The sequence below is a fragment of a genome, unplaced genomic scaffold (assembly GCF_019419815.1).
Source record: "Pyrus x bretschneideri cultivar Hongxiangsu unplaced genomic scaffold, Pyrus_bretschneideri_v1 Contig125, whole genome shotgun sequence".
NCBI lineage: Eukaryota > Viridiplantae > Streptophyta > Magnoliopsida > Rosales > Rosaceae > Pyrus > Pyrus x bretschneideri.
The window spans coordinates 61726-116724 of NW_025999419.1; the positions used below are offsets into that span (position 1 = coordinate 61726).

A 54999-nucleotide genomic window follows, 5' to 3' on the forward strand; every position below is an offset into this window, starting at 1 on the left:
GAATCTTTTAAGCCAAGTGGTATGCCATGCTTTTGTATAGGAGCAGAGGATTGGCTAGCCGCTAATGCACGTAGATCAGCCAAAGTGGCATCCCGGGCCTCTAGGAGGGAAGTCTGAAGTACATTTGGTACATCCATCTTTGTAGCTTGAATATGTGATCTTGTCACTCGTGCTAGATCCATGAAAGCATCTGGCATACTCTAAGCTACGCTCTGAAGATCTAATATGCGATGCACTTCAGCTTTAGACTGAACGGTGGGGGAATCTAAATGAGACAAAGTGGGAGTCATCCCTGATCGTTAGGAATGGTGACGTTTTTATCTCCCGTTAATAATGGGAAGACTGTCTCATAGAAGTGGCATTCTGCAAAACAAACGGTAAAAAGATCGCCTGTTAAAGGATCTATGTAATGAATAATTGAAGGAGAATCATATTCGACATAGATTCTCATCCTTCGCTGAGGCCTCATTTTTGTACATAAGGGCGGTGAAATCAGCACATAAACCACACAACCAAAAACGTGCAGATGCGATATGTCGAGTTTGTATCCAGTAACCAACTAAAAGGTGCTATATAGTTGGGTTGCTGGTGCTATATAGTTAGGTTGCAACAGAACTTAGGTGGACCAACATGGTTGTGTGCATAAAGTTTGATTCAACCTTCTTATGATGAGAATGATATTCAGCTATAACCTTCGAGGGAGCACGGCAAACACGCGACCAGTGATCCTTTGAACCAGAGCAGTGGCACATATCCGCATCCATGATGTTAGATGCTTTGCCCTTATTCTGGAAGTTCGAGGCTATATGAGCAACGTTAGAACACTTCTAGGCATGTTTCCTTCCTTAGATGGGTCTTGCCATTGTTAACCTTGACGGGGTGGCATCTGGTTGCCTCTACCACCCTTATGTTGGTGTTTTGGGCGTTGGTTTGTGTTTAGTGTGTTTTAGGCACAGCAATCACCCAATAGATTGAGCTTGATGATTCTTCATCAATAGCTGATTCTGCTTTTCAGCTAGAAGCAAAACAGAGATCAAATATGAAAACTTGAACTTCTAAGCCCTATATTGTTGCTGCAAGACAATATTGGTAGCAGAGAAAGTCAAATCGGTCTTCACCAAGATATCCTCTTTGGTCAAGTTCTCATTACAGAACTTGAGAAGTGATCAGATTCGACAAACTTCATAATTGTATTCATTCACAAACTTAAAGTCTTAGAAGCGCGGATGCTGCTAGTCCTGTCTTGCTTCAGGCAAGAAGATGTCATTTTGGTGATCAAAGCGATCAGCCAAAGTGACCCAAGGTGTTAGTGGATCTTCCTCAGCAAGGTACTCGATTTGCAGTGCATCATGAATATGTCTTCGGATAAAGACCATGGTAGTGGTTTTCTCAGCTTTGCCAATAGAGTTATCCATCTTATCTTCAATGACGAGACACAAATTCTTTGTGGTGAGGTGGAGCTTCACATCTTGGACCCACTTGAGGTAGTTTCTTCCAAAGACCTTTAAAGCGGTGAAGTTGAGTTTGTTCAAATTCGACATATCCTTATCACAAAATAAATAGAGAATAGTGTGGTTACTGTAATGGAGAAAACATCAATCCATTCACATAGGAGTACAACATTCAGGTTCTAATAGACATTTATTGGTTTAAATTTACATGAAAAAACTTCGGGTTTTCATAGGTGATGTTTTTAAGGAAAGCTTCCGGTTTCGAAGGAATTATGAACTTCAAGTTCATATGTTCCTACAAACAAACGCAAATATATACACAGAAATATGCAACAAGAAAATATGCAAATAGATCTTCAGGGTATATCATTATAATTATGAAACTATTAGAAACACAAGTTGATCAATTAGACAACTCCTAAGAGCATCGAAAAGAGATTATGAGCAAAAGTCGCAACTGCACACAGCGAACAAGAATCCCATCAATGAACCCCAATAATCAAGACATAGTTTGCCAAACAATTTACCACATGATTTCTTTTCAAATAAATGTGAGAAAACCGAATTGCATGGAAGTGAGAATGGTACAACAATTTGCCCAATCAATCAATAAACGCCAAGGCACCTGAGAAGATCTATTAGAAATAAAATGCACTGCTAAAGAAGAGTCACACTCAATCCAAAGAGAATACTAACCCTTATTCAAAGACACATAAATAGCATGAATAATAGCTTTAAGTTCTGCCTCTAAGGCAGTAGCAATGCCAAAAAATCCTACAAAGCATTCAACCGATGACTCAAGTGATCACAAAAAATATCACCAAAACTAGCCATGCTTAGAGAACCACAAGCCGCACCATCAATGCTAACTTTTGACTTGAAAAACTCAAGAGGAAAGCCTATGAACCTTATGAAACATAGATAGAGATGTGAGCGAACCGTCAAATGTACCAAACTTGCATAGAAATTGCTAGGTTCAGGTAAGTCCTTCTTCTTGCCCCCAATGTGGTCCATGAATTCATCTAACCAGGCACGTGCTTTTTTGGCAACATCAGCTCGGGCAACATTTCTTCCCAAGTTATGCCAAAGTTTTGTGCCTGCACTAGGTTTTCATAGAGAGTATCAACCAGTAACGGTAGGGGCATTCCTCTCTTAGGCGAGATAGTTCCAAAACATATTGGCTCCGGGCTCTATCTTGGTGTTAGCATCATTACCATGTCTTCTTGAGCTCTTCTCAAGATTCTGTACTTTCCTGGATGAGGGCTTTGTGGCACATGATCTCTTTCCCCCTCAATCTTGCTATTTGCCTTTTCTACCTCTTTTTTGGTTCTCCTATGAAGTTGATTTCTTCCCCCATGAGGTACTTTCTCAAACTTCACATTTTCAGAGGTTTCCGAGGCAGTAGGGACTTTTAATGAGTTCATGTGGGCTTTGTGCTGCCTTTAAACTCTTCTGATCATAAAGGCTCCCATTTCTTTGATAGGTTTCCCATCTTTTCCTACTACATACCACTTCCGCCCGAGTCGGGCAGAATCTTTCTTGGTGAATGAAGATATAATGCTCTTTATTCTTCCCTTCATTCTGACATAATTGTAACTTGGTTGGGGAGGCCTTACATCCACCCATTTTGGTATTTTGGGTTCTCTATCCTCCACCTCTTCAAAGGCTTCATAGTTTCTGAATACCTCTGATAAGCCCTTTGGTTGAGAATCTCCTCCCAACCTTTGGAAAACATTTCTGGAGGTCTCTTTCTCAACTGCCCGCATGATACTTATGCGGGCTTCTTGTTTCTTTTTCTCCTTTCTTCTGATCAATTCTTGATCAATAATGGCTCCTGATGCTAGTACTTCTAATTCACCTTCGCCCTAGCACTTACTACACAACACCAGTCCTTTAACTATAGCTGCTTTGGGTTTCTCAGGCAGCTTGATAGTTCCTTATGTTGGTTTGTCAACTTGCCTCCTTTTTGCTGTCACTTCCCAAGTGGCTTTTCCTTTCCATTTCTCAGCCCACGTCAAGTTGATCATGTTTATTGGGGCTTCTGGAAAAAGATCCGTGTCAATCATCATATTGGCCTGAGGTTTCTCCAACAGTAACTTTCCCTTGACTATGAGGTCTTGTATCCAATCTCTAAACTAAACACAGTTGGTTATGGAGTGATTGAAGGTATAGTGCAGCTTGCAATACTTCTTTCTTCTTAACTCTTCTAGCTTAGGCATCTTTTTGGTGCTGTCAGGCACAATCACTCTTGCCCGCACCAACTCTTCATAGATCTCCGAGGACTTGGTTAGATCAAAAGAATAACTCTCGTATTTAGAAGGCTTCATAAGGACAAATCCACCATCATTCATCACCACTTTCTGATCCTTGACTGGTTGGACTAACCCCTTCACTAGGTTTAAAGAGGGTAGTCATCTCTGCCGCACACATGTCCATCCTTTTTCTTCCATGGCCATCATTTTCTTCTAGTTCTGCTCTTTCAAACTCCACTTAGTGAATTGCAGCTTTATTTTTGTAAAAAAGATGAGCCTTAGATAAGTGCTTCACTTGCTATTCCTCAAGCAACAACTTTTTGTACTTTATGGCAGCAATTACCAACTCTTGTAACTTATTGAACTGTACATCATAAAACTTTTTCCTCAAAGGTAGCCTCAAAGCCTTCTGAGCAATGGATATGAGTTGGGCATGATTGATAGGGAATTGGCACCTCATTCTTGTCCTTCTAAACCTCATCATGAAGTCTTATGTAGACTCATGCTCGTATTGCTTCACCTCCACTAGGTCATTGATAGACATCTTGGGCTCTATCCTATATAACTGCTCATGGAAAGACATCTCTATTTGCCCCCAGTTAGCAATAGAATTGGAGGGGCAACAGAGAATACCATTGAGATGCTAGGCTAACCAACGAGTTCCCAAACAATCTTAACTTATAGTTAGGATTATCTTCGAATGCCACGCAATGATTGGAGAACTTTAAGATGTGATCTCTAGAGGATACACTGTTATCTTCCCCACTAAAAGTGGGGAATGCGAGCATCTTGAAGTTGAGTGGAAAAGGATTCTACTCATAAATATACTCCAGGTATGGCTTCTAGTAGGTGATCTTGAACAACGGGCGAGCCTGAGGTTGAGCATTCTGGACCACCATCCTCCTTAACTCAGCTAACTCTTTTATGAGCTACTAGTTGGCTGAATTATCATGTGGGGTATGAGGAGGATCCCACTTCGAGTTACGTTCATTGCCCAAGAAAGTCTTCTTCCTTGGACTTCCTGCATTTTGGCCTTCCTCCCTTATTAGCCAATGGTGGTGGCCTATAAGGGGAAGGCTTGTCGACAGTTGTGAACTCTCATTTCCTACTATATTCTCCAATTACTTGGGGCATCCCATACTTCGTTCTTTCTTTCTCGCTCTATCCTCTACTATCTAGTGAAAATAATAGGGGGCCGGGCAACTCCGCTTCTAGGATCTCTTCCAACACTGGCTGACTAGCTCCAGATCCTTCCTTATTTTTTTCCCTTATCCCTTTTTTCCTCAAGCAAAGGAAATAGGGGGGGGATAACTGGTTCTTTCTCAGGGCTAGCCTCTCTCATCATTTCTCTGGCATAACCATTTTTTGGAGTAGAGTACTCCAGATCTAATCTTCTTTGCAAACTCACTGTAAAGAACATGGTTGCATACACTTGGCGGCATGGTTGCATACACTGTGCAAATCGAGATCGATGTCAGATACAAAGCTCGACTCGAAAGATAGCAGCAAAGAACTTCGAATTAGGTCACTAAAAACTTCAAAGATCGAGAGCGGAAGCAGCAATTATCCTCAGAATCGAAGGACCAGCAAAGATACCATGTTAATCTTCATCCTGTGAAGAACATTAATGGAGCTTTCTGTGTAATCTAGAGAGTGAAAGAGAAGAGTTTAGAGAGAGAGTTGCAGCTGAATTATCCTTTTGTATTCAATGAATAATCACTTACAGTACATACTACAAGTATAGATACATGTGACTTTCCTTACACACTAAGTATTATGTACTAACTGTTTTAATTACCACAACCACCTTATTCTTTCATCTTTTGAAACTTGTCACGATCTGACAGTTCTTTATCTTTACAATATCTCTATCTATACTCACCTAAACAAATGCAAGTTTGGTACACTTGACGGTTCACTTACATCTCTATCTATATTACATCTATATTTCATATTTCATGGTGTTTTTGGCTTTCTCTTTGTGTTTTCAAGTTAAGTATATATCAAGGGGAATGGATTTAAGCCAATGGAGTAAATGAGTCTGCCAAACGGAAATCTAACCTAGTTAGGTTCAATAGGCAAACTGGTTTGGCTAGGTTCAAAGAAGAAACACACTTACATACACATTCCTATGATGGAAAAAGTGTGTTGATTGCTGATGTTTGAAGCATACATTATTCTAATGATATTGATACATGTAAATCAAGTGGGATAGAACCAGCTAATAGGTGCATTACTCATCATATTTTCATATTAATTATCCCTAAATTTTGTTAAAAATTCAGGTTTTTTTTTTAAAAAAAATTAAAAATATATTTTATTTGCCACGTTGCAGACATTTGGCAGTCACGTGGCATATATGTGGCAGCCACGTCAGCATTTAACAGATCAATGGATGAAAAATGTAACGGAGGTATTATTTTGAAATAAAATAGTACTTAAGGTATGAAAGTGAAATGTTTTAAAGATGTTGTAAGGAATTGAAATAGACCCCAAACCTGAGGTATGAAAGTGTAATTTACCCATAAATAAACTATAAAAGAACAAAGAAAAAATCAAGTAAATTTTCGGAGTGATACAAAGGACATGGATGGCAACAACAGTATCCAGAGCACCGCTAGAGGAGGGCTAGACGAAATGCATAAACAGGAATCAATTTTAATAGCAGTCAAGTACTGATAAACCAAGCTGTAATCAAGGCAGAACTGATAAGTGCTGGTTTCACGTACCCTTGTTCCGTATTCCCAACTCCTGATGATTTGATGGTAGAACTTGCGGAATGAAGATTACTGAAACGTACATATGAATCCCCTAGAATTTTATAATACAAAGGCATTAGTAGATTATGAATTTTTCAAATCAGTTACTTGTAGTAATTTGAACAAGGAATCTAATTTGTTTCCAGTAGTTTGTATTCCGCTCACCGTTATTCTCTCGGCTTTGTTCTTCGACGGAGTAGTATTTCGGAGCATGCTGTCCAAGCTTATACTTCTGTGAATCGGCGAGTTTAGCAAAATGAGAGTGAATGAAGCTAATGTAAACTTTATGTGGTTATATAATTAAAACACAAACGAAGGAGTTAGCTGACCTGATCATGAAAGGATAGCCATTGGAGATCATACAAAGAAGATGAGGGATGCGGCAACACCAAAGTCTTCTACAAAACACCTAGCCGAATACAACTACTTTATGGGAAGCGTTTGTTGTGTATCTAGGGTTTGCAGGGACCTTAGTATTTATATTGGCTAAGGCATTAAGGTTCCATCCATAAAGGAATCCCAAATCCCACTTTTTTAGCCTATCAGTTAGTTATCATAATCACATAAAATCAAGGACTCCATCAATCTTACTTGTATTACAAGACACCTAATATAAGATTGATATCTTTAGGAAATCAAATCACAATATCTACATTAATCTCCAATATTACATTCCTATTATATGTTGTAGACCATTTAAGGGTGATTTACATCGGAATAAATCCAACATTCTCCCACTGGTCTACACATATAATATTTATGTTTATACTTGAAATTGGAGATTAATGTCACTTTAATGGCCATGTAGTTGTGATAACATCCTACACTTGATATAAGTTTCTGTCAAATAAGTCTTTCAACATGGAACTAACAAGGTTGTAAGGTTGACACAACCCAAAACCTTCATAATCACACATGCTAAAATCCTCATACACATGAAACACCATCAAATTATGATTGCAGAGATGAACTTTAATTACTTGAATGTGTCTCAACTTTTATCATCTCAGGTCCTCTTTAATGCAAACTTCTACTGTAGTTGCAAACAAAACTTCATAAAACATAATTAATTCAACACCTACGAGCAAGATGAATTAATATGTTTTTGACACTGGTTCATATACCATATCAGTTACTTTCGTGAGAAATTTTTCAACACTTATGAGCAAGATGAAAAAAACCCTCACAACTAATACAACATATAAATCATGTCATGCCATTTTAAGTCGAACCAAAAGAATTAATCATTCCTTTATGACTTAAAATGCAATTTGCTTTACTGGATATCAAATATATCGTTATCTGATAATTGACCAACACATAAACATGTGACTACATGAATCCAACCGGAGATTAAACTGAATAAATGGATTCAATCAACCATACATGCCTTATAGGTCATCTGCAAATGTAAGGCATTAATTACATGAAACTCAAGCTCCCACTGATTTGCAACATCGTCACTTAATTTGCAAATCACAACTTAAATCATACTTTTGAGATATGCTTGTGGGGACACCCTTACTTAGTCAATGAATGCATATCACTACAAAATTATCTTTCTTTAACCTCTCCTTAACACCTTAAATAGCATAATCTCAATGAAAGGTAAAACTAAGACATTCACCGCTGTTTATACAAAACCATGCATCCCACAACCATCTTATTTGCATTAATAATTCCATATTTGTGCTAAGTCCCCATGAGCCTCAAAATTCTTTCTAAAGATTAACAAATAATCAATCAAGGCATCCAAATGATTGCAAGTAAAAATATACACATACACCAAGTACTCATTCTACAACTTAAACATATTATATTGTCATTCGAGTCATGGTATAATTCTAATTCCATCAACCAAAACACATATTCATGGAAGACACTTTTTTTTTTTTTGCAAGTTCACTTAATGCTCAAAACTTTAGAACAACTCCCACTAAACTTTTAGAGTTTATACACTTACTGTAATTAAGTTAATGAGTGTGAAGCCCAATTTTCTTTCACTAATTCTCCCACTTGGGCAAACACTCATTCATATGTCCTTTCAAGGATGTACCTAAACAAATTTGCTTCATATTTTAGACACAATTAAATAGACATCACAACCAACATAAAGTTATCAAACAGAATTTCAGCAATGAGTTACACTTACTTTAGAATTTATCATAATTAATTTACATGCTTAATTTCTACCAAAATTTTACAGATCAAAATAGGCATACTAATCTTCATAAAATAAAAATATAAAGCCGTTTTAGGTCACAATAATTGTCTAAAGTGACGTCTCAAAAAACAAAAACAATCTGCCAGCAAAACTGTCTGTACGAGCATGGGTTACTAGTAAATTCACCATAATTACACTACATGGAAAAAATTTACGAAAATTTTCAGACACATAGTAGACATATATATGTTGAACATATAAAAAATTCAGATCATTTGGCGACCATTAGACTTGTCATTCACCCGATTTAAATCAAGACACGCAATCTGCCAGAAACAATTATGTGCATCTATCATGAATTTATACATCCATAACAAATTCAATTTCATATCATTTCAATTTCGATGTCCAAAGGAAAGTCTAGTAGTCAAATTTCATCCTCTAAACCGACATCATAGTTCAAATTGAAAAGATTTACAAGTATAAGACTTAAACAATACGTACCTTAGCAACCCTTGCTTAACCTTCATGGGTCCAATACTTTGCATCAACAAGTCTCATGAAGAGACACAATATACGTCATGAGTCATGATGCAACCGATTTCCATCCTTAAAACCACAACCTATTATGGGGCTCATAGTGGGATTTTGTAACTGATGGCATGGAATTTTATCCCCAATAAACTTCATGAAACTAGATTAATTTACACCTACAGGCAAGCAAATTAATTAGTTTCTAGTACTGGATTATATGTCACAAGAGTTACCTTCATAAAAAACTTCAACACCTACGGGCAAGATGAAGCTTTCACAAACTCCTATGAAATAAAACCCATACTATGCCATCTTAATTAAAACAAAAGAAATGATCCACACCTACAGACAAGAGGATTATCCCTTTTATTCTAATTAAAATGCAATGTTGATCGAAGTAACTTAAAACTACAGTCCCAGCATCAACTAAGCCGCTACGGCTTGCTTAGTTGACAAGACATTGATCATCTCCATCCTGAAACAATACAAACGTCACATGGATTAATTAGCCGTAAGTGGCAAAATTATGATAACCTGATTCAAGCTTCAAGTCTTTGCCAACAAATGGCCTTAATTTAATAATCTCCTTCATTACTCCCTTCGATATCCAATAATTAATCTCCAAAAACCTGACAACATACTTGAAAAGAGATTAATCACATATAGATCAAGTTGTATAAGAACTGTAATATCAATCTTCCACCACAAGGATATCAACACATATGAGAAAACATGATGGAGCTAATAGATTCAAATTAGAAACACTTTAAACAATACAGTCGCTTTAATTCAAAAGTCAAATTGTGATGTCACCTAAATGCTCTCTTAAGTAAAACAGATTCCTTCTTTTGTACCTTTCTTTCCGTAGTACAAGACTCCTAAAACATTAACATCAAAATCATGCATTAGCCTTGTAAATACCAAATTAAGTAAAGGAACAACCAAAATTCTTTTCTTCCAAAAGAAAAATCTCCAATAAATGCCATACATTAGCCTTGAATAATTTCTTTTCTTCTCCCCTTATGGCACATAAAAATTGATTGATCAAAGCATTGTTTAAATTCTTTAGGCATAGGAAAAACTAACAAACTATATACAAGTTTGAAAACTTATGCTTATCATCTAAGTCACATACTTTGAATGAAATACATACCTCATGCCTTCATATGTTCACCACTTCTTTATAAACATATATATAATCACATGACCAACCACAATTCTCATATAATTAGATAAAATACAAATGAGAATTGTCACATAATTACTACAAACCTCATTCATTTGTATAATGTTCTTGTTCTTGCCACCGGATGGTTTAAGGTCACTCTCAGTCAATCCACAAGTTATGCATCAATTTAACTAGTCATGTACAATTAAATGACTATACTGAGATAAGAAAGCAAAATTGTAGACAAAACTAATTTTGGTTAGTCATGCAGATTCCTTATGGAGTTAATATGACTATAAACATTACTTGAATTAATCCCCAGTCATACTCAAATACGACTAGTAGAAAAACATGTTTGCACGACGGCATCTTGCGCGACGAAGAAAATTTTGTAGCGCAAAGTCCGTTTGCGCAATGTATAACACAAAACGTCGCGCAAACGTACTTTGCGCGACGGTACTTTGCGCGACGAATAAAGAGTTGTGCAAAACGGCTTTGCGCGACGCAGGTGGGCATACGTCGCGCAAAACTGCTTTGCACGACGCCGTCATTCGTCGCCAAACTTTTGGCGCCAAACCAAGAAGGTTTACCGCGTTTTTCGTTGACTTTGCGCGACGTAGGTCCTTATGTGTCGCGCAAAACAGCTTTGCGCGACGTAGGATTATATGCGTCGCGCAAAACATCTTTGAGTGACGAAGACTGGCGTCACGCAAAGCTGTTTTGCACGACGTATGCCCACCTACGTCGCGTAAAGCCGTTTTGCACGACGCAGGGCATGAACGTCGTGCAAAGTCTTTTTTTTTTTTTTTCTTTGGTGTTCTTGCATTGCCTTTTTCTTTGTGGTATCCACTTGTGTAAATGTTTTAAATTGATGATCGAATTAGTTCATTATATTTATATAGGGTTAAAGAGTGTAGTTGTAAAAAATCATCAAAATCGGAGTTAAAATAACCGTTAAATCATGATTTTTCATTTATAGCCATCAAAAAGGTTTGTCCCCTTACCTAATTTCTGCATGTTTGTTTTTTGTGATTTTTGGCGTACACGATCTCGAAGCATATACAAACAAGTTTGACGGTTGGATTATTGAAGCTAGTTTCGTACAATGCATATCTGATCAAAACATTAGATTCACTAACAATTGGAGTTTATTTATACTTTCATTGAGTATAACATAAGATTTTGTGGTATTCACTTGTGTAAATATTTTAAATTGACGATCGACTTTGTTCATTGTATTCATATAGGATCAAGGAGTGTAGCTTTAAAAAATCATCAAAATCGGAGTTAAAATAACCGTTAAATCGTGCTTTTTCGTTTATAACCGTCGAAAAGGTTTGTCCCATTGCTTGACCTCTGCATCTTTGTTTTTTGGGATTTTTGGCATACACGATCTCGAAGCATATACAAACAAGTTTGACGGTTAGATTGTTGAAACTATTTCTGTACAATGCGTATCTGATCAAAACATTAGGTACACTAACAATTGGAATTTATTTATACTTTCATTGAGTATAACATAAGATTTTGTGGTATCCACTTGTGTAAATATTTTAAATTGATGATCGACTTTGTTCATTGTATTCATATAGGATCAAGGAGTGTAGCTTTAAAAAATCATCAAAATCGGAGTTAATATAACCGTTAAATTGTGCTTTTTCATTTATAGCCGTCGAAAAGGTTTTTCCCGTTACTTGATCTCTGCATCTTTGTTTTTTACGATTTTTGGCGTACACGATCTCGAAGTATATACAAACAAGTTTGACGGTTAGATCGTTGAAACTAATTTCGTACAATGCGTTTCCCATCAAAACATTAGATTCACTAACACTAGGAGTTTTTTTATACTTTCATTAAGTATAACATAAGATTTTGTGGTATCCACTTATGTAAATATTTTAAATTGACGATCAAATTAGTTCATTGTATTCATACAAGATCAAGGAGTGTAGCTTTAAAAAATCATCAAAATCGGAGTTAAAATAACCGTTAAATTGTGCTTTTTTGTTTATAGCCGTCGAAAAGGTTTGTCCCGTTACTTGATCTCTGCATCTTTGTTTTTTACAATTTTTGGCGTACACGATCTCGAAGTATATACAAACAAGTTTGACGGTTAGATCGTTGAAACTAATTTCGTACAATGCGTTTCCCACCAAAACATTAGATTCACTAACACTTGAAGTTTTTTTATACTTTCATTAAGTATAACATAAGATTTTGTGGTATCCACTTATGTAAATATTTTAAATTGACGATCGAATTAGTTCATTGTATTCATACAGGATCGAATTAGTTCATTGAATGATATATGTAAAAGATATTATTGTGGGTTTTTGTTAGAAAAATATATTACTGTGGGGTTTATCTAAAAAAAATTGAATTTGAAATGAAGAAAGTCACATTTTCAGTAATTTTTATATCTAAAAAAAATATATCACAAGTCATCTTCTGTGAGGAAGCCAGAAAGGTATTTTTGAGTTATATATTATCATGGATTGGTATATATTTTTCTCTCTTTCTTTTATGTTGATCATATGGTTTAATTACACAAATATTAATTATTTTTGGTTCCACATGCATGCAGTTCACATTTAATGTAATAGTGAAGCAAGTGCTAGGTTTAACCCCAGATGAGCCACAGACTACACAAATTCTTGAAGATTTCCTGACTTTCATGAGAGGGCTCATTTCTCTTCCTCTCTATATTCCTGGAACTCCATATGCTAGAGCTGTTAAGGTACCTAATATACGAATAATGTTTTACGCGAACTTGTTTTGCAAAACAATGTTTATTTTGCCAAACTGTGAATCAGAATCATAAATTTAAATAAAAATCAACATAATTAATGATTGTAAGTATGTTTATATATATTGTTAAATAGTCTAACAAGAGAACATTTTCCTCCAAAATAAAAGTCTCTATATCTTTTAAATACAAAACCAGCTACGTGTATGGGCTCTCTTCTTGTTTATTACAAAAAAGCAGCTAGGCATGTAGTGTGAGAATTATTATTTCTCTTTACAGGCTAGAAAGAGGATATCTTCAACTGTGAAAGCAATCATAGAGGAAAGAAGAAGAAATGCAGATGGGAGCACTAATTATTGTACTAAAAGAAGTGATTTCCTTGAGATACTTCTGGAAGTTGATACCATATCTGAAGATGAGAAAGCGAGTTTTGTCTTGGATTCTCCATTGGGTGGCTATGAAACCACCTCTCTCTTGATGGCCATGGTAGTTTATTTTCTAGCCCAATCACCATCTGCTTTACAACGATTAAAGGTAATTAATTACCCAAAAACACTTATCTCCTCTTTCATACAAAGCTTAATTAATAAGTTACATTTGATTAACTTTCTTTAATATATCAATTATTTATAATTAATTTCTTCGTCCGGCTGCAAGACGTAAAAGAAAGCGCTACTTGGGAGGCAACCCAATGCATTGAATAAAACAAAGCATGTTCATTTATTTTCGAGAATTACAAGTGCGGAAAAAAAAAATAATGTATCTAACAAAGCATGTTCATGTTGGACACAGAGCCTGCGCACTGAACACTAAGAGCCAGGGACTCTTGAACGGCCAACTCATCGGACCGTCCTGAAAGCAGCTGACTATCTCTGGGAGTGAGGAGGTTCCGAGTTTAGGGATGCAAATCTGGTTATGGAGTGTAAATTCCATCTTCTCCTTGGTAATTGCATTGAGGTTTGGATCTTTGTGATTCCACAGGCTTACTCTTGAACTGCGCTGCTCCCATCGTTGATTTTCCTTTGTGCTACTCTTGAACTGGGCAGCAGGCTTCCTTTGGTCTCCCCCGAAGGTCTGAGCTTCCTCCTTTTATCCGTTTCTTTGTTCAATCTCTCCAATTCGTATTGAAGAGGGTTAGAGGATAGCTCAGCATATGCAGTTGTTGCTTGTCTCCACATGCTTCAATGTGTCATTTTCACTTGCCTTACTTGCTCCCCTTTGCAGAAGTGGTCCCTTCTCTGGAAGTGTATCAACCGTTGAAGATGACTACTCGAGAGCAACGCTAGGTAAGCAATCAGGAAAGGGATTCCCGGCCGTCGGAATACTGACTCCAAGTGCCGGCTGATTGCTTCTTTTACTTTGCTATGCGAGTAATAACAAAGACAAAGGAAAAGACAGGGAAAGAGCATGATATGAGATACTTTTGCTTTTGACCTTGATGATATGAGATACCTTTGCTTTTGAGGAAGCGGTGAATGAATCAGCACATGTATTTGTTGTGCTGTTTCCTCCTGGGTCATCTGTACTCCAGGCATCTGGTATCATCTTTGGGGAAGAAGAAAGAATTGAGTATTTCGAAAGGCTTTGCTGGGAGTGCGCCCTCAAAAGTGAGGAAGAGTTGGGCATTTTCTTCAGGTTTGCCTTGCCATAAAAGATGAAGGTCGACATATATAGGGATTTCCCAATAGCAAGTGGTGGTATTGTTCTTTTACCCTTGTCGACAACGTTTTGATCCCGCAAATCCGGCTTTTTGAAATAGTGACGCCTCTTCGATTTCTGAACGACGCCTCTTCGATTTCTGAGCAGGCGCCCCTTCGATTTCTGAGCGACACCCCTTCGCTTTCTGAACGACACGTAGTAGTGCGGATGCGGCTCTTTTGACAAAGCTGCATGCGTTTTCTGAAAAGTAGAGAAAGCGTCGTCGAACTTTGCGTTTGTCGGCTAAAGATGTGTAGTTGCGATGATGGCCTCCACGTGTTTTCACTTTGTCAGAGATCTTTTGACAAAGTGAACGCGTTTTCTGAAAAGCCGAGAGATCGTCGCCGAACTTTGCGCAGGAAATCCGGGAGCTTTTGACAAAGTGTGCAGCTGATTTTACGTCGGGAAATCCAGTTTTGAAGAGTGGTGTCTCTTCATTTCTGAATCAGTGAACGTCTCTCCTTTAATAGAGGTAATCGATCACCTCTATCATGCACACTCTGAAGATTGCCCAGAAATCATCTCCGGCCCGTCGAGATTTTATTCCATCCAACCTTCTCTTTTAACTTCTTGAAAAATGGCCAGCTCATCTAACCCATCGAACATTTACTTAGATTTGAGTCTAAGCAGTGATCCTCTTACAGTTGAGGATAAGGTATGGTGCCCGTCTTTCTTATCTTCTCATGGCCCTCTTACAGTTGAGGACTCTGTGATGACGGATGCAACAATGGCTACGATAGTAGCTCGAAACCTCCTCACTCCCAAAGATAGTCAGCTGCTTTCTGGACGGTCCGATGAGTTGGCCGTTCAAGAGTCCTTGGCTCTTAGCGTTCAGTGCGCTGGCTCTGTGTCCAACATGGGCCAACGCCTTCTTGCTCGCTCCCGTCAGGTTGAATCCTTGATGGCGGAGGTGGAGAGTCTTAAGCAGAAGATCAAACAGCTTAAGTACGAGAACCGAAGTTTGCACGTGCTTGCCAACAATTATTCGACAGGCATGAAGAGGAAGCTTGATGAGCTTGATGACCGTCAAAGGCTTGCAGCTTTCTTCCAGAGGCACCTTTTTCCTGGGTCATCCAGCGTTCCACCAAGGCTTGGGGCCTTGAATGATCTATCTTCGGTGCCTCCTGCTCCTATGCCTCCTGCTCCGATGCCTCCTGCTCCGAGAGTGTTGCCACGTAGTGGGGCCTCACGTACACAACCCTTGTGAAGGCTCCATCTTTCTCTTTCTTTGTTAGATACAATTGTAATTTCTCGAAATAGACAGTGGGTAATATTTGGTTAAAGTCCACACGCAATAGACTACTATCACTTTCTATTTCTCTCCAATTGTCTTATCCTACAAATCCTAAAATTAATAAGCATCTTAATGGAAGAAGACTTACATCATCTTATTAATCAACTACATGCATATGCATGCATGTCTTTCTGATACATGCATGATGCATGTCCAACAACACGTTAATTTGTTTTGACAATGATACCAATTAATAGTCCTATTTAAAATGGTAATGAGTTACAAATCTATGATAATTATGTTCCTTTCTCTTCTGAACATCACCATATACTTCTTTGGTCAAATTCCGTTGATATTTTGTGTAGAAATTTTTAAAATGCTTTAATTGATTACCATATATAAAATGAGAGAGTGATGTGAACCTTTAATTGATTACCATATATAAAATGAGAGAGTGATGTGAACCTTTAATTGCTTTAATTGATTACCAACTACTTCCACCACGGACTAGTTAAAAGAATTAGTTTTTTTCCAAGTGTAGGGATTATACCTAAATGGAATTAGTTTTTTTCCAAGTGTAGGGATTATACCTAAATGGAACAAATAACGTTAACTCAACCAAAAACACAATGTTGATGCCTTATACAAATTAAGGGGAACTCTTTCTTAAAATAAAACATACACACTTGTAAAATTGAAAAAAAAAAAAAATTGCGTGCCTTTAATTATAATCATTGTTCTTACAAAACTTGCGGTTCATCATTGTTTTTACCGAATAAGAAATGGCAAAGCAAATAAAACAAAGAATGGGGTGGCAGATCACTCTCTGTCGGGTTGTATATCTTAATACTTTAATTAATTCCATTTAGGTATAATCCTCGAGCCATTGGAGTTTCTAAAAAAACTAATTATTGTTTTTACCCTTTAATTATAATCATTGTTCTTACAAAACTTGCGGATCTGGTTGACTCACAGTCACAGTGTATCTGCTTCGACCTCACCAAAACTTGAGAATTGCTCTCTCTCTCTCTCTCTCTCTCTCTCTCTCTCTCTCTCTCTCTCTCTCTCCTTCCACGCTCGCTCCGGCCTTCATTGTTGCTTTCATCTGGTATGCAAAAACTTTCCCTTTTTCTACTTTGTTCATCCGATTGCTCTGCAGCCAAAAGAGCATGATTTTTCTTTTCTAGCCCAGCACCAACTCTACATTCCTCCATATCACTTCTTTCTTCTCTGTTTCTATATCTGTGTTTTGTAATTTTTATTTTAAATTCATACATACAGATGGTTTCTATATCTCTGTTTCTATATCTGTTTCTATATCTGTGTTTTGTAATTTCTATATCTGTGTTTTGTAATTTCTCCTCTCCTCTCTTTCGGCTGCAAAGGCAACCACCAAAACATAAAGGACCAAAACCAAAGTTTCCTTTTCCCTTTTTTCTTCCCCAAAACAAGGAATGATGTCCACCTTTTTTCTTTTCCTTTGTTTACTAACCGAGAGTGGATGCCAAGTTGGCCATTAATTTGTCCAAAATTATAACTTTTCTTTTTACTTCTTGATTGAACATTGTTTTTAACGCGTATTCTGAGTGATCAGTTTCACATATTGGAGGTAAGCTAGGTTGAGAGTTCTTAGATATAAAACTTATAGTTAATGATATCCTTTACCATATCAAGGGCGAAGTATATCAATGTTCCAAGTATGAAGCTGCTTGTTTAGTTTCTTGAACCATTGGTTTTTTAAATAATCTTGTATTGATATTATTGCTCTAATTACTTATATTACTTTGGTTGCTAATTTATTAGTTTGAAATGCAAGAAAGGATTAGTTTCTAATGTCATATTTTTTATGGTTCAAAAAGTGTATAGATGTCGCAGTTGATCACTCCTCGTTGGAGTGTGTCCAATGCGGCTCCTACATCATCAGCATCTACTCCAGGCGTGAGTGCTCAGGTGCCCGTATCATCAACATCATCAGTGTCGGTTCAACCTCTCAGTGCATGGCGGCCTCACCGTCGCCGCCGCGAGCTGGAGCCTGGTGATCACGCTTCCTCCTCCTCCGGAGTCGATGGTGGGGCCTCCCAACCAGGTAGTTTTTTTTCTAATTCTCACTACATTGTATTTTTTTTTTCTATTTTAAAACTATTATTTTATGATTGTGAAAATTTGTTGGATTGTGAAAATGTGTTGCGGGTTGTGAATTACTGTTTTAAGGTTTTGGGAAATGATATACTATTAGGGGAGGTTTTGCCTAATTTTTTGTACAAATTTAAGCTTTTTACCATTTAAGTTTTTTTGGGCAGCTAAAAAAACACCAGGGGGCCTAATCGAATGCTAAAGGAGGCACAGGCTGTACGTATGTCCGCCTCCTTGATCAAGATTGCATATGACTCGCAACATCGTGGAGCGGCTACCTCACAGCAGCATAGCAGCATTGTTACTAGCTGTGGTTATGTTATTCGGAATTGTTGTCCTATGCGGTGGGAGTCTTGGGCACAAATTCCCGAGGAGACGAAGAAACTGGTGCGAGACAAGTTGTCGGTTAGTAAATTAATTTTTAGCCCTTATCATTTTTTTTTTAAATTTTGTTTACAAATATTATAAACAAAGTATATTATCTTAATATTATTAAATTTCTTAATATTATTTTATTGTTTTTCATATTTGTAGGTCAATTTTGATGTTAAGGACTTATCCCCTGAGGTCAGTGCCTACTTAGAGGGGACCTTAGCAAACCGGTACAAAGATTGGAAGAGCGCTTTTCACACGCATTTTTAGCTATGGGATGATCCGGAGATTGCTCGCCTAGAGGGTTGCCCAAACGACTTGAGGGACCGGCCAGAGGATTGGGAGTGGCTCTGTAAACATTTTATGGATCCAAAATTTGTGGTATGTACATAATACTTTAATAATAATTTACTGTTTTTGTTATCTTTTTAAGCTTTTTTTAATAATTTCATTCAAATAATCGCACTAACATGTATATTGTATGTTTAACAGAAGAAATCTATTGCTGGCAAGAAAGCTCGGGACTCAAAGACACTTCTCCACCATTCCGGTTCGAAGCCCTTTTCGTATAGGCTTGAGGCACGACGTCAGGTAAAAGTATATTAATTTTTAAATTTTATACATTTTATTCTTTATTATTGACTAATAAAATTTACTTAATGATTTTTTTTTAGGAGGGTTCTAAGTTCCCACAGATTGACTTGTTCAATGACGTTTACGTTCGACCCGGCAATGAGACCACTAAGGAGCTTCATGTAAGTATATGTAATTCTTATTATTCTTATTTTTACGAATCGTTCAAATATTATTTATATTTTGTTATTGAACATTATATGTTTTTTCTTTATTATTACAGGATGTTATGGTGGAAAAGTCCACTGCTGTTCTCCAAGAAGCAACATCCCAGCTTCCCCCGGAGACCCCGATCGAGGAAGTCAATGTACCCGAGGATGCAGATATTCAGATCGTGACTGAGGTCTTGGATCAGAAGTTGGGTCGTCGTTATGGCAAGGTTGTTCGATGTATGGGGAAGGCGGGGGTTCGTGAGACGGGTGCCTCCTCTTCCAGATCGTCCACAGGAGAGGTCAATGCCTTGAAGGAGGAAGTGACAACCCTAAAAGGTCAGCTTGTGGCCCAGGGCGAGCACATTAGGACCCAAGACGAGAGGATGAGTATGATTGTACAAGCTTTAGCGATGTCCGGCCTCCAGATCCCGATGCCAACACGTGATGTTGCTCCACCTTCAACTTCCCAGCCACTTCATCCAGCTGATACCCAGTAGCATGATGTATCCTAGAAGACTAGTAGTTTTTTTTATGTTTTTGGACATCTTGTGTGTACATTTTTATATATTTTATAATTAAATATTTTTTCTTGGTTTAATAATTATTGTTTAGAATTTCATTACAATATTTATTAAAAATTAAATAAAAAAAATTCTTTGGCCAAAAAAAAAAAAAGTTTTGCGCGACGAAGAAGTGATCTGCGTTGCGCAAAACCACTTTGCGCGACCTAGGTTCTTAGTTGCGCAAAGTTGTTTTGCGCGACATAGGACCTAGGTTGCGCAAAGTGGTTTTGCGCAACGTAGATCACTTCTTCGTCGCGCAAACCCTGCTTTCACGCACTTAGCGCAACGGTGAATGCGCAACGAACGTCCGTTGGGCTAATTTTTGCACGACGTTTTTTTGACTTTGCGCGACGAAGGTCCTGCGTCATGCAAAGCCTTTTTTGTACTAGGTACATAGTGTATATATTCTGGACATAACAATAATTTTACCGCATTATTAGTGCTAATCTGCCAGATTTATCATATATTTGTGTCTTTGCATAGGATCATCTCAAGCAATATAGGACAATCCAATCCCCTTAAAAGGAAATATGCCATATGTCATTTTACTACATGTTTGCAAAACTTAAAGTTTAATCCATATTGATTATTTCCAACAACAACTAATGACATGGCTATTACATTCGGTCATTATATATTTCCTACACATTATCATGTAACACAACTGATTGAAAATATTTCCATGAATTTATGTTACCCATGAAAAAACAGAGCAATAGACCTACTCATGTACTAGTTCCGAAACAAGTAAAATAATTTATGCATATTTACATATATGCTTCTCGGTATGCCTTTCATATGCATATAAGAATTTATCATGTTTAAAGCATATATTTTCTCTTTGTTATAATTATCAAGTTCAAAAACTTAATAATCAAAACTAACCATATGTATGATCGACTAATTCGTACTTGACATATATAATGATCAACACCGTTTGCTTTGATAGAGGACTTTACCGAGCTTTTGCTGAGTTGAGACACTTCATCAGTATTCCTTAGCAAGGTCAGAACAAAAGCATATATTTTCATATGCTTACAAAATTGACAACGACATTAGCCGAAAGTGGTTGTATCTGATTGTTAAATTTATTCAACCAAAACCATTAGCGTGAAAGTCAAAATAGAAAACTTAAAGCATGCCATATTCTTTCAGTCATGATTAATTTAGTGAAGACGAACAAACTGTTCCAATCCTTCTTTATGAGAGCTTAATGCGAGAAAGAAAGCTTGAAGTTCGATTAAAGAGTCAAATTTCAAGGCATAATGAAAGTGGAACTGTGGAATGGTTTTTCATTTGGAGGAGGTGAGAACAGGGTTAGCTATGAAGGAAATTCATCCCTTCTAATCCTACCATTTTAAGCAGGATTGGATTGAATGAATTTTCTTCGAGAGTAATCCCTCTTCTATCCTCTAGGCGATCCTAATTTTATATTTCTTTCTTCAACATACCTTAATTTCGTAGGCTATAAATTCTAGTCCAATCACGTGTAAACAAACCATACATTCTTAATTTATCATTACACTAAAGACGAAGAAACTCTATCCCATGAGAATGTCAAACATGTTTGTAAGATAAGCCAAGTTCCAAAAGACAGTTTTCCACTAGCAAAATTTGATTAATTGGAAAATGTAACTGTGAACGCAAAAATCATGTAGCAAATGAAACAAGAACACGTGTACAAAATCATTATTACACACTCATACCTTTCAGATTAAAAAATGCACGAGCGACATACCTAACACTTGAAGATAAACATTCACTGAATGAAAATAATGCACCAGTTACAAGTCTGAGAATTAGTCAATACAACAAGGATCGCGAAATAAAACATCAGTTGGGATTAGATTTTGACAGAATCGACCGTCCAAGACGACAGGGCAAGTGCAAAAAAGGGGAAAGAATTGGACAGTCCGGTTGAAAAAATGGTTAAATCCTATGAATCCCCACCAGGGATATGCATATAGACCCTAGATACAAAGACTTTCAAGTTGAATTACCCGTGAGGGGGAGAATCATAACTCTTCGGTCTCGAGAGGCAACTTTTTTGTGAATTGGAAAAAGTTTGAATGAGAAAAATTATTGGGGAGAGTCATGAGTGGATCATTTCCGCTGAGTTTTCGAACTGCCAATCCCAACGCATATCCTAAAGCTCGTGCAACCGAAACTGGAACTGCATTTCCAATCTGACAATACCTGCACAAAGAAATAAGACAATCAACGATAACTCATCTTATAGAAATATTTCAGTTTTCTCTTTCATTTTCTTCCTCAGTCAGATCCTGCAGAAATAACTCATTCAAAACACAAAATGAAAAGTTTATGCAACTGTGTCAAACTGTGATTGTTTGGAAGGAGAAATGGTTCGTTACAGTGGAGATGAGTGTTTTCCATATTGAATACAGATCAATAAACCAGACACGAATCATAAACAATTCATCATTTATTGAATAAACTTGCAAAAGGAGTCAAATATTCAACATCACATTCAGAAGAAGAATTGAAAGACCATACCTCTCTTTAACTGTCCCACAGAACCTATAATAATCAGGAAAGCCTTGCAATCTTGCAGATTCACGTACAGTGAGAATTTGGTCCTGCTCCGGATGTAATACTACCTACAGAAGCCTTTAGGGTTACTACAATATTCAAAAGATGAAATGCCATAAAGAACTAGACTAGAGAGGATGGTTAAACCTGGTTGTGACAACTTAGGAAAGTAAGCACAGTGGGCACTGTCTCATCCCACCATAACCTCGCAAACGGTCTAAAAATATAATTAAATTTTAAAAAAAAATCAGAAAAAATGTGAGGAAATAGAATAGCAGTAAATGGTAGAGCACATTAGAAGGCTAACAACAAAAAAATAAAAAAAATAAAAAGAGAACCTTTTCGATTTGCCTTGTTCATAAGTAAAGCAATAGTCTGGTACCTAGAAGGAAAAAACACTTGTTACACACTAACCAATTTTCATTTTACTTAAACACATATTAACATTGCAAAAAATACATCAGTTTCAATAACACTCTTTATTTCAACCTACAGAGGTTCCTGTGAGCATTTTTGTGTCCTTTCAGTTCCCTTCAGCCCTTTAAGAGGACCTAAATTCTCTCTATAATTTATACTTTCGTACGTAGCTATATTATTTTGTTTCTTATTAACATCTAAGTAACAAAACTTAGAGTATCAACACTCACTAATGGCCTTCCAGATGGCAACAGAGAATGCTTTTCAGTTGACTCTCTCCGAGCCACATTGTCACTTCCTACAACAACACCAGGTAGATCCTGGAAATTTGCTCCCTGAAAATAGCTGTAAGTTAGAAACAACAGACGGTTACAAAGTTAACAAAATTTGAATGACAGAAGCGTGAAGTTAAAACTTATCCATGCTATATATATAGAGAGAGAGTGTGTGTGTGTGTGTGTGTCCAACCTTTCTTTTTGGAATCTGACAAACTCGTAAGTAATCATCTTCATATAAGTGGTAAGTCCGATGGTCATGTAGTGAAACTTTTGCTTCCGTAGTGCCATCAAATGCGGATCCCATCATCTCTACACAACCAGCGTAAATGAAAGTTAAAATGGAAATCATTTAAATATGTGTAGATGGACGTAGAACAGATCATATGAATAGCCTGCCACCCAAACCAAAATAACAAAAACAAAAAAATAAAAAATTTAATGCTGCTAGTCAGTATGATTTATCAGTTAGATTTGCAATTCTACTATACAAAAGTTTCCATATGTTAAACACAGATGTCAAGCATTTGACATCATTATCTTTCATATGTTGATATGTAGGGGCAAAAGGATAAGAACACACTTTCTCATTTTGAAATACTTGGAATTTAACACATATCATGATAGAGGAGCTAAGCCACATCAACCTTAGAAGTTTACCAAAAGCATAGTAATGGGGTCTCTAAGGGCCAAGAACAAATTTGGTATATGCTGATGATGTTAAACATTAACTGCATACAGGAAGTTCTGAAAATAGTGTTGACCTTATATATCTTTGGAAATCTGTTTCAGGAGGCTTTTGGAATGGCATTTCTTCTCTTTTTTCATCGTTTGAGACCTATAAATTTAGACACAATTAGAAATTTGTTGAATTGTAAGAGAAGAGCTAAGCTTCAAATACAATGAACTTACAGAAGGAAGATCCGAGATGGCATCACGAAGAACAAGAGCTTTTTCTAATAATTCACGAGGTTGTTCTTCATTGTAAGCAACAGTGTTCCGTTGCACATGAAAGCAAACAATTTAATTGGTAAAGAAAAATAGAACTGAAAGTTTAAGGTTTGCTTAGAAGTACCTCGAACTCTGGTGGAGGCCAGCATCTCATTATGACATCATGTGTTGGAAGAGGAAATTGTGGCAGATTCTGCGAAGATAAAAAAAGAGGGGAAAATACGTCAGGCTCTTTTGGCCTTCCAAAATGAATGAATGCATTATTAAACGGTAACGTGAGAATTTGAGTGAGCTTGAATTATGTTTCACAAGTCTGGTTATGGATTTTATGCATTGGGCATGCCTTTTAGCTTTGTCTGTGCATGTATATGTGTGTGACTCAGATATACTAAAGATATATTTTCTGTTTCTTGTTCTTTTTCTAATGTTTGATGATGAAAACAGTTATATGGCCCCTATACGTATTGAAAAGAAACACAATAACCATACTTTTATTTTGGGAAACCTAAACTGAATATTAACCTACGAGTATCTAGCTATCACATAAAAGAAATTTCAGGTCAGATTCATGGAATGCCCATTGTATTTTTCGTGCTACTCTCGAACATTTACTAAAACAATGAAACAAAAAGAGATCACCTCACAAGCATGAGCACCCCACAAGAAAACACGCAACCGAAATTGTGGAAGGCCATAACAACCAGCAGTAAGTATTCCCAGCCTCGCTTGGTAATTCATATCCACCAAACGACTAAGTGCATATCTTCCCAGAGAAGCTTTGTCAAATCTCAAAATGTCAACAACATTTTCCATCAGCACAAACTTTGGCTTCAAGAAGTTTACAATATCCATGAAGACTACAATTTGATGATTCCTCTTATCATCAAATTTGGAGAAACAACGTTTCTATAGCGATTATAGCCACTAATTCCTTGGCAAGGAGGGCCCCCGCATATTACATCAACATCTCCCTGAAATTGTACATATCTAATTAGGATTCGGATAGCGCAACACAAGATCAATATATATGGTCCTACTTTAGCTTGTTCAATCAGTTACTACTTACTGGAAGTGGCAAAATTTTCACTTTCCTCCCATTTCTTACAAAATCCTGTATACTTTCTTGGCAGTTACTGAGAAGATACAAAAAAAATTAGTGCTGATGCGGAAATACATATTCATAATCATATCATAAGAAGGGGTATACCTTAAGCCTTCAATTGGTTCCCATGTATCTTAACTGCTACCATAACCTTTCCAATGCACCTAGAAAAACAATACGATTAAATATTTATTATGATAAATAATTTTGTAGAGAAATGAGATAATATTAAGAGTGAATGACGAATTCACAGTCGAATTGCATGGAGCAAAAATAACAGTAACAACTATGAAAAAGCGGCTACTCCTAAACTAAAAGCGGATTTAACACCTAAACTAAAAGTGGATTTAACACTACAATCCTCTGTACCTAATGTAAGAAATCATTTAAGGTTTTCCGACCCAACTCACACATAGATTGCCTTACATGATAACACACAAGTTTTGTAAGTACCAGTAACAAAACAGTTGCTAAACCACGTTATTTTATGCTTCAGGAATTTCAATAATAACCAGAGGATATGATGATATGCTATGAGTGCAGAAAAGCATAGGATCCAACCGAAGAATCCAGAGGGTTAAAGGCCCGAAAATCATCTCCAACCAAGGGCTAGGTCAGAGGGCTCGTGGTTCCCACTAGACAAAAAAGAACCAAAGGGCCAACTGGCTGGGCCAGAATTTTCATTAGTCCTATCGATTATATCCGGCAGCATTGTACTCATTCCGGTCGGTTATATCCAACAGGAATGGTAGGCCAAAATTTCAAATATAACGGTTAGTTACTGCTGGTTTCAATTTTTTTTTTTTTTTATGAATTTAATTTGTAGTTTTTAAATTTAATTTGTTGTTTTTAAACATAAGTTGTTGTTTTTAAATTTAAGTTGTTGTCGTTTTTAAATTTAAATAATAAATTATGTTTGGCCCTATAGCCCTTTGGCCTTCGGTTGGAGATGGAGGCAAATATGACCATGTATTATTCATTAAAATATTAATATCTTGGAGGATCAGATGACTAAAACAAACCCTCTGCCCAACATTTCGTTGGAGATGGCTTTAAGTCCTTGTCATCAAAGTGTTGTAGTATCTTGTAAACCAATGCATCTTAGTTCGAATTCACATCCATTTGAACCAACATAATCATAGCTTCCTTTACTATTTAAGTCAAAATATGTGGAACCCCCCTCAACCTTAAGCTTTGTATCCTTATTCTCTTCTCTTGTTCCCTGTTCATAAATCTGAAAAGTTGATCCACTGTTCTTAAAAGCATCATTCATCATCTCTGTTGTGTTTCCTCCTCGATCTTGTTCGCTCATATTCTCCATAAAGTTTCATAAAGCCAAATTGAAATCCGTTAATTGGACTCTTGTTGCTTCTATATTATCGGGCCCTTTTAAGTCGTGGGTGAGGCCCTTTTGCCCCTTCAATATGGTTTGCAAGTACTTCCTTTGAGCTTCAATTCTCATTTGCATCTTCTTTTGTGCCTATTTTAAAAAGTAGCGGAAATGATTAGAAGATGGGCCCTAGGAATGTTGGGGTTCTATCCTCAAACTAATTAGAAATGAGAAGTTACCCTCCTTAGAAGTCATTGCAAGGTTTATTAAACCTCCGATGTAGGATTTTGCCTTTCACATCCTCACAAGTGAAAGAATATTAGTTGGCCACTAAGTTCGGGTTTAGGTAAAGGATAGCAAAGTAACTTACCTCAAGCTGCTCTTGCGATCTGTTTTGTACTTCAAGCATATTGCTGTTAATTAGTATCCAGGTGCTCGTATGGAGAGTAAGTAGAATAATCTTAAAAACAATGCCATTTTGAGAGAGAGGTGCAAAAATAAAAATAGGCCTAATGGTGAAACAATGGAAACAGAAAATATGTGAGCATTAAATAGCTTAAGCATCTTTTGTGAATGGTTGAACTTTAAACAAATAAACTGTAAAAGAACAAAGAAAAAAGCAAATAAATATTAGGAGTAATACGAAAGACATGGATGGCAACAACAGTATTCAGAGCACCTCTAGAGGAGGGCTAGACGAAATACATAAACAGGAATCAATTTTAATAGCAGTTAAGTACTGGTAAACCAAGCTGTAATCAAAGCGGAACCGATAAGTGCTGGTTTCACGTACCCTTGTTCGGTATTCCCAACTCCTGATGATTTGATGGTAGAACTTGCGGAATGAAGATTACTGAAACGTACATATGAATCCCCTAGAATTTTAAAATACAAAGGCATTAGTAGATTATGAATTTTTCGAGTCAGTTACTTGTAATAATTTGAGCAAGGAATCTAATTTGTTTCCAGTAGTTCGTATTCCGCTCACCTTTACTCTCTCGGCTTTGTTCTTCGACGGAGTTGTGTTTCCCAGCAAGCTGTCCAAGCCTATACTTCTGTGAATCGACGAGTTTAGCAAAATGAGAGTGAATGAAACTAAGTGTTAAAGTGAACAAAATAAAACAAGGAAAGAATAATCAAAGAAAATACCTGCAAATGGCTTTTCAGATGTTACAAATTTAATCCCTTCAATCCCATGACCCTCAAGACACACTTTGGAGTTGCTTCTGAAAACAGATTAAACTAACTGGATTAATTAGAGAATTAGAAGTAAGGCTGGTTTCGGTTTGGTAAACCGAAAAATTGGATAGGGCTTTGTTTATTAGACTGGATTTTTTTGGCTCTCCCAATTGAATCCCATATTTAAGTGACTTTGAGTGCCAAATTTTGATGTAATTTTTACGTGAGTTCGAGTGTTTGAATTCAAGTACCAAATTTTATGTAACTTCAAAATTTAAATGACATAATAAATAAGTTTAATTTCAAGTTGAAATTTGAAATAGAAAGCAACTAGTGAAATTCACTATAGCCTCTTCGGGCCCGGAATGAGTGGATAATCATGGCTTACCATGAGTTGTCTCCCTTTCTAAGTTTTGCTTACCAAAATTGGATTGAAAAGTTCGGTAATTTTTAGTTTGGTAATTTCCATTTCAATACTTTAGGTTTCGTTTTGATAATTTTCGATTCAGTTGTGGTATTCGATTCATAAAATATCAACCTAGTTAGAAGTTATCATGTAACATTATTAGCGGCTTAAGTGTTTAAAATTTGAAGGGATTAAACTGATAAAGAACAAAGTAGTGACAAAATCTAATACGCATTCAAAGTTTCACCATGATCATAAACATTATGCACGATTTATGATGTTACTCGTATTTTGTCTTGTCAAACAGTTTAACATGTTATATTCTCAAATTGTGAATTGAGATGAAAAGTACGCCAGATAAAGTATTGCTCGAAATTCAAATGTGTATATCGTCTAAACATGATAACATGCCCTGTTCATTCAAATGGTTCCTACCCAAAATTCAATCAAATACCAGGCTCAAAAATCCCAAAGAGTTCATTGGAGTACAAGAAGTAAAAGAAACAAGTCGTTGAAAGACAGAAATTCATCCTTAAGAAAGTAAAAAAAGACACATACTGTCAGGGCCACCGAGTTTAGTTACAGCATCAATAAATCTGTCGTGAAGATCCGGCGTCCACCTCAACCTTGGTTTGGGGTCTTTCACCATCATCACCCCATTCTCATATCCACATTTCCCTTCCCCTTCAGAACTAACATAAATATTCCTCTCCATCAATTATTCAGATTAATTCTTCTAGCTTGTTGCAGCTGCTTTTGCTTTTCCGCCAAGTGATTCTCAAAAAACGCAGAAATTAGCTCCTGAGAGAGACTGATCGGAGTGGAAAGAAAGACAGAAAGCAGAAGCAGTAAGAAAAAGAAGGAACATAGAAACTGTAGCAAAAACAAGAATGCGTTGTTTTCAAGTGGTTTATTTATACTTATTTATCCAAACAGCATATGTTTGTAATCTAATGTAGAACTGTATAGCTTGTTTAACTAAGTTTGTCAGAGCAATATACTCCGCTTTTGCATTCGTCGAGTTTAGATTTTGTAATCTGGTTAAGATTAAACTATAAGAGCGCTCAAACACCAACTAAGTATGTACCTACTTAATACGCGACTAATCACGTCTTGGCAGTGCATTTTTATAATAATGACTAACTAGTTAGTAATGTAATACGGCATGATCCAAACCGTTAATTGTATTGTATATTTGTATCGCAGAGAAAAGTTGGGACACGAATCTGAAGAGGAAGCAGATAATTCCCTTAATAATAAAAGGTTTGGCTGGCGGGCTGGCTGATTCGACGGCAAGTCATGGTTTCTAATAAGGGTTGCATGTGCAGAGAAGGACACGTTACGAAATCTCCGCATGCGACGGAACTGCGAGAATATTATCAGTGCCTTCCGGTAGGGTGGGTCCCTGCTGGAGGCCATTGATTTATGTCCGTGAAAAGCTGTCTCTGTCCATCCATCCCCCTTCTTCCTCTTAGATTTGGTTGACATATTATTTTTAAGAAAAAGAATGGTGCATTCATATGGTTGTGTCATTTTTGAGAAGGCACTGCCTCCTGCCGGTGGGGAACTCGGAGCTTTGCGTGTTTTAAAAATAAATAATTAAGGTTGGTTTTGGATGGACAACTTATCTGATATGGATGTACTAATAAATAGCGTTTTGTGTTAATAAAATAAAGATATGTGAACAAAAATATATGCAAAATTTTGTTTCTTTGACATGAGGTGCCATTGTGGTAATGTATCCTTCTCCAACTTTCGAGTCTTCATATTAACGAGTTGTTCCAACAAAGGAAATAATGGTGAATGTTGGTATAGATGATTGGATTAAAATGGAGAACCCTCAAATTTCAAGGCATAATGAAAGTGGAACTGTGGAATGGTTTTTCATTTGGAGGAGACGAGAAAAGGGTTAGCTATGAAGGAAATTCATCCCTTCTAATCCTACCATTTTAAACAGGATTGGATTGAATGAATTTTCTTCAAGAGTAATCCCTCTTCTATCCTCTAGGCGATCGTAATTTTATATTTCTTCCTTCAACATATCTTAATTTCGTAGGCTATAAATTCCAGTCCAATCACGTGTAAACAAACCATACATTCTTAATTTATCATTACATTAAAGACGAAGAAGCTCTATCCCATGAGAATGTCAAACATGTTTGTAAGATGAGCCAAGTTCCAAAAGACAGTTTTCCACTAGCAAAATTTGATTAATTGGAAAATGTAACTGTAAACGCAAAAATCATGTAGCAAATGAAATAAGAACACATATAAAATCATTATTACACACTCATGCCTTTCGGATTAAAAAATGCACGAGCGACGCACCTAACACTTGAAGATAAACATTCACTGAATGAAAATAATGAACCAGTTACAAGTCTGAGAATTAGTCAATACAACAAGGAGCGCGAAATAAAACACCAGTTGGGATTAGATTTTGACAGAATCGACCGTCCAACACGACAGGGCAAGTGCAAAAAAGGGGAAAGAATTGGACAGTCTGGTTGAAAAAATGGTTAAATCTTATGAATCCCCACCAGGGATATGCATATAGATCCTATATACAAAGACTTTCAAGTTGAATTACCGGTGAGGGAGAGAATCATTACTCTTCGGTCTCGAGAGGCAACTTTTTTGTGAATTGGAAGAAGTTTGAATGAGAAAACTTATTGGGGAGAGTCATGAGTGGATCATTTCCGCTGAGTTTTCGAACTGCCAATCCCAACGCATATCCTAAAGCTCGTGCAACCGAAACTGGAACTGCGTTTCCAATCTGACAATACCTGCACAAAGAAATAAGACAATCAACGATAACTCATCTTATAGAAATATTTCAGTTTTCTCTTTCATTTTCTTCCTCAGTCAGATCCTGCAGAAATAACTCATTCAAAGCACAAAATGAAAAGTTTATGCAACCGTGTCAAACTGTGATCGTTTGGAAGGAGAAATGGTTCGTTACAGTGGAGATGAGTGTTTTCCATATTAAAATACGGATCAACAAACCAGACACGAATCATAAACAATTCATCATTTATTGAATAAACTTGCAAAAGGAGTCAAATATTCAACATCACGTTCAGAAGAAGAATTGAAGGACCATACCTCTCTTTAACTGTCCCACAGAACCTATAATAATCAGGAAAGCCTTGCAATCTTGCAGATTCACGTACAGTGAGAATTCGGTCCTGCTCCGGATGTAATACTACCTACAGAAGGCTATAGGGTTACTACAATATTCAAAAGATGAAATGCCATAAAGAACTAGACTAGAGAGGATGGTTAAACCTGGTTGTGACAACTTGGGAAAGTAAGCACAGTGGGCACTGTCTCATCCCACCATAACCTCGCAAACGGTCTAAAAATATAATTAAATTTAAAAAAATCAGAAAAAATGTGAGGAAATAGAATAGCAGTAAATGGTAGAACACATTAGACGGCTAACAAAAAAAAAAAGAGAACCTTTTCGATTTTCCTTGTTCATAAGTAAAGCAATAGTCTGGTACCTAGAAGGAAAAAACACTGGTTACACACTAGCCAATTTTCATTTTACTTAAACACATATTAACATTGCAAAAAATACATCAGTTTCAGTAACAGTCTTTATTTCAACCTACGGAGGTTCCTGTGAGCAGTTTTGTGTCCTTTCAGTTCCATTCAGCCCTTTAAGAGGACCTAAATTCTCACTATAATTTATACTTTCGTACATAGCTATATTATTTTGTTTCTTATTAACATCTAAGTAACAAAACTTAAAGAGTATCAACACTCACTAATGGCCTTCCAGATGGCAACAGAGAATGCTTTTCAGTTGACTCTCTCCGAGCCACATTGTCACTTCCTACAACAACACCAGGTAGATCCCGGAAATTTGCTCCCTGAAAATAGCTATAAGTTAGAAACAACAGACGGTTACAAAGTTAACAAAATTTGAATGACAGAAACGTGAAGTTAAACTTATCCATGCTATGTAGAGTGTGTGTGTGTGTGTGTGTGTGTGTGTGTAACCTTTCTTTTTGGAATCTGACAAACTCGTAAGTAATCATCTTCGTATAAGTGGTAAGTCCGATGGTCATAAAGTGAAACTTTTGCTTTCGTAGTGCCATCAAACGCGGATCCCATCATCTCTACACAACCAGCGTAAATGAAAGTTAAAATGGAAATCATTTAAATATGTGTAGATGGACGTAGAACAGATCATATGAATAGCCTGCCACCCAAACCAAAATAACAAAAACAAAAAATTTAATGTTGCTAGTCAGTATGATTTATCAGTTAGATTTGCCATTCTACTATACAAAAGTTTCTATATGTTAAACACAGGTGTCAAGCATTTGACATCATTATCTTTCAAATGTGGATAGTAGGGGCAAAGGTAAGAACACACTTTCTCATTTGAAATACTTGGAATTTAACACATATCATGACAGAGGAGCTAAGCCACATCAACCTTAGAAGTTTACCAAAAGCATAGTAACGGGGGCTCTAAGGGCCAAGAACAAATTTGGTATATGCTGATGATGTTAAACATTAACTGCATACAACAAGTTCTGAAAATAGTGATATTACCATGCTGTGTTGACCTTATATATCTTTGGAAATCTGTTTCAGGAGGCTTTTGGAATGGCATTTCTTCTCTTTTTTCATCGTTTGAGACCTATAAATTTAAACACAAACAGAAATTTGTTGAATTGTAAGAGAAGAGCTAAGCTTCAAAGATAATGAACTTACAGAAGGAAGATCCGAGATGGCATCACGAAGAACAAGAGCTTTTTCTAATAATTCACGAGGTTGTTCTTCATCGTAAGCAACAGTGTTCCGCTGCACATGAAAGCAAACAATTTAATTGGTAAAGAAAAATAGAACTGAAAGTTTAAGGTTTGCTTAGAAGTACCTCGAACTCTGGTGGAGGCCAGTATCTCATTATGACATCATGTGTTGGAAGAGGAAACTGTGGCAGATTCTGCGAAGATAAAAAAAGAGGGGAAAATACGTCAGGCTCTTTTGGCCTTCCAAAATGAATGAATGCATTATTAATCAGTAACGCGAGAATTTGAGTGAGCTTGAATTATGTTTCATAAGTCTAGTTATGGATTTTATGCATTGGGCATGCCTTTTAGCTTTGTCTGTGCATGTATATGTGTGTGACTCAGATATACTAAAGATATATCTTCTGTTTCTTGTTCTTTTTCTAATGTTTGATGATGAAAACAGTTATATGGCCCCTATACATATTGAAAAGAAACACAATAACCATAATTTTATTTTGGGAAACCTAAACTGAATATTAATCAACGAGTATCTAGCTATCACATAAAAGAAATTTCAGGCCAGATTCATGGAATGCCCATTGTATTTTTCGTGTTACTCTTGAACATTTATTAAAACAATGAAACAAAAAGAGATCACCTCACAAGCATGAGCACCCCACAAGAAAACACGCAACCGAAATTGTGGCAGGCCATAACAACCAGCAGCAAGTATTCCCAGCCTCGCTTGGTACTTCATATGCACCAAACGACTAAGTGCATATCTTCCCAGAGAAGCTTTGTCAAATCTCAAAATGTCAACAACATTTTCCATCAGCACAAACTTTGGCTTCAAGAAGTTTACAATATCCATGAAGACTACAATTTGATGATTCCTCTCATCATCCAATGGAGAAACAACATTTCTATAGCGATTATAGCCACTAATTCCTTGGCAAGGAGGGCCCCCGCATATTACATCAACATCTCCCTGAAATTGTACATATCTATTTAGGATTCGGATAGCGCAACACAAGATCAATATATATGGTCCCACTTTAGCTTGTTCAATCAGTTACTACTTACTGGAAGTGGTAAAATTTTCACTTTCCTCCCATTTCTTACAAAATCCTGTATACATTCTTGGCAGTTACTGAGAAGATACAAAAAAAATTAGTGCTGATGCGGAAATACATATTCATAATCATATCATAAGAAGTGGTATACCTTAAGCCTTCAATTGGTTCCCATGTCTCTTCACTGCTACCATAACCTTTCCAATGCACCTAGAAAAGCAATACGATTAAATATTTATTATGATAAATAATTTTGTACAGAAATGAGATAATATTAAGAGTGAATGAGGAATTCACAGTCGAATTGCACAAAAATAACAGTAACAACTATGAAAAAGCGGGAACTCCTAAACTAAAAGCGGATTTAACACCTAAACTAAAAGCGGATTTAACACTACAATCCTCTGTACCTAATGTAAGAAATCATGTAAGGTTTTTTGACCCAACTCACACATAGATTGCCTTACATAGTAATACACAAGTTTTGTAAGTAGCAGTAACAAAACAGTAGCTAAACCACTTTGTTTTATGCTTCAGGAATTTCAATAATAACCAGAGGATATGATGATATGCTATGAGTGCACAAAATCTTTTGCATCACTCAATGACATTGTAGATATTGTCATCAGACATCTTAGAAGCGTTTTTGTTTTACCTTAAAGTTCACTCCATGCTTGCCTGTCTTATTAGGATCGCCAAAGCAGACATCAACAATCCTCGAAACTTCATATTCACCGGTACCAACCTCATTACCATTCTTTGGTACACTTGAGGTCTTTGATCTTAATGGATGAGTTCTTTCGACATCGTTGGCCTTATGCCTTCTGCATAACTTTTCCCATTCCTTCAACAGTTGTAGAAAATCCTCAGCAGTTTCATTCCTGACCTACAAAAAAAAAAAGCATAGAATTATTCTGTAATGTCATTGTAGGGTAAATTGGCTATTACCTAGAAACGGATAAGATATCTCACTTGCGTTTCTGGATGATTTAACTTCAAGCTTTCACAGGCAGATTTATCACTGTCAAGGGCCCATTTCTACAAAAAAAAAAGAAAAAAAAGAAAAAAAAAATTAAAAAGTAAGATTAGCTATTCATGACAACATGTTTAAGGGACTATATAAAAATATTTATATAGTTGAATACCGTGACAAGATTAACAGAGGAAAGTTTAGCACCAAAGCTCAATCCAGTTGACATTCCACCACATCCACAAAAAAGATCTAAGAGGGCCAATTCTGCTTTGTAAGTTTCAGAGCTGGGCATATTCTCCAGTAAGTTTGAAGTTGACAGTGTACCAACTGCTTCGATTGAATTGCATGATGGCATGTTGTGGCTCTTCACAGAATTATCTGAAGTAAAAATAGACAACGATGAACTGTCAAATCTTGGGAATTGACGTTTCAGTATAAAGTTTAATTTTTTTGCCTACATTTTTCCCTTTGGGTAGATCTTGGAGGGCCACTTAGTAGAAATACAAACAAAACGTTTTCTATATAGGAAATACAAGGACTACCAGACTATTTCCGTAACCCATTAGATATAGTTTCTTTAATAAGTCATTCAAGATTATTTAATAAATTTTATAATAAATGATAAATGAATTTTAAATTTTTAATACATACGTCCAAAAATTACAATTGAGGTGAACAATCCCCAAAATTCTTTTTGATTGGCACCAACCGTATGACCAAAAAACTTCCAGCACCCTGAAGCCCGAGGAGTTCTTCCCCAAACATAGCTAGTGGCAAAAAAATTTAGGGAATCACCCAACTTGCATGAGCTGTTACGTAAAGGGAGAATGAAGTGAAATGCAATCTGCACTTTCTTCACCAGCCTCAGAAAGAATGCAGCACTGAGGGTTAACTTTCCCTTTACCCAATAAATATAAAAGAATTTGTATCTTAGGAGACTTTTTCCTTCCAAATCTGATCAATAGGTTTAAAGCATGACAATGCACATTCATTGCACTAAACAAAGCATGTACATGTTTCTAAAACTTTCTAATTAGTAGTTGCCCTACCCCCTCCCTCATTTTTTTGGGCTGGATAAGTAGTATAATCCAATCTTATGGTACACCACACCAAACATTGCATCGTATTGAAAGTATCATATCAAGTCTATTCCAACTATTGAGCAAAGCCAATCTAATTAAATCATGCGCAAAAAAAAATAGGACCCAATACATAAACCTATCATTGGCACAGTATGATCCACTAACCAGAGATGAAGGAGCGAAATGTGGAATAGTCCACACAGTATTCCATGTCATAGTAGAAGTCAGACGGCGAAATGGAGTTGACTTTTAACCCTACCTGAAAAAGTCAAAAGATTAGTACTTCACTAAGATAATATACAGCATGTGTTTGGCAAAATGGCAAGATACAAAAAATCATTAACGGAAGTCAATTTTTAAACAGTGGAATTCAAGATTTAATAATACCTTAGGGGATATATGTGTAACATTGACTTTTGAAATAATGCAATCTATCAAATTATCGTTCATTACAGTAGAATAGAATAAACGCCTCTTGTCATGAGAAGTCCCTGCTTCTTTGATAACCTGAGAAACAAATAGAAAAACCAAAGAATGGTTAGTGGGATATACCTTACCATGGGTCCGTACTCAACAATTTCAGAAACTCACCGTATCTTCAACTTTATAAAACCACTGGACTCTGAAATATTTTTCTCCATCAGCTGTCTTGAAAAATTCTATGATCCTTCCCACATGCTTTTGTCCTTCATCACCCTGTAAAACTTAACTTAACATTTATTTCAAATGCTCGTCGGAAAGCAACTAAAACTACATAATACCATGCATGAGCTCTCCAGGATAGGTCCAAACAAACTATAAGTCTGTAACTAACACTACTCTGAAGAGTTAAGGTCCTATTTGATGTTTTCCATACATCATACATCCAACAAACCTTCCAAAATGAGACTATGTATCAATATTCAATACACCTATAACTCCAGAATCCAGATTAAGAGGCATCTACGCAAGTAGAGTATGTGGAAGCAATCTGTAATTGGTTTAAAAAAAAAAAAAAACCCATGATCAGTAGGGCAAAAGAGAAATTACCTCTATGTAAGCACAATCTCCAAGATCGAAGATGCAATCGCCAATTTTAGCTTGAGAAAAGTGACATTCAACATCCAAAATTATCTCATCTTCTTCATCTTCACTACAACCATGTATACATAAAAAGCATAACCACAATAGATGAAAAAGGATCAGCTTCTCGTTATCGGGAGCACAATGCCGAAGTTCTTAACTAGTGAGGGGGTCCAATAACATGTTCTGTGTAAAACTGTGAGCAAACATGTCGTGGGTGAATCTATTTTCCAATTCAAAAGAAGAGGCATCTTTCACTCCACATTCATTTCCATCCAGGTCGTGGGTGAATCTAGTGCTTTGAGAACATATGGGATAAGATTAAAAATAAAAATTATGTGGTCACCAGAGAAGCAGATGCGTTGATCTAAGAGATTTAACATGTAGTTGGCAAGACAAAAGAGAACGGTGGGAGTAAGTCTATGACAAAAGACATTTTCTACTTTTAAGAAAAACAATGTTTGGTAACAAGGTTATATGGAACATATGCCACTACATGTTTCTACCACCTCACCAGTCAAGACAATGTGCTCTGTACATGAAGCTCTGAAGAAAACTATAACCAAACCCTCAAAGAGATACTTTATGAACTATATATTACTCACTTTAGCTTCAAGCTTTGTCTTTTAGATCTTTGACTCTGCAAAACTCCAACACAGGCACAACCAGAACTAAATCATATTAAACACGATACTGTGGTGGTTTTTAACTAAAAACTAAAGAAACCCTACAACAGAGTGTAATCTATTCAAATCACCAGATGGTTTCACAAATACAAGTTTAATAGTCAAGAGCAAAAATTATTCTACCAATATAAATGAAATAAAAATTGCATGGATAGACATTAATACACGTGCACTCATTTACATACACATAAAGTGCACTTATTTATATACATATTTATCATGGATATCATGTATTTATTTACATGCTTATAAAATCTGAACATAAGTGCAGATGAGGCCTTCACTACAAGAGGTTGAGTGGCTAAATATGCATCTTTGTGGAGATTCTCAAAGGAATCAAATTCTCTCTGGCACAAGGTGATAAGAAGCAAGTACGGGTTGCAGGATAATGGGTGGGATGCAAATCCTTCGCTGCGTGTTTCAAGTCGTAGCTCTTGGAAAGATATTTCGTCTGGTCTTCAATCGTTCCTAGAGTTCTGCAAGTTTGAGGTGGGCAACTGGGAGAGGGTGAGGTTTAGGGAGGATGGTTGGTTGGAAGGTGGACCATTGAAAGAGCAATATCCTAGATTATTCTTGTTATCGAGAATGCACAACCAGAGCATTTCAAGTTTTGTGGATTTTTCTCTTCATTCTTTAAGCTGGAATTTTGATTTCAGAAGAAATTTGAATGAGTTGGAGATAGAAGAGGCGGCTAGGTTATTACAGAAGGTGGAAAATGTTCGTTTGATTCAATCAAGAGCGGATAACAGAAGGTGGAAACTAGACTTATCAGGGTTGTTCACTTGCAAATCCTATAGCTCTTTCTTGAGCAACAATGGAACTGTGCAACATTTTCCACCCTTTTCTCAGATTTGAAAGTCAAAAGCTCCTCCAAAGTTCAAAGTTCTTGTGTGATCAAGTTCAAAGGCGAAGGCCTTTTATTTGTAATTCTCCCCATTGGTGCAGTTTGTGTAAATCATATTTTTCTCCATTGTTCTTACTCAATACAGTTGTGGTGGAAATTGGTTCAGGAAGTTAGAGTTAGTTGGGTCATTCCAAAGGGTTGTTTCGAGCTTCTAAGCACCAATTTTGAGGCTTTAGGAAAGGAAAGGAAAGCTAAAGCTTTGTGGGGCTGTTTGGTGTTGGCAGTTTTCTGGAACATTTGGTTGGAGCGTAACAGAAGAGTTCTTGAGGATTATAATGGAGTGGGGGTAGCAGAACTATGGGGTCGAGTAAGATACTGGGCAGCCCTCTGGGCATCAGTTTCGAATGAGTTCAAGGATTATTCTCTTTCTTATATAGTTTGGAATATGTTAACAGCCGTAAAATGATTTTGGTTGAGGTTATGTTACTTTTAATCAGATCTATTTGAGAGGTTTTAGTTAGCTTTGCTACATGGTGGATTTCTTATCCACTATTTTGTAATTCTTGTTTTTATATTAATAAATTGTTATTATTTCTTCTCAAAAAAAAAAAAAAAAAAAAAAAAACATCTTTTGCTGCTTTAGTTTCCCACCGACAATAAGAGAAAAACATATGGAGAACTTTTTATGCTGTGTCAACGTTAATCATTTTAAATTGGAGTTTTTTTTTTAGAAGGTGTTAGAATATGAAAACAAATAGTTTACACCTTGTCAGGCTTTGATCCATCTGAGGCTATTTGGGAAGCAACTGTTCGGATTATGGTGAAGATTAGAGGGGGAATACGTGTGATCTGCTACAGAAAGAACTGATGGTCACTTCCTCCTAGCTAGTGCATCGTGGTTAAGATGAAAGGGGAAAGTGTAGATCATCTATCTGTTGTTGAGTGAGCAAAAAATGGCACCCCAGTCCATTGTGAATTTTTATTCAAGTTTGTGGAGTTTGTGAACTTGAATTATATCTCTTTATTATTATTAAGCATTAATGATGATATTCTTGTTGAATTATATTTGTTTTAGTTCAGTTTTAAGCATGAATGACATTTTTGTTGTTGATTAAATATAATGGTTAAATATTATGGTGTGCCTCATAAGTCTTAAAAGGCTTACGCCACACATAGCTGTACTTCCAACGCTTCCCCTTATGCCTCAACAATTTCAAGCTTTGATATGTATAATGTGACTCTGATTGCATATTGAAGTTCAAGTAAGAGTCTGAACTTAAAGGAGAAGAACGACATGCAAATGAATAAATCGTTAAGTTGATTTATTACCTTCATTCGATACCGCCAACCCCATCTTTCTTGAGCTTCAACATCAGGTATTGGATCTCCAATGAACGAAGCACTTTTGATGCTCTCTTGTTTGTTTTGCTTGTTCTTTGATGAATCTAAGGTTTTCCTTTTCTTGGTCTCGGGCAATTCAATCAAAGCACATTCTGATTCTCTTCTTTCAGCCTCAAACATCGATCTGGTTCTTCTTCGGGATTGACTCAAGTGTGTCTCGTTAAAAAATTTTGAATCAGATTTTCCAAATGAGATCATTATCTTCTTGGAACAAAACCCATCTTTCGAATCAGACAATCCATTTAGATTGGAAGTTTCCTTAGCCGCGTCCAAACAAGGGGAAAACCTAGGAGATCTTCTTATCTGCTTTTCATCCAACTTTTCACCATCAAAATTGTTTTCAGGAGATGACATTAACCTTGAAGACCTCCTCAAGGGTGTAGGTCTCTTATCACTATCTCCGTGCCATGAAAGAGATGGATGCTCAACTTCTGTGTGTCTTGATGATGTTTCAACATTAGAAGTATTTAATGACAGAGCCTTGAGGCAGCCTTTTTCAGGGGATTCAAATTTTCTTAGAGATCTCTCTTGCAAAAAAACTTTCAGGCAGCAGCTTTCCACTGCAGACTGATTCATCAACCTTGGAGATCTCCTGATAGACTTCTCTGCTAAGTTCACTACATTTGATACTGTATCTCTCCGTTCATCATCCCTGCAACAAGCGAACATGCAGAAGTCAACAAAATTGACATATGAATCATATGATGAATGTGAATGCCCCGCAGCTAACATGTTTGAAAACTTATGACTCACTCTGATCCCATGCTTCCACCCTTGTACGTTTTATGCTGCATAAGCCAATAATCCATTCTTGAAATTAGAATGTGTAAACTGACATAAATGGTTAACGAGACATAAGACAACTGACATACCAAATACAATTATGACATATTGGGAACCATCACCAAAAAATGAAACAAACAAACAAGAGCTTCATGGGAAATGTTAAACTATCATGAGGAAAACGAAAGTGTCAAGATTTCAGAGAGATGGCAATCAGACCACAACATTCTCATAGGGACGGGGAGGCCTCAAAATTGCCTACCATGAAATATTATTAGCTTGCTCATAAAATTATTCTATTTTTCTTTCGGAACTAAAATTTTGAACAATAAGCGTTGGGGAGTGCTCAAAAAGGTTTGCAATGTATTAAATCATGTATCAAGATTGTGTAAAATGTGGAAAGGGAGCATCATGAAAATGTTACAACTCTTGCCAAATTTATGGCTGCTATACATAGCAAGGAGACCTAACTTCAAACAAGGTTTATGCTTAATGAATTTGACCGTTTTGATTCTGGAGTATAATGCCACAATGTTGTACTTATGTTGGCATTAACAGGCCAATCGTATTTCCCTGACGGTTCAAGGATCACGCAATATTTAAATGTGTATTGGAATCATTGGACTTCTTAACTTTCCCGGGCGTTTACTAACACATGAAATTAAAAAAGCGTGAGTTTCACCTTTGAAATTCATAATCAAATACCTAAAGTCAGGAATCATATAAACTAAGGGGGGAGCTAGTTGATCTGATTACCTTTCCATAGTTCCCAAATTCTCTGATTCTTTAGCATGGCCCTTCTCCAATCAGACCCTCATGTTTCATAAAAACGGAACTCATGGCCGTCAATCACTAAAAGTGACATTTATTTTATTTTATTTTTTTTTTAAATTCTACTCATTTCCCCAAAAAAAAAAAAAAAAAAAAAAAAAAAAAAAAAAAAAAAACTTTTTTATACTTTTACTAATTACAGACAAGAGTTCGAAACTATTACAATAGTTTAGGGGACGAGTTTCGAACCCGAGACACACACGTAAAAAACTATATTGGACACAAAAAAACCATCTATTTCTATTTACCTTAAAAGTAAAAAAAAAAACTACTGACTGAAATCCAAAACAAAGAATAGATACATAAAAAGTTTACAAAAAAAAAAGAGAATAGATACATAAAACATCTGAACTAAAAATATATTCTTTTTATTTGTAATATTTTTAAATTTTTGTTCTGGATTTGATTTAATTTTTCTGTTTGATTGTTTTAACACTTTTGTAATTTGTCAAAAAAAATATTCCTTTTTTTTAAATAACAAATATTTGATTTTCGTTTAACATTCAAAGAATCAAAGAATTATTTTAGATGTAAATTAATGTTTCTAATAGGGATTTTCTAAAAATGAAAATAAAATCTGTGGAATACGTTCATGAAGAAATTGATTCTAATTACTTTTAAAAGCTTTAAAGGGTACAAATGCCATTTCAACTAAAGTGGGTCCTGAATGGTTGAAAGTCCGTGGCGCCAATAAGCGTGGGGGTGTAATAAATGAAAGTTGAAACAAGCATCTAATCCCTTTTGGACAAAAGTCAAAACTCACCACCCGCACGATTCTTAAGATTCGATGATCCGACGGCTGAGAAGCATCTGATTAATACACAATTTCTCAAGAAAAAAGAAAAAGAAACATGCAGAATTTAATTTTAACGAGAAAAACTAAAATATGTAAAAAATATGAAATTTAAGGATTAAAAAAAACTTAAATAATACTTAAATAATTAAGAATTAAAAGAAAATTAAAGATAGTAAACGGTGAGTAATGACGCAAGCACCTGAACTGACGGAGTCTTAATCTTGCTACTCTCAGCTTCTTCCAGGACGGATGACGTAAATCTGGGAGACCTTCTCACACTCGCACTCTTGGCGTCGTCGATCTTCCTGGAAGCTGCATTTGCCGAAGTATCCTTGACGACCTCCTCCTTCTGCGCCGCTGGCAACGGCGACAGTCTCGGCGACCTTCTCACGCACTCGGGCCGCCGCTGCTGAATCTTGCGCGGTAGTCGTGGGTCGTCGTGGTCGTGCGAGTTCAGTGGCACTGCTTCCTCCTCACAAGCCACATTTTCCACGAACACCGACAATGCCATCGATTCCGATTCGGATTTCGAGTTTCTGGATTTCGATTCCGATTTGGAATCGGAGTTGGGTTTTGGGGGCGCCCACATTTTTTTTTTTTTTTTTTCTGGGGAATTTTTGGGCAAATGGTGAAATAAGTGGAAATTATTGAAACGTAAAGAAGGAAACGGTGGGAAGGAATGTCGTTCTTCCGATGACTCCAAAGAAGAGGGGCACGGCAAAAATATATGTCCTCTTTCTCGCATGACACATTTCACGAGGCAATGGAGGCGCACAAACAACACATAGTGGTATACCCACTCATATTTTACAAAATAAATTATTTGTATTTTGGAGACTTTGCACGAACTTTGTTAACGGTTGGAATCTATTCCTTAAGTTATTTTTTACCTATTTTTTTGTTAAAGCATGCATGTGACTCGCATGGAGGGATATTTTTGTTAATTCACTTTCCAGGGCTCCCTAGAATCAATTTATGCGAAGGCAAAAAGAATTTTTAGCAGTGTTAGAGTAAGGTCATGAAGAGTAGGGAAAAAGTTAATTTCGAATTAGATTTTGACAAGGGTTGTTGAAGAATTGAAGTGAAAATTATGCAAAAATTTAGTCTTTCATTTACAATAAAATTTCAAAAAAGAAATTTTGTAAGTCAGCAAGTGGGTGTGTGATTAAGGTAGTATTCAAATATTAAGTTTTCATACTCTTATGTACGGAATTGCCGGAGTGGGGATGTACAAACCCCATATTTGGAGCTATATTGACTGAGGCAGTATTACTTTGTGGTCAATTTGATTCTAGTCAGCCCCATTAAGTGAATTGATGAAAATATCCCGACATGTTTTAATGACAAAAATGATGAAAAGTAACGTAAGTGATAGATTCTAACTTTTAAGACAGTCTAGTTGGAAAAATTAAAATTTTAATGGCAATATTGCACATGCTTACAAGGTCAGGTGGTAATTGCGCAAAAACTCTTTATATTTTTAATATTTAATATTAATTAGAGCCGTAAACGGCATGGTTGCTACCATACTTGACCCGTTTAACTATCGTAGACAATGTGCGAATTTCACCACACCCTTTAGATCTTTAGATGGGTAGATGAACGTAGAAAGAGAGACCAATAAGTACCTCAATCATCCTTGACCATGGCTACAAGCAACCCCTCATCGCCACAGCCGCCACCGCCATCGGTTCCATCTTCTGCCTTCCAGCCAGTTTTTTCAGAAACATATGGTTCTTCCTACCATACATTGCCGCCATAGTTTGTGCCAACCTCATTGCCACCGCCTGCCACACCCGCCACCTCGGCCTAATGATCTGCTGCTTCACTGGCAATCCAAAAATCCAACATTCCGAGCCTGAAGAGGAGTCTCTCTTGGCTCTCGCTCTACCATGCCGCCGCGGCCGACTCATTATGCTCCTCCGTCTTCTCATCCTTTAAAGCTGCCGGGAATATCAGCGATTCTGGAGGAGCCAAAGCTGCCGGCCATGTGAGGCACGACAGCAAGCGAGGAGGCTCGCCTGTTAGCGGACCGGCAGCTGTACACTAAATTGGCAGCACCAGACGTAGTTACAAGAAAATAATGAAGTACCTCGTCATATATTGTTTTTCTACACCATTTTCAACTTTTGCGTGCCATTTAAGTGTGCAGTATATAAAAAAGTGTGCGGAATTCATTTTCTTTCAATTTTCATTCATGTCGTACTTTCAGCATTCTGTTTGCGACCGACCAACTCCATTTCAATGATAAATTTAAGTCTGGGAAAAGCGTCGACTACAAAGTGCTGCACAAGGTCACAAAACACAAATGCTGCAATTTTCTAGTACAAGTGTTGCAAGAGATAACAAATGAAAGGAAAATTATTGTCCAAACGCTTCAAAACGGATAATCTATACCAATACTTGAAGCTTGAGTCGCATCGAAAAAATTGTTATTTCTCTCTGATACATTCCAGTATTGCAAAAACGCTCGTAAAAAATTCCTCACCAAGCAGTTGTCCACGGAATACAAGTTTAAAAAGACAATTATAGCAGATTGTTCTCATCAGCTAACAGGTATAGCCTCAAATAACCATCTAGCTACTGAGCACTGCTTGTTCAAAGGAACCGGAAACAGAAACTATAGAAAGAGACTGGCAGCACCTACCAGAGGACTCAAACTTTTAACCGCAAAAATTGAGCTTCTTCATCACTGTAGCATAAGCAGGATGGACAAGGGCAGGCACTCTGAGTCTACGCTTAGATATCTTCGACTGCATAAGATATAAAATTTCATTAATTTCAGGAACAAATTGGTACATCTAGACTTCTAGTCTACTAAAAACCATTCGTAAATCATGAATGCACCTCAGACCAAAAAAATTATAAAAAATCATGAATGCACCATTATAATGAGAGAAAAAAAGGTACATTTGCAATAAATGGATTTGAAGTCTGGTCGAGCAGGTTAAGGCACCAATAAGATATTTAGCTGCACTAATAGGGCAATGGACAAGCATGCATACATGTTCATGTTGCTTCCCAGACAGAGGAGCTAATCGACATATTGATGACCAAAATAAACATAATCCACAAATAAGATAGGGGGAAAAGAAAGAGAACTGTGATCCTAATGACGCCAATGCCAATTCATCTGGATTTGTTTCACCAGAAACAAACATATACAAAGAAGAATGCCCCACAAAATTAAAGAAATAACTAGTATATAATCAACAATCGACACACCAAGATAACTCCTTTTTCTATACTTTCTCAAACTAATGGGGGCCAATCTTTTGCTTACAAGACATTATTTTACTCGAATCTTTAAAAATCTTGTACCCTTCAGTGCTCATAAATCCGTCATTTTAGAAACATCGCAGGCTACGAGATACCAGCTAATGTAACAACTTTTTATCAATTTCATTTAGAAATCACAACTCAGGATAAGAGTGTCCTTTTGCTGTACAAAGCTGTGCAAATAGTGTTGCTGTACGATCTTATATAGAGAGAGGCGCTTTCACATCTTCTTAACCGGAAACGGCTAGGGAGAGGAAAGGTTCCATTTTTAAGGGCTTGTAAAGGTCATATGCGGGATACTTATAGATAGATATAAACTAAGGGTGCTGGTCGGCAAATGAAAACTGGTTGAAAGGGAATTTTCAGTAGGTAATTGAACTTCAAACTTGCTGAGTACCACTCTAAGGAACAAAAATAGTGAAAAAAAGAATTCACTTGTTCCGCATGTGATGTCATGACTTAGGTTTCAGTAGAGTATATAATGTAACTGAAGCAGTCATTCAAACAACTCTCTTTTCATTATCTGTCGAAAACTTTGCAGGAACCTGAACTGTGAATAAGCAATATGACAACACCTATCTAATGTTTTGGGACACACCCAACACATAAAAACACACATGTGCTCACAAATAGTGCATGTATCTATATGGACATATGAAATGAGAAACCAAGATGATTGACCACCTATATTGCAAGTTGAAGCCATCGCGAGTTTTTTATTCCAAATCCTTCTCAAGGCGATTATTGGATGATTCTTGTCCTTGTCCCTTTGGTCCCTCTCCAGCAATTCGGGAGGCTAAAGTGCAACCTAAGGTAAAGGTATTCGCTTGCGTTATTGCATCTCCAACTTACAGGTATTAACCTAGTGTAGAAGTAACACAGAATTTTGAACCATTTTAATGTTTCATTGTCCAGTTGCATATTTCGTGGATAATGTTCACTAGAAAAAAGCAAGTTTGTCAATTCCAGCCACTTATGTGAAAAGTTAAAAGTTTTTTGAAGGGAGGAAAGGGGTTTGGTGCTAGTGGCATGCTGTTTCACAAATTGTTGTGGTGGTTTGGCTGGAAAGCAATAGAAGGATTTTTATTGGTGGAACTTTTCACAAGAGTTTGCTTCAGTTTCCTGAGTTTAGTGATTGCTCTTTTCATGCTATTTTCCTTGACTCTAATGCCGTCATCTTCTATACAACTTTTTTTTTTCTTCCTTTGGAAAATAATTAAAAACAAAAATTGCAACCAGTGAACAAGAAATCCATCGAATCCAGATACAGTAAGGGTGTGTTTGGATGAGGGACTTTGAAGTTCCATGGAACCTAGGCTAAAGTAGCTAGGAATGTGCTAAAAAAATTATGTGGAAGGAATTTGAAAATGACTAGATGCAATACATTTAAGAAGAGGTGTCATTTTGAAATCATTTGTTTAGAGTCTTTGTAGTGCATTTGTAGTGTAGAGTATTTCACTTCTTGTAGTGCATCTTTAAGAACAAAGCCTGAAGTTCTTCGGGACATTGAAAGTCCCTTGTCTTAACATAGCATACAGAAATTAACAAGACCTACAACAGCCACATAAATAAAAGCTATGAAAGTAAGAGTGACGAAAGTGAATACCAAAGCCTAAAGCGAAGACCAAAACCTCACCCTTTCCCAAAGCTCTTCTACCCCACCCACTTATTTACCATTAAATATCCTCCTATTCCTCTCCATCCAGATCATCCATATAAGAACCATTCTACAAAAGCCTAGCCTTTTTTCCTTTGCCGAACCCAGTATCTTTCACTAAGAAACTTGTCGCACCCTTCTGGGATTACACAACTCACCCCTGCCTCCTTGAAGAATGAATGTCACAAATTAGAGCTACTGGCCAGCAACCAAATAGATGATCAACATTCTCTTCATTCATCTTACACATAATAGACCAATAAGGGGAGAGACGGCAATTGGTTCTTCTTTGTTTATTTTCTGATTACAGATGCTCACTAGTCTGCCCTACATCACTATGTGGTCTCAACAAAAGCAAAACGTTTATAAGGAGGAAATCACCATTATTGTCACATGGTGCCATACTGCCACGTCAGCAATGGAGATGGAAAAGTAAAGAAAGATTGAGGTAACTTCACACGCAATTAAACTTTGAGGGGCAAAGTGAGACACGAGTGATATTTCGAGAGGCATTGCGATAAATAACCCTATTTTGTATTTTTTACATTCTATCAGCATAATATGCAAGTTTAATACCTAAAACTTTAAAAAGGAGCTTATAATTGTAAATGTCTATGATTGTAATTGCAGATAAAATTAACAATTAAAGATATTTGGCAAGATATCTAGCGTATTATAAGAAGACAACCTAAAGTGGAAAGGCAGGAGACAGGTAAAACCTTTATACTTAAAATTTGCAGCAGACTATTATTTGACATGATGAAAAAGCTAAACCAGTCCTTTCAATAGTGCATTAGCCTCAAAGAAAGAATAACAGCCGAAGCACTAACAAGACACAGTTATCTTATCCAAGTTTCAACAAAGGATTACCTAACATGAAGAAAATACTACCTCACCAGGTTCAATAAGTGCATAAAATCAAGGCACACACTATCCAGAACGTGATCTAATCACTAGCCCAATTAGTAAGCAACTGAAATGTAGACAAAATTAATTAACATCAGCACCCCAATGCAAACAAAACTAATTAACAAAAGCACCCTAAGAACTGAAAGGATGAGCAGAAATAAACTCATCCTCCCCGTTAGCACCTTGAACAATCTCCGAATTCTCTACATCCAAACAACTCAAAATATTTTCAGAACACCACATATCCAACATCATGCCCCTTTTCTTTCCTCCAAGACTTGGGCTTCTCACAAAGTAATTCAACACAAGATTCAAATATTGCCCAATTCAAAATGGTCTCCCTAAACAGCCTTGTCCATAAAAGACACACAAGAGGGCAATGGAGCATTAAATGATTGAAATACATGCCAATGAGAAGAAAGATACAAATAGCTGTAAAACCAAGATATGAAATTACATACTCATTACTCACTAATATAGCAGACGTAACCTCACTATAATAAAATTATCCTCTATTGAAGCCCAAGAATTAGTCTCTGGAATGCTCTAACCATGTGCAAAAGGTGCCATGACACTGGGCCACAATTTCTAATATGTATGCCATTTAAAAAAATGAATAAAAATCTAGGCCATGCAATTTGCTAGTATCAATTTATTCATAGTAAATCGGATATGAGTAAATCTACCTATGGTTACACAAAATTAGCTGTTCAGGGAGATGAATAAGTTACATCATCGCAAGTGTTCACTTTTTCCTTTCTCTACGACCATAAAATGGTGTGGATGAATAAGAAGCTCAAAGTTATGTGGGGCTGTTTGGTACTGGCTGTGATTTGGGTGGTTTAGATGAAAAGGACACAAGGACCCCGAATGATGGAGAGAAACTGGTGCTAGGTTTGCGAATTGGCTCCACTTGAGACAAGCAAGACAGATTCTAGATCTGACAGCAAAGACAGGAAATCTTTCACTTCCTTCTCACTGAAATTACATGGAAGCCAAAAATGCAGACAAAGAGATAAAGAAGACTTATAGCAATGGGATAATAAGATAGCGGGTCAATCTATAAAGACAATGATATGGGGCACGTAAATCTGATACCCATACCCGACTCTCTTCCAAAAATCTTACCCTATCCCCATTCCTCACCTCAAAATGACAACCAACAATCAATTTAGAAATATTAGTTCACAAGCATCGACTTGACCCACTAGCTGCGATCTTGGGATTCCAGACATTCTCATGCAGCCCTTCCCCCAAAGGGAATTTGACTATGTCTGGAACTTCCACAACCACATCCCAAGAAAAACTTCACTTCCTTACAATGTTTCATACCCTTAAAGCTCCTTTTTCCTAAACTCAAGCCAACTCATTCCATTATTAAGTGATCCTTCTTTCCTTCCGTCGTCCCTTCTCACAAAAAGTTTATCACTGATTCACTATCCATTCAAATCTCCCTCCTCGAAAATGAAGGTGTTTTTGTTACTATTTAAATTGAAGGAACGACAACAATACAGCCCTTCATTAGCTAAGATACTGTTCAAAAGGCTATGTATAGTTTATCAGTAATTCGTGTTAACACAGCAATTGGAATTCAAGGTTAGAAGTTGGGTGGTTAATTTTGTGTTCAACTCAAAATTTATCAGGTTCGTATTTTCTCAACTCAAACTCAACCTGAGCTTTTTTTTAACTTGTCCATATGGGCAGAAAGTTTGGATTGGCTTCATGGAGTTCAGGCAGAGCCCGTACAAGTTGCACCAATACATGCATCACCAAACTATTTCCAGAGAATTAAAAGTTAATTTAAATTAGACAAGAAGTTTGGCCCCAAAAAGAAAATATCACCAATGAAATTTTCTTGTGTAGTTGTGTGTACTGTATGTGTACCAAAATTAACCATCCCGCATGTAGTAAAGCATTCATTCATTAGACTTTGAAACATCACTGAAATTTACTACTTGCTAGATGAGAATTGACCAATGGTACATACGAAACCCAAGCTTTGAATAATCAAAATGCAAAGCACACCTTCGAATGGGCATTGTGCCGCTTGCCCGCCCTCCACCGCCGAATAGTCCCATCATTCATTGTCCTAAACCGGGACTTGTACGACCTGATCATGAAATTTCAAAACCACTTATTACCCAAAACTGTAATTACATTTCCAAAATGAGAAAACAAATTACATAATATGATGTTGGAGAAAACATAAACCTACGAGTAAGACTTCAATTTGGTTTTCTTTAACTTGGATGTGACTGGAGTCATCGGCTTTCTCCTCTTCTTACGCTCCCTTGACGAAACATGCCGCACTTGAACCATCTTAACATGCACAAACACCACACTACTTCTCTTCAAAACACTAGTATATAATTGCACATCAATGCACATAACAATACCATATCTAAACCCCCAATTCACATTGCCCCTTGATCGATTACAAAACAGACCAAAATCAAATAAAACCCCCAACTAAGTCCGGTATTTGCTGCAAAATTTTCTTCATTTCCTAATGATTCAAGAACACGAATATATCTTTCTCAGGCATCTTCTCAGTAACAAAACAGGCAAGACCACCCATTGAAAAAAAAAACCCAACTTACCGAGAAAGGGAATGGCGAGGAGCGAAGAGCAGTGACAGCCAGTGAAGGTTGGGTCGGTGAATGGGCACTGAAAAGGGACCTGACTATCCATCTGTTATCAATTGATGCGAAAGGGAGAGGCTGGTGAAGCAGCGGAAGGCAAGACCGAAGCAATGAAGGAGAAGAGAGAGATGATGGGAGAGTTTGGGCTGAGTGCACAGAGAAAGAGCGAAGCTTGGAGAATAATCTCTGCATCGCCATGGTTTCGTCCTCCAGAGCAAAAGGGGTTTACAGAGCCTTACCCAGCCAGCAGCTATTGGGTTTTAGAGCTTCTCTTTCGATTTGGGAATGCAAAAATGCGAGCGGCTCTGTTTGGTAATTCAGCCACTGGAGACTGGCTTCCCCATCCAACGGTCAGATATTATTCTCTCTTCGCATCTGACCGTTGAATGAATAATGTATGGCATACATGCACCTACCGTAGAAACTTCCAAGTCACAATAAAGCATCACGAGGTCATAGCTCATAGGACTTCAGTTATATCTGTAATAGCAACCGAATTCTTTTCACAGTAAATATAACGAATTTTATAAGTTCAATTTTGATGCATAAGAGCATGGTATTCATTACCCAACTTCTTGAAGATGCACTTTTGCATTTAAAATCAGTTGTATTGCAAGCGTAGAATTTTATTCCATCGTAATTTTTCTAATTCTATTGTTCTACACAAATTGCATCCTAATAAAAGCACCCCCAAACTTTAGCACATAGAATCTCACTTCGATCAAGGTTAGCATAAAAACTAAAGATCCATGCACCCGACGAGTTTATAAGGACATCATTCTCCTTGCGTTTGATTTTTAAAACCCACTTGTTTCCAACGGCTTTATGCCCAAGCGGAAGGTCAACTAACTCCCAAACAATATTCTTATCCCTGGTGCTCATCCCTTCCTTTATTGTATATATCCATATATCTTTGGTAATTGAAAGCAACACTTTTTTTTTTGGTCAATTGGAATTCCATTAAAAAGCAACACGGAGAAGATAATACAGAAAGACTCCTTAAAAATGAGAAGATAAGCACAACTCTTACATAGAGCAGGAACATACATGTTCAGTAAGTAAGAACTAGCTATTTAGCCAAAAAGGCTACCAAAAAGTCTACCTACACCCAAGATGGAGGGGCTATTCCCACCCCACATGAGGATTATATAGATGGGGGACAAGGGAGGCCATCCCTAGACAGAACTTCTTTGTAAGAAGAAGGTTCGTCTTACTCTAAAAGTATGAAAATGTAGGCTTCCCTCTATGACCTTGAGTTTTAGAGGGCACACTCCCATAGGTGGGCGTATTCTCTTAAGTGTCTAATGGTACACTCCCACTAGGATGAAGTCCTCCTACATCATCTTTAGCAACCATCGGATTAGAAATTAACTCCCTTCATTCGCTTGAAGATGTTGTGAGTTTATCTTTCTCCAACTTATGGGGAACAAGTTTCTTGACCGTATCACCAAGTTTTAGGAAGTCATTCTCTATGAATTCCACATCACATGACTCGATCTCGATTTTCCCTCAATCTAGATATTCACCATACATCACATAACCCTTCAAGTTTTTACAATATCTTATAAAGATATATTTATTCGCTCTAGGATCTAACTTTCTAAACTTATGTGATGGATATGAACAAAACCAGAACAACCCCATAAACGCAAATTACCCAAATTAGATTTTTCACCATTCCAAAGTTCGTATGGGATCATTTCCTTAAAGAAGTTCGTGCATTGAACCCACAGACCCCGAGGGCCAGAGGTAAGTCCTTGAGGCAACACTGCATGCTCTTCTAAAAAATATGACTTGACCTTAACAATCCATTTAAGAAGTCTGCTGACTTGTGATTTTATAGATTCTTTTGACCCTTTTCTCTGTTTTGGTTATTATAGCGTTTGATTTAGCCAAGGCTATTTCTAACTATGGAATTTCACCAAGTGCTAAGGGGCGACCCCAACTCAAAAATGTGTTTCGTTTTGTGAGGGTTAGAGAAAGGAGGAACGTCTATTGTAGATAGTTTTACATTTACTTTATAAAGAAACTATTTCCATGACTTCGAGCAATGATTTTTTTATCACAAAAGAGTAACATTTTCGTTGCTCCAATGTTTGCCCTCTAATTTTACCAAGTGCTATAATCTTAAATTCTAATGCCTTTCTGCTAGTCATATTTACAAGTCACCATGCCAGTATGTGTACAATTGGTTTTGTTTTATTTGAAATCTTTAGAATTGTTATCAAATTGTTATTTAACTTTTTTGGTAAAAATTTGAGGTTTACTGTGGTATTAGCAAATTTCAAAATATGAGAGTTGTCAATGAATTGATTGAACGTTTGGGTTCAAAATTGCTGATTGAAAGGAGAAGTTGGATTGTGATACTGTCCGTAAGATATTCCTTCACGGAATGAGCAACTTTGATGGTGTACAAGTACTTGATACATACCAATGCTCAAGTACTCTGACGCAAGCTCGATTGGAACTTTTTCAGTATCCAAAACATTATATTTCTCCTAGTCACTTATGGATTGCTTGGAAATCCAATTGGGATTTTGTGATATTACGTTAGAATATCATGTGCCCACTAAGGTTTAGTGAATTTGAGTAATATGGGCAAAATGGGCTTAGTGAATTTAAGGAAGTATAGATACATAAGGATTTACAATGGGCATACGATGGGCGTATCATATTAGGGTTATGTACTCTATATAAGTAAGGATCGATGTTGGTACTACGTGCATTACATATAATGCTCCCAATTCAATATTGTAATTTACTATGTAGAAACCAATACAAGAATTCTTACCAGCATGTGTTGAGGGATTCAACAAGATGAAGATGTTCTTGGAACTCAGCGATCCAGGATAGTAGTAGAGTGTGTTTTAATTGTAACATCCTATATTGTCCAGGAGAGTGGATCATGTAGTCTTATATGTACATTCCCATTTCTACCTAACACGAGGTCTTTTAGGAGCTCACTGGCTTTGGGTTCCATCGGAACTCCAAAGTTAAGCGAGTTCGTGCAAAAGCAATCCCATGATGAATGACCTACTAGGAAGTTCCCGTGTGAGTTCCCAAAAACAAAATCGTGAGGGTGTGGTTGGAGCCCAAAACGGACAATATCGTGCTACGGTGGAGTCGAGTTTGGAATGTGATGGGAGCCCGAGCCAAGATGTGACATTAATTATATGAACATCTTAAATGAACGACATAAACATGATTGCTTTTTAGTCATTACAAAAACGTCATTTGCTATAAAACATAATGATTAGTTGTCATGCATCACAATAAACTGTCCACTTTTCATGTATCATGACAAATATAATTGTCATTTTGATGTTGTTATGAAGATTAAAAAAGGAGGCATATTATTTCTATACAGTTTATAACTATCATCATCTAAAACAAAGGAAATAGAGGGCGCTAGACCATATGACCAAAAAAACTCAAGCGAAGGGAGGAAAGTAAACAAAACTTCATCCGCAGTATTTCCTTCACGGCCGTTCAGCAAGTTCACTACAGTTTGTAATTAAGGAAAAATATAAATTGACAGATTACGATTCAACTCAATGGCCAAAAATATAATGCTTATATACCTGATGCGGATTCGATCACCGTCGATCTTTCTTTATAACATGTAATAATTTAGTCTTTTAACGTTATTGTTTATCTTAAAAATAATATATCAACCTGTACTATTATTAGAGATGTTGTCATACAAAAAAGGAAAGTATATAAAATTGGATAGCTGATTATATGGCGTAACTCTAGCAAATTCCAATTATGACATGCAGCTTTCCCGCCGCACAGAACACGTGGAAAGTAAAAGGAGACAAAGAAATCGAGTGGCATGGATGAGGATTCCCTCAATCCTTTTTGTGGGGGTGTTTGGGATTCTCACATTATGATCGTTTATCAGATATCGTGTTATTAATTTTTATTAAATATTATTTATATTTAATTTTAAATAAATAAATTTAAAATTATTTCTGACCTTATACGATGTATGATAAACCGTTAAGATGCGAAGATTTCTAAAATTTTCATAATTTGAATCCGAATGGAATCCATCTTCTAGTGGGATGTCCTTTTATTTTATTTTAATTTCTGTATTAATGCAATACATTGACAAGAAGCAATGCCAATCAATTAGCTGAATAAATTCGATTTGATGCT

At 36.7% G+C, this 54999-nt stretch overlaps 3 protein-coding genes and 2 pseudogenes across 6 annotated transcripts; 1 reads left to right on the forward strand and 4 right to left on the reverse strand.

Annotated features, from left to right (window-relative positions):
- The first annotated feature begins 18293 nt into the window (after positions 1-18293).
- Positions 18294-19882, forward strand: LOC103940074. The gene is made up of 5 exons (XM_048578565.1): positions 18294-18544; positions 18674-18892; positions 19004-19102; positions 19186-19266; positions 19368-19882. Exons 2-5 carry the CDS (start codon positions 18875-18877, stop codon positions 19791-19793), a joined length of 624 nt encoding a protein of 207 aa, XP_048434522.1. The 5' UTR covers positions 18294-18544; positions 18674-18874; the 3' UTR covers positions 19794-19882.
- A 1734-nt stretch (positions 19883-21616) lies between these two features.
- Positions 21617-25875, reverse strand: LOC103966692 (annotated as a pseudogene).
- Positions 25876-26064: 189 nt separating this feature from the next.
- Positions 26065-29065, reverse strand: LOC125474641 (annotated as a pseudogene).
- Positions 29066-30244: 1179 nt separating this feature from the next.
- LOC103962530 (DNA (cytosine-5)-methyltransferase CMT2) lies at positions 30245-43177 on the reverse strand. 4 transcript variants are annotated; one of them, XM_048578568.1, is made up of 23 exons: positions 42551-43177; positions 40695-40729; positions 39870-40593; positions 37616-37650; positions 36978-37080; positions 36540-36644; positions 36336-36455; positions 36114-36207; positions 35039-35244; positions 34866-34931; positions 34549-34779; positions 34045-34103; positions 33904-33970; positions 33479-33808; positions 32964-33032; positions 32801-32890; positions 32639-32726; positions 32078-32196; positions 31843-31947; positions 31532-31575; positions 31358-31427; positions 31175-31278; positions 30245-30855 (listed from the first exon to the last, which is right to left on the reverse strand). In XM_048578568.1, the coding sequence occupies exons 1-23, from the start codon at positions 43094-43096 to the stop codon at positions 30678-30680; spliced, it is 3588 nt and encodes a 1195-aa protein (XP_048434525.1). In that variant the 5' UTR covers positions 43097-43177; the 3' UTR covers positions 30245-30677. The 4 variants fall into 4 exon arrangements, with proteins under 4 accessions (XP_048434525.1, XP_048434526.1, XP_048434527.1 ...); XM_048578569.1 differs by lacking the exon at positions 42551-43177 and adding an exon at positions 41481-41637; XM_048578570.1 differs by lacking the exon at positions 40695-40729 and having other exon boundaries at positions 42551-42687.
- A 1550-nt stretch (positions 43178-44727) lies between these two features.
- LOC108868328 (50S ribosomal protein L35) lies at positions 44728-50945 on the reverse strand. Its single transcript, XM_018651225.2, has 4 exons — positions 50797-50945; positions 50412-50515; positions 50222-50306; positions 44728-45104 (listed from the first exon to the last, which is right to left on the reverse strand). Exons 2-4 carry the CDS (start codon positions 50513-50515, stop codon positions 45015-45017), a joined length of 279 nt encoding a protein of 92 aa, XP_018506741.2. The 5' UTR covers positions 50797-50945; the 3' UTR covers positions 44728-45014.
- Between the last annotated feature and the right edge of the window lie 4054 nt (positions 50946-54999).

What these genes read in the sequence shown, in the direction of transcription:
- LOC103940074 (XM_048578565.1), top strand. An exon ending in GGCTTGAGGCACGACGTCAG is followed by an intron (nt 19,103 to 19,185) that starts GTAAAAGTATAT and finishes ATTTTTTTTTAG; the next exon opens with GAGGGTTCTAAGTTCCCACA. An exon ending in AGACCACTAAGGAGCTTCAT is followed by an intron (nt 19,267 to 19,367) that starts GTAAGTATATGT and finishes TTATTATTACAG; the next exon opens with GATGTTATGGTGGAAAAGTC.
- LOC103962530 (XM_048578568.1), bottom strand. Translation starts at nt 43,096, where the DNA reads ATGCGAGAAAGAGGACATATATTTTTGCCGTGCCCCTCTTCTTTGGAG. An exon ending in GGGGTGCTCATGCTTGTGAG is followed by an intron (nt 33,033 to 33,478) that starts GTGATCTCTTTT and finishes TTATCTTCGCAG; the next exon opens with AATCTGCCACAGTTTCCTCT. An exon ending in TGTGGGACAGTTAAAGAGAG is followed by an intron (nt 30,856 to 31,174) that starts GTATGGTCCTTC and finishes TTCTTTGTGCAG; the next exon opens with GTATTGTCAGATTGGAAACG.
- LOC108868328 (XM_018651225.2), bottom strand. Translation starts at nt 50,515, where the DNA reads ATGGTTCAAGTGCGGCATGTTTCGTCAAGGGAGCGTAAGAAGAGGAGA. An exon ending in ACCAAATTGAAGTCTTACTC is followed by an intron (nt 50,307 to 50,411) that starts GTAGGTTTATGT and finishes TTTCATGATCAG; the next exon opens with GTCGTACAAGTCCCGGTTTA. An exon ending in GGCACAATGCCCATTCGAAG is followed by an intron (nt 45,105 to 50,221) that starts GTGTGCTTTGCA and finishes TATCTTATGCAG; the next exon opens with TCGAAGATATCTAAGCGTAG.